Genomic DNA, 72,089 nt, shown 5'->3' with positions numbered 1-72,089 from the left:
GTATATTTATCTTCCAGGACTAAGTCCTACAAGGTTTCTGATTCCCTCTTCATCCCTTTTTTTCTGATGCTAGTGTATACTTCAACATTCCCCTCAACCAGCTTATCCGTCAGTCTTTTTCTATTCTCATGGGTTTCATTGGAGTATCTAAATTGCTAGATTTTTCTTTATCCCCTCGCCTTTTTCATCACTTCTTCGTTCCACGCCAGATAGACATAGGCGTCTTCAAGTTTCAATCTCGCCCTAAGGCTATTTTGTTTAACCGCATTCCCCCTCAAGGGGAATGACACCATAAATTTTTCGGTATGCATCTTCCTTCTCCTCCTCCTTTTCCTATCCAATGGATATACGATCTACCTCCGGTTCCTAGTACCCATAATCTCCTCAATGATCCCTCTGTTGCCTTTGCTTTATCTAAACTAAGGGGAGCAAAATTCAGCTTACCGCATTTAATTGTGGAGGGTTTGATGTTTCCTTTTGGGATAAGCAACATTGACACTCCCTTGGATGGCTCTTTCGGTACATATAGACATTTTGCCCTACATTTATTGATTGGTATATCTCCTTTATAATGGTGCTTAATTCTTGTGTTTCAGCTGATGCTCTTCTTCCGGCTTTCATGTACAAGAACCCTACTATGACTAAGTCCTTTGTGAATAATCTCGGAGAAGAGTGGCTTCGAACTCGCCGAGCTAATCCTAATTCCTCTACTACGGGCCTGCTATCTAACGAAGAACAACAAGCAGAAGCTATTGCAGCCATGGAAGAGGAAGAAGAACAACCTTTTATTGCCTTAATCAAAAAGCCAAGGCTTACTGAGGATGCTTCCTTTGGTGATCTTTTTGGTACTTATGTGCAGACTCCTCTTGTTCCTGCACCTATTTCTCTTGAGAGAGGTAAGGCGCCAATGTCCCATACCCATATTATCTCCAATCCTACTCTTAGGATGATAAGAGCTGCTTTGCTCATCCCCTCTTCTTCTGCTATTGTTTCAGCTTCTTCTGCTTCTGTTTCTGAAATGGTCGTTATCCCTTCTATGTCTTCTCAACCTCTTGCATTGGTCTTGCCTCCTTTGGCTTCTGGGCCGCGAGCAAAACGGACGCCTTGCAGGAGATCTTCTCCTAGTGTCGGGCCCTCAGCAATTTGTGTTTCAACGATTGAGTCAGCATCCCTTGCATTGCCACCTTCCAACTCATCTAGTTCTTCTTTTGCTTCTCTTGTTTATACTACTTCTTTTCCTTCTATTGCGTCTTCTTCCTCTCTACCTCCCTCTTCTTTCGTTCCCTCGCCTTTATTCAAACAAGCTATGGGTCTACCTTCTCAAATGGGACAGACCTCTGATCCGTCTAGTTATGGCTCCCTACAACTACAAGGCATATTGGCTGAATCTTGGCTACATGGCCAAGAACAACTAAGGGGCATTAGTCTTTCCAATTGGGCCGACCACCACAGTCGTCAAGCGGTCGCTGTAAGTATTCTTAGTTATATGTTGTTAACTTCTTATCACGATCTCTAACTGTATCATTATTTTGTTTTGTTCCTTGCCTCAAGTCTTCACATAGACCAGCTACTTATGGCTCAGGACCGGGAGAATAATAATCTAAAAGCTCAAATAGAGACATTGAAAGCTACTCTACCTCCTTCTCATGATGACCTGACTCAGTTGCAAGAGAAAGTGGTCTTGCAAGATCAACAACTAAGGGTATTGAGGCAGGAGTTACAGGGCTCGCAACAATTATTGAAAGACAAGGAGCTTGCAAGGAGAACTTTGGAGCTACAGGTGGACCGATTACATTATGGTCTTCAACTGGAAATTGCTTTAAAGGAAAAAGCTCTCTCAGACGCTTCTCATAAAAGCCTTGTTTTAGAGAAAGTAGAGAAGCTTCATAATGTCTGTCTTTCCGAACAAGCTCAAGATCTAGTCTCTCATGATTTCGCAATCCTACAGGAACAAGAGCAAAGAAAGGCTCAAGATGCCGAGCTATCACTGTTCCAAAAGGAACTGGAACAACTCAAATTGAAGAAAGATGCTTTAAAAAATCAAAACACTAAACTACAAGCTGATTTTCAGAGTTATAAGGAGCAGGAGAAGAACCGATGGGAAGAGTGGCGCCTAGCTTAGCTAAAGTCTCCGGCATTTGTTCAAGAATATGTTCGTCGAATGGTAGGGGCTTTGAATCATTCTGTGTCAGAAATTCTTCAACAACTGAGATAGGGTGGTTATCTACCTAAGGAGCCTCCTTCTTCATTCATAAGTCATCGCAGACTTAACAAAGAACTACCCGAAGTTTTAATGAGTCATTTTAAGTATGCATGGCTATGTATTCAAAAAGATAGGCAATGAAAAAGCTTGTAATGAAAAGATTTGTAAGGAAAAGAATTGTAACTGAAAACTCTGTAATTAAGTGATTGCAATATAGGGGAAAGTTTTGATACTTACCTGTTTCCTTTTCCAGCTTGTGTTAGCCTGAAATGGCTCCCTTTGAAATGTTTTCAGATATTAAGTATAAGTGCTATTTTATTCAAGAATTCCTTGCATGATTTTTGAGGTAAAATCTTGTCTTAATAAACTCCTTCGCCGATAATGTAACACCCATGAAATTATAAGATATGGGTATTATTTTTCGTTAGAGCATAAAGGTAAGAGGAATCAAAAGAAATAATAGAGATAAAAAGAAAGAGAGGGAAGGTTTGAACCTTGAACCTCCCACAAATAATAGAGTTAAATTGGTGTATGATAACCACTAGAATAATGAATAATAGATGGATAGAAAGGAATGAAAATTGTAGTTAAAAGTGAGAAGAAAGAACTAAGTAAAAGAGCAAGAGAAGACCAAGTTGCTTACCTTCTCTTCCTCTTGGTTAAGAGAGGGAGCAAGAAAAAGGCAAATTGCCTTCCCACCCTCTTTCCTTCTAATTTTCATGGGAATTAAAGAGGGAAGAAATAGAGGAGTCAAGGGGGAGTGAATAAGGACATGATTCATTCCATGATGAATAAATAGGATTAGAGGAGAAAAGAGAAAGAGAATTTGCTAATAATTCTTCTTCTTCCTCCTTCTTCCTCCTCCCTTTTTCCTTCTCCACCGAAACTTAGAGCTCCTCTCCCTCATTCTCAAAAAGTCAAGTTAAGGTTTTCTCTCTAAGAAAACAAATTTCCAAGAAGGAGTCTCAAGGTTTACCTCTTACAAGGAGAAGAAAACAAAAAGGGAAAACTAGGAAGAGAAGCTTCTTCTTCCTCCTCACAAGGGTATCATTTCTTAAGGACAAACAAGCAAAAATTGTTAGTTAGAGCCCTAGAGCCAATCATTTGATGATTGTATGGACTCATTGTATCATATTCTTGTATATTAATAAAGGCATTTGTTTGGTTATTATACTTATTTGTATTAGTGCCAAATAGACTTAGTATAATAGCGTCATTGAGTAGAAGGTTCATACCTATATCAATCGATTAGTTGAATCGATAGTGAGATGATATAGGGAACACTACTCTAAATCATTCCTAGTCGAGTATTAACATTCAGGGACAATGTTAATACAATAAGACTAGCATGTAGGTCTGCCCGATGACTTGATCTCACAAGTCATGGATATAGAGATATCAAGCTGACACATGGGTATGCATTAGAGAATGTATACTGAATGACCCGCCATGAGAAAGTATCATGGATCGTTATATGAGTGTCATATACTTTCTCATGTGGCTATTAGTATGACTATTAGTCCTTGGACCTGAAGTCACCATGGATCCCTACAGAAGGAGTTATGTACTTTGGTTTCGTCAAACGTCACCCGTAACTGGGTGGACTATAAAGGCGATTACTGGGTATATAACGAATTATGTAGAGGGATATGAGTGATGTAGATGAGATCTATCTCTCCCATATGACGGGAGCGACATCGGTATTCTTGATAGAGTGAGACCACTAAGTGCATGGCCATGCCCAAATGAGTCAACATTAGATGTTGAGCTCATTTGATCGAGTGAGTCTACTTGGAGTTCAAGATTTAGATTGATTAGAGGATGACACAGTCTATGCCTCACATTGATCAATCTAGATGTCTAGGATAGAAGGACAATGTTACATATTGTGAGGAGTCACAATTAGTAGTCACAAGGTGATGTCGGATCTCGACATTCTTGTAACTTGGGTAGTAATGATGTGTTGCTAGATACCGCTCATTACTTATGCTCCTAAATGGGTTTAGGGCATTGCCAACGTTACAAGAACCTATAGGGTCACACACTTAGGACAATTAGATGGAGATTAGGTTCATATGATGAACCAAGAGGATTAGATTCATTTGATGAATCAAATTGGATTAAGAGTAATCCTAATTGGGCTAACTTGAGTTCGACTCAAGTTGATTCATGTGTTCAATGAGTCTAATTTAGATTTTGACTCATTGAATCAATTTAATTAAATGAATTAGATTCATTATATTAAGTTGGCTTGAATCAAATGGTTAGATTAGATCAACCATGGAAGAGATTGGGTCAAGTTTGACTTGACTTAAGAAGGAAGACCAAAGGTTAATTTTGACTTGACCTTTTCCCACCTCATTGGTGAGTTGGCATTAGGTGGACCAATGATGATACTCCACATCATCATGGGTGCCACCTCATGGAAGTTACAAAGCCATTCTCTTTAATGACATCATATTAATTGCAATTAATGCAATTAATTTGGGAGTTTTTTGAGAGTGGCCTGCCACTTTGTGTTTGAGTGTGATTTCAATTTTCATTCAAGTGGTGTATCTTCTTCTTCCTCCTCTTGAAGCTCTTCCTCTCCCTCTCCTCCTTGCCTTGGCCGAATCTTACCAAGGTGCTAGCACACCTTTGCGTAAGGTTTTCTCCACCTACGTGTCCGTGTGGATACTTCTAGAGGACCAACGCTTGACGGTCTTGAGATCCGGCAACTCCTTGGAAGAGCGGGAACGCGAAAGGGCACGCAACAAGGGTAAAGTTCTCAACACATAGATCTAGGAGTAGATCTAAAAGGTTTTTCAAACTCGTACTCGTATTTAACGTTCGGTTTTCCTTGCACGGATCCGTTGGCCTTGGGTGATTCGGGGTTTCCGCGACGCAAAAAGCGGTTTTCGCGGCCCGAAAAACCCAACAGTGGTATCAGAGCCACGTGCAAGGCTTGTACGAGTTTGATTTTTGGTTTTATGAAAACTAAAGTTTCTGTAATTTTCTGTAAATTTAAGTTTTTATATTTTTTTATGGGTAATTTTTCCGTAGAAATGAAGCACAAGTGTCTTGGCACTTGTAGGATTCGGCTACCGGAAAGATTTTTCCAAAAAGGCTTCGTTTTGCCCCAAATCCGTTTGGGACAGCGGGCTTGGGTGCCATTAGATCGCTTAGGAGCAACTCGCGATGGTTAGATCGCGGGTAGGGGTACTGCCCCTAACCCCGCAAGGGGATTTACTCCGCGATTGCACCCGAAATCGCTAAAAACGAACCCGCCCGGAAGATTTTTGCGAAACGGCAATGTCTCGGCCCAAATCGTTTTGGGACAGCGGGTTTTGGCACTGTTGGATCGCAAAGGAACCCTCGCGATGGTTAGATCGCGGGTAGGGGCGCTGCCCCTGGCCCCGCAAGGGGATCCGTTCCGCGATTGCGCCCGAAACCGCTAAACGGGTACGCCGGAAAGTTTTACTCATAAAAATTGTAAAAATTAATTTTAAAATTACAGAAAATTATGAAAAATATATAATTTTGATTATATATTAATTTTGTGATAGTCATGGCCCCAATATGATTGGTTGTGTTGTAATTCATAATACGGCCTGCGTGCCGTTATGTGTTTGCGCGTGTTGTATGTTTTTATTTATTCGTGACCTGCGCGTCGTGCCTTCTCTTATATTCTTGTTGTAAATTAGATTTAGACTCAAATGTAACTCGAGTTTCAAATTGTAATGTACAAATTAGAGCGGTGGAGGGTCCACACGAGACGGAGTTCCGAGGCGGGCACGAGCAACACAAGGTGGTCAAAGGGAGGAGCTTGGAGAAGCTGTTGACCCTAGGTTGACCATTCGATCTTCTCATTGGCTTGAGAAGATCGTAGTAGGGCCATGACTAAATCACAAATAGATTAATTAGTTAATTGCTTATGTATATGATACATGTTTAATAAGTAATTAATTAATTAGTGCCTTACGATTAGATTTGATCTAAGTCATGCACATGATGCACCCTTGCGATTAGATTAGATCTAAGTCATGCACAAGATGCATCCTTTTCGATTAGATTAGATCTCGATCGAACCAACTCTAAATGCCTAACCGTGCCGTGATACCTATCACTACCTCGATCACATGTATTGTTGAATCTGCCAAAGCAGAGCAATACATATTATCTTGGTAGGGTACAGAGGGACAATCTTGGTCCCGCCTATCAACGCATGGGTGAATACAAACTCAATTAGATTGAGTATTCCTAGTTACTCGGTTGGATCGAGTCAACTATAGGCAGTCTTCCAATGGTTGGAAAGGTAGGACAAAATCACGTTTATATTAATTCTCGGGCGTATTAGCCAAAGCTAACTCGAGTTTTAATATAAATGCGGATTCTATTCTATAAACAAGAGTTGCATAGAGATGTAATTGGTAATCGTTACCTACCGATCATACTAAGCCTTGGGCGTATTAGCCAAAGCTAACTCAAGGGTTAGTATGATGTGGATCTTGTCCCACAAGAATTATAGTATTCAGTGGGAGCATCATTTAGTTAAAGGCCTAATTAAATGATTTTAAAAGAATATGATATTTATTTCTGCAAATTTTCTGTTGTAGATGACCATGACGTCGAACACGAATTCCTTCTCCCTGCGATCTGTCCTTGAGAATGACAAGCTCAACGGAGCGAATTTCCTAGACTGGTACAGGAACTTGAGAATAGTTCTCACCCAAGAACGTAAACTGTATGTTCTGGAGCAGCCCATTCCGGAGGCTCCTCCTGCCAATGCCCCGCGATCAGACAAAGATGCTTACAAGAAGCATCAAGATGACGCATTAGATGTGTCCTGTCTAATGCTCGCGACCATGAACTCTGAGCTTCAGAAGCAACACGAGTTGATGGGCGCTTACAATATGGTTGAGCATCTTCGCCAACTATATCAGGGACAAGCGAGGCATGAGAGATTTGAGATCTCTAAGGCACTGTTTCAGTGCAAGATGTCAGACAGGGCTCCCGTAGGTCCTTATGTGCTCAAGATGATTGGGTACATAGAGAACCTACAAAGACTGGGGTTCCCACTTGGCCAAGAGCTGGCCACTGACTTGATCTTGCAGTCCTTGCCGGATAGCTATAGTCAATTCGTTCTCAACTATAACATGAACGAGATTGAAAAGCCACTGCCCGAGCTACTTAGTATGTTACAAACTGCTTAGATTAACCTTAAGAAGGTTAAGCCCATTCTGATGGTCCAGAAGCACAAGGGCAAGGGCAAGCCCAAAGGTAAGGGAAAGTCCCAAACCAAGGGCAAAGGCAAGGCACTGAAGCCTAAAGGAGGGGTCGCCAAGGATGCTACCTGCTTCCCTTGCGGTCGGGCCAAGACCTTTGGAAGAGGAGCGCAAGGTATACTTGGAGGATCTCAAGAAGAAGCGAAGTGAGACTTCCACTTGGTATATATGTTATAGAAGTCAATCTAATTATTTCTTCATCATAGGTATTAGATATCAGATATGCTTCTCACATTTGTACTAATGTGTAGGATCTAAGAAAGAGTAAATCTTTGACAAAGGGTGAATTGGACCTACAAGTTGACAATGGAGTAAGAGTTGTTGTTATAACTATAAGATTCTATTTTTTTTTTATCTTTGCCTACTGTGTTTATTTTAGAACTTGAGAATTATTATTATGTCTATTTTAACTAAAAATATTATTTTTATTTCTTGTTTGGATAAGAAAAGTTTTTCATTTATAATAAAGAACAAATGTTATTCTATTTATTTAAATGATATGTTCTATTGTAGTGAACAATTAATGAATGAGCTTTATGTTCTATCTTGAAAACTCAGTTTGTAACATAAATGCAAAACAGTTAAAATCTAATGATTTAAACCAAACATATCTATGACACTATTCTTGGGTCATATAAATGAGAAACACGTATTTAAATTCCATAAGAATAGACTTTTGGATTCATTTGATTTTGAATCATATGAGGTATCTGATTCTTGTTTATTAGACAAGAAGACTAAAACTCCTTTTAATGGATATAACAAACAAGGTAATGAATTGTTAGGACTTATACATAGTGATGTATTTGACCCTTTCAATACAATAACTAGAGAAGGCTACTAGTATTCCATTACTTTTACTGATGATTTTACTTGATATGACTATATGTATTTAATGAAAAATAAGTCAGAATTCTTTGAAAAGTTTAAAGAATTCAAGAATAAAGTACAAAACTAACTTAGAAAAGGTATTAAGATACTTTGATCAAATCAAGGTGGTAAAAACTTAAACCAAGAATTTCATGATCATCAAGTTGAGTTTGGGATTATATTTCAACTCACTCCACTAGGAACACCACAATTTAATGGTGTATTAGAAAGGAGGAATCACATTTTATTAGATATGGTACGGTCAGTGATGAATCATGTAGATCTTTCTTCTTCTTTCTGGGGGCATGCTTTAGAAACTACTACTTTCACTATTAACTATTTTTTATCTAAGATTGTTATAAAGACACTGGTGTTAGCCTTTTTACATGTCACATGGCACGTCAAATTCATACAAATTAGGACCTCAAATAAACTAAATGATACACGTGTAGTAAGGATTCCCAAGTCGTATTTTTCCAAGGGTAACTAAGGTATGTGTGTGAATTCTAGAATTGGTTTCTAGAAGAACTAGTGGGGGTGCGTTCGATCTTGAAGAAGTTCAAGATGCGAACAATAGCATTGATGCCTCGATGGAAGTTGAACTGGAACCACAAAGTGTTGTGGATGATGTTGTTCCACAAGGAGTTGAGGAACAACAACCGGTTCAAGTAGACATACCTCTTCGCAGATCGATAGGTACGTCGTCACCGAGAGATACTCATTTCTCTTGTCGACCATGATGACATTGTGCTCATAGAGGATGAGCCTACCACCTATCAGGGTGATGAGACCAGATTCAGAAATGGCTAGAAGCCATGAGATCCGAGATGGAATCCATGTACACCAACCAAGTATGGACTTTGGTTGATCCACTGAAGGGTAAAACCCATAGGGTGTAAGTGGGTCTTTAAGAGAAAGACCGACATGGATGGACTTATCTATAAGGGTCGCTTGGTAGCTAAAGGTTTCAAGCGAATTCATGGTATTGACTATGATGAGACCTTTTCTCCAGTAGCGATGTTTAAGTCCATTCGGATCATGCTTGCTATTGCAGCCTACCATGACTATGAGATATGGCAGATGGATGTCAAAACCGCGTTTCTGAATGGAAACCTACTCGAGGATGTGTACATGACACAACCTGAGGGTTTTGTAGATCCACAGCATACTAGCAGAGTATGCAAGCTGCATAGGTCCATTTATGGACTAAAGCAAGCTTCTCGGAGCTGGAATCTTCGATTCGATGATGCAATCAAACAGTTTGGTTTCATCAAGAACAAAGATGAACCTTGTGTCTACAAGAAGGTTGTAGGGGATATAGTTGTCTTCCTCATATTGTATGTGGATGACATACTACTCATTGGGAAGGACATCCCTATGCTTCAGTCTGTCAAGACTTGGCTAGGGAGTTGCTTCTCAATGAAGGACTTAGGTGAGGCATCCCGCATTCTAGGGATACAGATCTATAGAGATAGATCTAAGAGATTGCTTGGCCTAAGTCAGAGTACATATATTGACAAGGTACTCCTTCGGTTTGCCATGCAGAACTCCAAGAAGGGATTCCGGCCGATGTCACATGGCGTGAGTCTTTCGAAGACTCAAGGTCCCTCTTCTAGAGTGGAGAGAGACCGCATGGATCAGATCCCTTATGCCTCAGCCATAGGATCTATCATGTACGCCATGCTATGTACTCGACCTGATGTCTCGTATGCTTTGAGCATGACGAGCAGATACCAGTCAGATCCAGGTGAAAGTCACTGGATAGCGGTCAAGAATATTCTTAAGTACTTAAGAAGGACTAAAGAATATTTCTTGATATATGGAGGCAATGATGAGCTAGCTGTAAAGTGATGCTAGCTTCCAGACCGACCGGGATGACTATAGATCGCAATCGGGGTTCGTATTTTGCATTAATGGTGGTGTCGGTGGAAGAGTTCGAGCGGATCGATGGCTGATTCTATGACAAAGTACATTCTGCATCGAGCGACAAGGAGGCGGTTTGGATCATGAGTTCATCATCGAACTTAGGGTGGTTCCCATTCTTGACCCATTGCGCTCTATTGTGACAACAATGGAGCTATAGACGAAGGAACCTCGCTCACACCAACAAGCATACTATGGCGCTTCCATCTCATTCGAGAGATTATCGATAGAGGAGATGTGAAGATTTGCAGAGTACCTACAGAGGCTAACATCGCAGATCCCTTGACCAAGGCTTTGGCACAGAGGAAGCATGATGGTCACACTAGGTCATTAGGCCTTAGAGCCTATACTGATTGGCACTAGTGCTAGTGGGAGATAGTTAGTTAGAGCCCTAGAGCCAATCATTTGATGATTGTATGGACTCATTGTATCATATTCTTGTATATTAATAAAGGCATTTGTTTGGTTATTATACTTATTTGTATTAGTGCCAAATAGACTAAGTATAATAGCGTCCTTGAGTAGAAGGTTCATACCAATATCAATCGATTAGTTGAATCGATAGTGAAATGATATAGGGAACACTACTCTAAATCATTCCTAGTCGAGTATTAACATTCAGGGACAATGTTAATACAATAAGACTAGCATGTAGGTCAGCTCGATGACTTGATCTCACAAGTCATGGATATAGAGATATCAAGCTGACACATGGGTATGCATTAGAGAATGTATACTGAATGACCCACCATGAGAAAGTATCATGGATCGTTATATGAGTGTCATATACTTTCTCATGTGGCTATTAGTATGAATATTAGTCCTTGGACCTGAAGTCACCATGGATCCCTACATAAGGAGTTATGTACTTTGGTTTCGTCAAACGTCACCCGTAACTGGGTGGACTATAAAGGCGATTACTGGGTATATAACGAATTATGTAGAGGGATATGAGTGATGTAGATGGGATCTATCCCTCCCATATGACGGGAGCGACATCGGTATTCTTGATAGAGTGAGACCACTAAGTGCATGACCATGCCCAAATGAGTCAACATTAGATGTTGAGTTCATTTGATCGAGTGAGTCTACTTGGAGTTCAAGTTTTAGATTGATTAGAGGATGACACGGTCTATGCCTCACATTGATCAATCTAGATGTCTAGGATAGAAGGACAATGTTACATATTGTGAGGAGTCACAATTAGTAGTCACAAGGTGATGTCGGATCTCGACATTCTTGTAACTTGGGTAGTAATGATGTGTTGCTAGATACCGCTCATTACTTATGCTCCTAAATGGGTTTAGGGCATTGCCAACGTTACAAGAACCTATAGGGTCACACACTTAGGACAATTAGATGGAGATTAGGTTCATATGATGAACCAAGAGGATTAGATTCATTTGATGAATCGAATTGGATTAAGAGTAATCCTAATTGGGCAAACTTGAGTTCGACTCAAGTTGATTCATGTGTTCAATGAGTCTAATTTAGTTTTTGACTCATTGAATCAATTTAATTAAATGAATTAGATTCATTATATTAAGTTGGCTTGAATCAAATGGTTAGATTAGATCAACCATGGAAGAGATTGGGTCAAGTTTGACTTGACTTAAGAAGGAAGACCAAAGGTTAATTTTGACTTGACCTTTTGCCACCTCATTGGTGAGTTGGCATTAGGTGGACCAATGATGATACTCCACATCATCATGGGTGCCACCTCATGGAAGTTACAAAGCCATTCTCTTTAATGGCTTCATATTAATTGCAATTAATGCATTTAATTTGGGAGTTTTTTGAGAGTGGCCGGCCACTGTGTTTGAGTGTGATTTCAATTTTCATTCAAGTGGTGTATCTTCTTCTTCCTCCTCTTGAAGCTCTTCCTCTCCCTCTCTTCCTTGCCTTGGCCGAATCTTACCAAGGTGCTAGCACACCTTTGCGTAAGGTTTTCTCCACGTACGTGTCCGTGTGGATACTTCTAGAGGACCGACGCTTGACGGTCTTGAGATCCGGCAACTCCTTGGAAGAGCGGGAACGCGAAAGAGCACGCAACAAGGGTAAAGTTCTCAACACATAGATCTAGGAGTAGATCTAAAAGGTTTTTCAAACTCGTACTCGTATTTATTATTCGGTTTTCCTTGCACAGATCCATTGGCCTTGGGTGATTCGGGGTTTCCGCGACGCGAAAAGCGGTTTTCGCGGCCCGAAAAACCCAACAAAATTATGTAAGTATTCCCTCACCTGTGGTACAAGTAGTTCATGGATGCTTTTCTTTATGAAATAGATTTCTAAAAACCTAAGAGGTGATCCATGGTAAACTCGGCCAACAAGAAGAGAGACTCTAGGAAAGATTAGATCCTAAATATGCTCAACATGTTATTTTATGATATGTATCTTTGATAAGAGAGTTGTTAACATTTCTCATATTTGTATGTTGCTTGGAATTAAGATTTCTCTCTTTCAACTTTCGACCATGATAAGATTAAGGGCCTAGGAGAACTTTAAACCTAATCTAAGCATGCCATGATTTTACTTAAGATAAGATATGAAGTTAACATGATATGCTCATGCTTGTAGATTGATTAGAACTTTATTTCATGCTCATGAACAATCGGCCATGATAGGATTAAGGGCCTAGGAGAACTTTAAACCTAATCTAAGCATGCCATGATTTTCCCTAAGACAAGATATGAAGTTAACATGATATGCTCATGCTTGAATGTTGATTAGAACTTTATTTCATGCTCATGAACATTCGACCATGATAAGATTAAGGGCCTAGGAGAACTTTAAACCTAATCTAAGCATGCCATGATTTTCCTTAAGACAAGATATGAAGTTAACATGACATGCTCATGCTTGTAGATTGATTAGAACTTTATTTCATGCTTTATAAACTTTCGGCCCCAACTAGTTTAAAGGCCTAGGAAACTTAGAACCCAACCTAACTATGCTCATGATGTTCCTTGTAATAAATACTATGAAAATGGTTTAGGGTTTTTCATGCTTTTATGCCACATGAAACCTAGTTCCATGATTAACAAGTTTCGGCCATGACAAGTTTATAAACTTAGGAAACCTAGAACCTAAACTAAACATGCTCATGATGTTCCTTATGATATAAGATATGATATTGGTTTAGGGTTCACATGCTTGTATGTTGATTTTTAACCAAATGTGATGCTTGATGGTATTCGGCCATGACAAGTTTATAAGCTTAGGAAACCTAGAACCTAAACTAAACATGCTCATGATGTTCCTTATGATATAAGATATGATATTGGTTTAGGGTTCACATGCTTGTATGTCGATTTTTACCAAATGTGATGCTTGATGGTATTCGGCCATGTCAAGTTTATAAGCTTAGGAAACCTAGAACCTAAACTAAACATGCTTATGATGTTCCTTGTGATATATGATATGATATTGGTTTAGAGTTCACTTGCTTGTATGTTGATTGTAACCAAATGTGATGCTTGATAAGATTCGGCCATGACAAGTTTATAAGCTTAGGAAACCTAGAATCTAAACTAAACATGCTCATGATGTTCCTTATGATATAAGATACGATATTGGTTTAGGGTTCACATGCTTGTATGTTGATTGTAACCAAATGTGATGTTTGATAAGTTTCGGTCATGTCATGTTTAGAGACTTAGGAAGCTTGGAACCCAAACTAAACATGTTCAAGATGTTCCTTATAATATATGATATAATAATGGTTGAGGGTTCACATGCTTTTATTTTGCTTGTTAACCTAGTCTACAACTATATGTTTCGGCCACTATATGATATTAGGGTTAGATACATGATTATGATTCTCATGTGTCTCCCATGCAATGCTTCATGATATGATAAGAACATGTTATGCTTCTATGTTTATTTATGTATGCTCATGACCTATGCATGTTGATAACCCTTATGATGAGCTGTGTACCTAAATTATGCATGTTTTATGATGTGTTGTGTGCCCAAATTATGCATGCTATTATGATGAGCTGTGTGCCCAAATTATGCATGTTTTTATGATGTGCTGTGTGCCCAATGATACATGCTTCATAATATGTTAAGAAATATGCAAATTATGATATGTATGTAATGCTACTTTACTTTGTATGGCTTGTACCAAGGGTGGGCTCCATAAGCGCCCCGGGGTCGATGGACTAAGAAACGGGCCTCGTTAGGGATGGGCTCCTAAGTGTCCCTAGTTCGATGGACTAAGAAACGAGCCTAGTATGTATGCCTTGTAGGGTTCAAGACTTGCTACCTTGGACCTACATAGGACGCGCGCATTTATGTATGTGGTACAAGCCGGGGCCCCCCCTTATGTTGAGATTATGTTTAAGTATGTATATAATAAGTTTTCAAAAGACATGTTGCATATATTTTCATGATACATGTTTTGAAAGTCATCTCGCATATTGATCCTGTCCGAACCAAGAGTCAGCGGACGCTGGGCACGTGGCGCTCTCTGCTGGATCCTCGAGTGCTCCGGCGAACCTGCAACAAAACCGAGCCGGGAGGGGTGCCCCGGCGACGGTCCTCCGACGCTCAAGTCAGGTAAGTGGTGGAGAAAGTGGCTGCCAAATTTGTATTATGCGTACCTTTGGCGAAGTAATAGCCTCTTTATATAGGACGGAGAAGGAACTGATGCACGCCCACCGAGGTGCGTACATGTCAGCAACCCATACCACGGTATGCACTTGTCAGAGAGCTTACCTGACACCATGCTGCCACAGTCCGAGCATGTTCTTTGATGGGACGGCAGGACCACCCGTTGTCAGACTAGAAGTATGGCACAGCCATACGACTTGACGGCTGTCAGAAGATGTCCCCGTCTTTTACCCACCGTCTGACTGGGGTGCCCGGCCCGCCGAGCGGGCGATGAACGTCGTCCGGACGGCCTTGATTCTTTGCGCCGTCCGGGCGGCACCTCCTTCCGCTCGGTCATTACGCACTGCTTTATTTGAGCGTCGGACCCCTGGTCCCTACCAGGGTGCCTTTTACTATCAGATTTCCCTTTCTTCTGAGTCCGGTCGGCTCGCCCTTTTCCGGCGAGCCACTGGACCCTTTGACCTCCCCTCAGCGTTGACTCCTTATGGGGTTCCGCTCGAGTCTAGTCGAAGGAGGCAAAGTCCGACGGACTGGACTGCCGATCTGTCGAACAATGATCATTGCCTTAGGCCGCTCGGCCAGGCATAAAGATGCTCATCCGTGCGGCGATATCTGTCTGTCCGGCGATACTTTGTCCATGCCTTGTATTTTCTGGGAATCGATGTCCGTTGTTCTCCCACACTACCCCTCACGTGCTCTGCGCACGGTAAGGGGAGCTCATTAAATGCGGCTAGTAACCGGCTGACACGTGGCGACCGTGCATTTGTCAGAGTATGGCGGTTGCGTCACTTCCGATGGGACAGCCGCCGTTTGAAACGGACGATCCGATGACAACCTCGATATCGACGACCTGGATCGGACGGTGGAGATCGTTTCCGGGCGGCGATATAAGACCCTTGACTTCGTTTCCGCCGCATTTCGTCTTCTTCGTTTCCAAACTCCTGTCATTCCCCCTCTCGCCGGCGACTTTGTTCTCAGACTTTCCGACGATCACACGGCTTCTTCCGGTCATCTTCCTCGCCTGTAAGAGCCTTTTTCTCGCTTCAGACGCATTCTTCTTTCTGTTAATCATCCTTTTCAGCCGGTTTTCTTCCATTGCTTGAACCATCCTCTTCTATCCCGCATTCTGGCCTTTCGATCATGACCAGTACCTCGTAGTCAACCGGCGGTGCTCCGGGTCTTTGGTACTCGAACATGGAAAGTCGGTTCGACGAGGAAGACGCTATGCGCCTCACTCGAGCATATGACCTACCGACCGACCACGAAATAGTGTTAGCCACGCCTTCCGATCCTCCGCCCGGCACTGTTGTCTTCTTCCGGGATCAATTCCTGGTCGGACTACGTTTTCCTCCTCACAAGTTTTTCTTAGAAGTTTGCAACTATTTCCGCATTCCGCTCGGCCAAGTAGTTCCTAATTCTATTAGGTTGCTGAGCGGAGTGGTAGTTTTGTTCAAACTGAACGGCATTCCCTTAACCCCAAAAATCTTCCACTACTTCTACTATCCCAAGCAAGCCGAGTGGGGCACCTTTGTTTTCCAATCTAGGATAGGCTTCGTCCTTTTCGATAATATGCCGAGCTCCAACAAACACTGGAAGGAGCATTTTTTCTATATACGCTTTCCCGAGCGGCCCACTTTCCGCACCAAGTGGCAGACGGCTATGCCTGCGCAACCGGAGCTCGGCAAGTTTAGAGGTGACGCAGACTATCTCCATGCAGCCGAACAGCTAGTCGGTCAGCGCTACCACATTGACAAGATGCTTCTCCCAGGAGTAATGCATATATTCGGCTTGTCTTCTACACCAGCCGATCTGCCTTGTAGCATGAGTAAGCTTCCCTATCTTCCCCTTTATTTTGTTCTAACTGATTTATTCTCTACTTCTGCAGCTGAGGTCATGTGGCGGGCCAGAGCCTCCGAGAAGGTCAAACAGAAGGCCGCTCGGATTGAAGCGGTGACGAGCAAGGAGGCCGCCGAACGGGGCCTTGCTCCGGCTGATCCGGCCGGCGAAGAAGGTGAGGGGCCGCCAACGGTCCCAGAAGCCCCGGACGCCCCTGCCCCTCCTGATGAGGCCACGGGCAATATAGAACCTGCGAGTGAAGCTGAAGTGGAGGGCCGTTCGGCCGATGATGTGCCGCTGCGCGCTCGGAAACTCCGGCGGCCAGAACCCGCACCGGGCCTCTGCCTCTCGACCCAGACACGAATCCGCCTCGATGCCGCAATCCAAGCAATGTCACGAGACACCGACCTTGGCCGGATGCTCACCCATCATTGTGCACTGCGTCCGTCCGGCCCGAGGAATGCCGCGCGTTCCCACGTTTGGCGGGCCATCTCGGAGCGGGCCGAGCGGCTAGAATTTACTTAAAACCGTTCTGCGCCTCCCTTCAGAGGCGTACATGGCTGCCGCCGATCGGCCGGTGTTTCCTGAGCAGATGATCACCCTGACGGGCCCTCTCGCACAAGCTTGGATAGATGCTCGGAGTCGGATAGCTAAGTTGACTCCCGGGCAGCTCGGCGACAGCAACCTTCAATCAGCCACCGGGGTATAGCCCTTCCCCCTCTTCTCTCTCTTATTTGAAGTTTTTACCCTATTCGTGTTTGCTAGCAGAACTGGGTGGAGCAGATCGCCATTAGCGATCGGTTGGCCGAGCTGGAGGAGGAACTGAAGAAACAAAAAACAGCGGGGGACGCCAGGCAGTCGACGGCCGCTCTGGAGAAGGCCAAGAAATCGCTAGAAGCCGAACGGAAACGAGCCTCTGATCTGGCGAGCAAGGTCGTTCGGCTTGAAACAATGATTAAGCAGCGAGACAAGGAGATCCAGACGGCGACCACTCGGAAGCAACAGGCCATCAACGATATGGACCACATGAAGGTGGAGATCCGGGGGCTGGAGCAACGCATCAAGGACCTGGATGCTCTGCTGGCCACCGAAAAAGAGAGCCGCTCGGCTGATCTCCAAAGATTCGATGGAGACTTGAAGGATCTCCAAGCTGCTAGCGACGCTGCCCATGCCGCGCTCAAGGAGTATCAAGAGGGGGAGTCGGCCCGCTCGGACGAAGTGAGGAAGGCGTTCCTCCGCTCGGAAGGCTTCGGAGAGAAGTTTACCGACAAGATATCCCTCACGTTCGAGGAGGCCATCAAGGCGGCGGTGGGCTATCTGAAGACCAAAGGTCACCTGTCTGCCGAGCTGACTATCCCCCCCGAGGATCTGGCGAGCGTGATGGACGCCATCCCCGACGCTCTTTTTGATTTCGATGTGTGAGGAGCGTTTCTGTAAACTTTTTTGAATTCCCGCCGTTCGGCCCCGCTTATCTATGTAATGACTTTTTTGGCTTGCATATTAGATAATCTTCTGCTCCTTTCTATTTTAGCAAGAAATTTTTCCCTCGTCCCAACTTTAAGTGTCTCTCGATATTTATCGTCGGAGCTCGACGGCGCGGATATTTATAGCCGATCGGTAGCGACTCTCGATTTTACAGGGGTTATCGGTTCATCTTCGGATTATTTATAGGCGCTTGTCTCTCGATATTTATCGTCGAAGCTCGGCGCGGATATTTATAACCGATCGGTGCGGCTCTCGATTTTTAACGGTGCTCGTCGGTTTCCTTTTTTATAGCGGTCGGTAGCGGCTCTGATTTAACGTCTGGGCTGAGCACGGATATTTATAGCTGATCGTAGCGGCTCTCGATTTTTAACGGTACTCGTCGGTTTTCCTTCGTTTTATAGTCGGTCGGTGGCTCTACGGTTTTGTCTGGGCTAGGTAGCGGATATTTATAGCCGATCGGCGCGGCTCGATTTTGCAGCGGTGCTCGTCGGTTTTCCTTCGGTTTTATAGCGGTCGGTAGCTCTGATTTAACGTCTGGGCTAGGCAGCACGGATATTTATAGCCGATCGGTAGCGACTCGATTTTTAAGCGGTGCTCGTCGGTTTCCTTTCGGTTTTATAGCGGTCGGTAGCGGCTCTCGGTTTAACGTCTGGGCTGGGCAGCGGATATTTATAGTCGATCGGTGCGGCTCTCGATTTTTACGGCGGTGCTCGTCGGTTTTCCGCTTGGTTTTTATAGCCGGTCCTTACCAGGTCGAGCGACCTTGGCCTTCCTTTCAAGTCAAGCTTGGATAATTACCCCCTGGCCAAACGGCTCAGGGTCCACTTCGTCGAGTATCTTGGCTCGGATAATATACCCCCTTCCGAATGGTACGGGGCTTCCGTTTTTAGAGCACTTGGCGCCAATTTGATCTGTATACCTCCGGCCGAGTGGCTCGGGGCCTTCGTTGTCGAGCACTTGGCTCGGAAAACCATATACCCGGCCGACCGGCTCAGGCCTTCGCTTCAGGCAATAATCTACCTGGCCGAGCGGCTTTGGCCTTCGCTCCAGCAATAACGAACGCTGCCTATATTCTATACGCAGCCCGGCCGAACGGCCTGGGGTCTTCGGGTTCGAGCTCCCGGCTCGGATATAAACCTCCTGGCCGATCGGCTCGGGGGCCTTCGGGTCACGATGATAATGCCTTATATTTGCTCTTTTGACTTTTCATCTCTGCATTTCAAGTATTTAGTCGAAAAATGAAATACACAGGGTGATTTACAGTGATACACCTTTCACCCCGCCCGGTAAGGCTGGAGGTGGTTCGCGCTCCACGGCCTATCTAGCTGCCGTCCGTCCTCGTCCTCCAGATAATATGCGCCCGAGCGGAGCTTTTCGATGATTTTGAAAGGGCCTGCCCATGGAGGACGTCGCCGACCGGCTTGACTTTCTTCGAGACAAGATCGCCGACTTGGAACGATCTGGGACGCAGGTTGTAGTTTTGCTTCATCCGTGACGGTATGCCATCAGCCGAACAGACGCCTTTGCCCTCTCCTCTTCTACCAAGTCCACTCCATGTTTCTTCGTTCGGCGTTGTCATCATCATAGCTCGGATCGGGTGACTCAGCGCGACTTGACCGGTATGACGACCTCACGCCATATACCAAATGGAGCGGTGTGACTCCGTCCCTTCTTTTGGCGTCGTTCGGATGGCCCACAAGGCGCTCGGCACTTCATCCGCCAACTCCCTCCCAAATGGTCGAGCCGAGTGCACAGCCGATTGGCGATTTCGGCTTGACCGTTGCTCGAGGATAGGCCACGGACGTGAAATGTTGCTCAATGTCAGCTTTTGCACCAATCCTCTAACATCTTCCCTGCCGCCCGTTGTTGGACACTAGTCGGCGAGGGATGCCGAAATGATGTGTTGCGGATGAATTTTTTAACCATTTGTTCAGTGATCTTTGCCAGCGGCTCGGCCTCCACCCACTTGGAGAAATAGTCTACCGCCACTAGTAAAAATTTCCTCTGCCCGGTCGCCATCGGAAATGGACCCACAATATCCATTCCCCATTGATCGAACGGACATGAGATGGTTGATGCCTTCATCTCCTCTGCCGGTCGGTGGGAGAAGTTGTGATACTTCTGGCATGAAAGGCATGTAGATACTGTCCAAGCGGCATCTGTTTGTAAAGTTGGCCAAAAGTATCCGGCCAAGAGGATCTTCTTGGCCAATGAGCGTCCGCCCGGATGACCCCCGCATGATCCTTGATGTACTTCCTGGAGGATGTAAGTTGAGTCCTCCAACAGGACGCGAGAAAGCTTTCTTGTAAAGCTGATCTCCGATGAGTGTAAACCGACCGGCTCTTCTTCTGAGGAGCCGGGCTGCATATTCATCGGATGGTGTGGTGCCCGAACGGAGGAATTCTATAATAGGTGTCCTCCAGTCACTTGGAAACGCGAGGCCTTGCATCCGGTCGACATGCGCCACCAGCAGCGTTTTTTCAATTGGTTGCTGAATGGCGACCGACGTTATTGAGCTCGCGAGTTTGGCTAACTCATCGGCCGCCTGGTTCTCCGTTCGTGGGATCTTCTGAATAAGCACCTCTCGGAAAGTAGCTTTGAGTTTTTCAAAGGCCTCAGCGTAGAGTTTGAGCCGAACACAGTTGATTTCACTGGAACTTAGTGGCCTTGCGCAGGATCCTGAAGAATGGCAGGCTCCGGTCGGCGGTTCTGGAGATGAATCTGGATAAAGCAATTATCCGACCGGTCAACCTTTGCACTTCTCTTGTATTTCTTGGGGGCGGCATGTCTTGCAGTGCTTTAACCTTGCTGGGATTTGCTTCGATTCTCCGCTCGGTCACTATGTATCCCAAGAAACGCCCTCCTTTGGCTCCGAACAGGCACTTTTGGGGATTTAGCTTGACTCCATATTTGCGCAGCGTTCGGAAGGTTTCTTCCATATCCTTGAAAAGATCGGCCGCTCGGACGGATTTGATAAGAATGTCTTCCACATAAACTTCCAGATTCCGCCCGATCTGCTCCTTGAACACCTTGTTCATCAAGCGTTGATAGGTGGCCCCGGCATTCTTCAATCCGAACGGCATCACATTGTAACAATGTGCCATCGACTGTATAAAGCTTACTTTTCTTGATCTTCCCAGGCGGCGGCACTTGATGATATCCTTGGTAGGCGTCAAGCATGCAAATTAATTGCAGTACCGTAGAGTCCACCATCTAATCTATCCGGGAGGATAAAAATCTTGGGGCATGCCTTGTTTAAATCTCGAAAGTCGATGCAGGCCTTCCACTTGCCGCCCGCTTGGAGACCAAGACGATGTTAGCAAGCCAGCTCGGAAACGCACCTCCCGTATGTGGCCGGCCTTGAGTTTTTCCACCTCCGCTTGGATAATCATTCTGCTTCACGCTGAAGTCCCTTTTCTCTTGCTTCACTGGTCGGACATGCAATTCATGCTGCGCTAGGCTCGGTGAAATTCCGGGTAACTCATGTGTCGACCAGACGAAGACATCATGATTTCGTTGGAGGCATTGAATCAGCTTCTCCTTCTGTTCTTCCCCCAGATCAGAGGCGATAAAAGTCGTGGCCTCCGATCGGGTCGGATGGATCTGAACTTCCTCCTTTTCATCATAAATTAAAGCAGGAGGTTTCTCGGTTATGGCGTGTACCTCAATTCGGGGCGCCTTCCGAGCGGAACAAGCTTCTGCTCGGATCATCTCTATATAGCACCGCCGAGCTGCTAGCTGATCTCCCCGCACTTCTCCTACTTTGTCCTCCACGGGGAACTTTATCTTCTGGTGGAAGGTTGAGCGCTGGTCGTCCCAAAATGACGTTGTAGGATGAGGGAGAGTCGACCACCACAAAGTTTATTGTCCTGGTCCTCCTGAGCGGCTCTTCTCCCAGCGAGGTGGCCAGCCGGATTTGTCCGACCGGCTGAACTTCGTTGCCCGTAAACCCGTAGAGCGGGGTCGTCATGGGCAGCAGCTCGGCTCGATCAATTTGCAGCTGATCGAACGCCTTCTTGAATATGATGTTGACCGAGCTCCCTGTGTCAACAAATATGCGGTGAATGGTGTAATTTGCTATTACTGCTTTAATGAGCAGCGCGTCGTCGTGGGGCACTTCTACTCCTTCTAAGTCCCCGGGTCCGAAAGTGATTTCCGGTCCACTTGCCCGCTCTTGGCTGCAGCCGACCGCGTGGATCTGCAGCTGCCGGACGCCCGCCTTTCTGGCTCGGTTGGAGTCTCCTCCGGTCGGCCCACCAGCAATAACGTTGATCTCGCCCCGGGAAGTATTGCTCCTATTTTCCTCCTCCCGAGCGGACGGTCGTGACCGTTCTCTGGACGCCCGGCGATTCTCCTGCCTCGGAGATCGGTGCCGATCGGGTGTCTGCTGATGTCGCCCCTCGGTGCGGGTCCGGTCAGCTTCATGAGTCCTACGTCTCCTGTCGATGGGAGGCGACCGTCGTTCGGCTTTCCTGGGAATAGGATTGGACACAAAGGGAAGGCTTCGGCAATCCCTCGTGTTGTGCGTATCCGTCTGGTGGAAGGTGCAGAACATAGGGGTCCACCTCTTCTTTGATCCGAGCGGCATCACATTGTAACGATATGTGCCGTCAGGCGTTACGAAGCTTGCTTTTCCTTGGTCTTCTCGGGCGAGCGGTACTTGATGAGTTTCGCGGCTTGCGCTTCTTCCACATTTATATATTCGTTGGACCGATGTAGCATGTGATCATAATCTCGGGGCGGCTTTCGGATGAGCGACCGGAAGAAGTCCCCATCCACAAGGCCTTGCGTGAAGGCATTCATCATCGTCTCCGATGTGGCCGTGGGGATATCCATCGCCACTTGGTTGAATCGCTGAATATAACCTCGAAGCGATTCTCTCGGCTCTTGCTTGATGGCGAATAAGCTGACACTTGTCTTTTGATAACGCCGACTACTGGCGAAGTGGTGGAGAAAGGCCGCTGAATATAACCTCGAAGTTCCAATGGTGGAGGAATTCCTTGAAGCTCGTGATGGATCCGTCCGGCAACCTCCGAAACCACCGTTGAGCCGATCCCGAGAGGGTGGTAAGGAAGACTCTACACTTTACTCCATCTGTGTACTGATGGAGCGTGGCTGTATTATCGAACTTACCCAGATGATCATCCGGGTCTGTTGTTCCATTGTATTCGCCGATCGTCGGAGGCACGTAGTGCTTGGGCAGAGGATCTCGTAGGATAGCCTCCGAAAATTGGCGATTGATCCGCTCGGGGGAGGAGTCCGCTCGGGGAGCTTTCCCCTTCCTGTCATCCCGCCTTGGCATTTCATCTGAGGAAGATCCTCTATCTCTTCGGGCGGTATGGGGTGCGAAATAAGGCCCGATGGAATGCGACGGTGGTGGAGGTGCTTCCGCTCGCCGACGCAGATGTTGCTTGTTGCTCCAGCTTCGGCGGATGCTTTTGTTTTGCTCCATGAGTTTGGCCCTCATCTCGACAGGCGTCGAGTTCTTCCTGAAAGCGCCACCGTGTGTTGTCGTCCAGCCTCGTCCATTGTTCTTGTTCGAATGCGGGGCGTTCCACAGGCACGCGTAATTTGATCTGTCCGAACCAAGAGTCGGTGAGATGCACGTGGCGCTCTGCTGGATCCTCGAGTGCTCGTGAACTGCAACAAAACCGAGCCGGGAGGGTGCCCGGCGGTCCTCCGACGCTCAAGTCGAGTAAGTGGTGGAGAAAGTGGCTGCCAAATTTGTATTATGCGTACCTTTGGCGAAGTAATAGCCTCTTTATATAGGACGGAGAAGGAACTGATGCACGCCCACCGAGGTGCGTACATGTCAGCAACCCATACCACGGTATGCACTTGTCAGAGAGCTTACCTGACACCATGCTGCCATAGTCCGAGCATGTTCTTTGATGGGACGGCAGGACCACCCGTTGTCAGACTAGAAGTATGGCACAGCCATACGACTTGACGGCTACCCACCGTCTGACTGGGGTGCCCGGCCCGCGGGGCGGGCGATGAACGTCGTCCGGACGGCCTTGATTCTTTGCGCCGTCCGGGCGGCACCTCCTTTCGCTCGGTCATTACGCACTGCTTTATTTGAGCGTCGGACCCCTGGTCCCTACCAGGGTGCCTTTTACTATCAGATTTCCCTTTCTTCTGAGTCCGGTCGGCTCGCTCTTTTCCGGCGAGCCACTGGACCCTTTGACCTCCCCTCAGCGTTGACTCCTTATGGGGTTCCGGATTTTTACCGCCGGATCACATATACTTTATGATTATGCCATGATATGCCATGATACTTATGATTATGTTATGATATGCCAGGATGCACTTTTTGATTATGATACGATATGCCATGATGTACTTTATGACATGATATAATTTGATGCTCTTTATGAATATGACATGATATGACATGATGTTCTGTATTTTATGAAAGTTACGATATGATGAGTTTGTTTCCATGCTTTATGCCTTGATGATTATGCTATGCTATATGATTTTTGTGAGTAGGAAAGGATCTTACTAAGCCATGTACTTATAGCTTACTTTCCTTGTACCACAGATAAAGGATAAGGCTGGATAAACTAAGGGAGCGGCAGGAGAGGCAAGAAGGATGTGTGTGGTAGTGGCTTGGCTAAAAGAGAAAGACCTGCTTTTGTTTAATAAGAATTATGCCTAGCTTTATTGTTTCATGACTCCATGACATTTAATTATGCTTATTGGTATTATGACTTAAAATCATGTTAAGTATGCTATGTGACCCTACATGCCTAGGTAGTTAGTCATGGTGATTAAAAAGAAAAGAAAAGTTTTAAATGAAAATTTTATAAACAAGACTACCGCTGTTTTAAGTAGAAATGAATATTAATATGAAAGTAAGTAAGTAAGTAACCCCCGTCCCTTGAGCAGGAAGGGCGGGGCGTTACAGTTTGGTATCAGAGCCAGGTTTCAGCCTTTTCACTATACACATGTCAAGCCTCCATCCTGCCGCTCCAAGTAAGAATCTATATGCTTAATTTAATTCTTTTATGATGCTTTAGTATTACGCATGTTTACTTATTCTTTTTGATTATGATAAGTCACAGTTCTAGTTTAAATACGCATGATGGTAGGATAGGAATGATAATAATAATCTTATGACAGCCTGAATCTGAATAACGATAATTTATTGTCATTCATGAAGATAAGCATGGCTAGGAGACGCACTACCCGAGTAGACGATGTTGGTGCAACCTTAGGTCAAGGTTGACCTGGTTGACCCGACTCGAGGTGACTTGACTCGAGTTGTATTTTGATGTTTGACTTGGGAAGATTGTTGATGCAACCTTAGGTCAAGGTTGACCTAGTTGAGTTGCATGTTGATGTTTGACACTCGTGAGAGAGTTCTATTTTTGATATGGGACAAGAATAGATGTTTGGGAGGTTGTTGGTGCAACCGTAGGTCAAGGTTAACCTGGTTGACCTGATTTGAAGCAGGGATCTTGGCATGGGAAAAGTCCAAGTATGGAGACTTGGCACTGGAAAAGTCCGGTATGGAGACTTGCTGGAAAAGTCCAAGCAGGAGCTTGCTGAAAATCCAAGTATGGAGACTTGGCAGGAAAAGTCCAAGTATGGAGACTTGGCGGAAAAGTCCAAGTATGGAGACTTGGAGCGGAGAAGTCCCGTGAGTGAAGCAGCGGTGAGAAAGTCCTAAGCGGGATGTTAGGCGGTGTGGAAATCCTGGTGAGTGAAGCCGGTGAAAGTCCCGTGAGTGAAGCCGGGCAGGAAAAAATCCAGATGGATGGATGATCGGACTTGGTGTTGGAAAGTCCAAGTAGGTCAAGGGGTGATCGGATACTTGGCACGGTGGAAAATCCAGATGGATCGGGGATGATCGGACATCCGGTGTGGAAAAGTCTAAGTGGGTCAAAAGGATTGACCGGACACTTAGCGGGAGTGCTAGCAGGTCAAGGGAGTGACCGGATGCTAGGCATAATGTAGATTGACCGGATGTTGGTTTGGACTTGGTTTGGGCGAAAACCATAAGTGGATCGATCGGTGATCGATCGGTGATGAATATTCGATCGATCGGTGACCGATCGTGCTATCGATAGCATCTTGTGTGATAACTGATCGATCGGTGACCGTCGAGTCAATCGAGCGAGCGGCGGGCGCAGAGAGGCTGATCGGTCGGGGACCGATCAGCTGCTTCGATCGGTCCCCAAACCGATCGGAGTTCCTGATCGTGTCGTGGACCGATCAGGAGATCTGATCGGTCCATGGACCGATCGGGGACGGAACAGAAGCGAGGCTTCTTTCTGCAGACCGATCAGGGTTCTAGCCGTTGTGACGCAACGGCTAGTTTCTTCGCTGTTTCTCCTTCACAGGTATAAAGGATCGAGGGCATCTTCTGTGCTTTGACTTCCTACTTTTCCTCTCTTCTGCTGAAGATTTGTGGGCTGCGATAAGAGCTCTGTTGAGTTCCTTCCGAAAGCTTCGCGTGAGCTTCCCCGACTGGAACAGCTGCTGCTGTTAGGGTTTTTGAAGCTGCTGCTTCATCTGGACTCCAGTCGACGAGAAAGCAAGATTGGTAGAGTGCTTGTGTATTCTTATTGTATTTCTTGCTTATTCTTTGTACTTGTACTCCTGTTTGCTGTTGTAAATAAGTGTGGCGAGGTTTCTCTACCCAGAAGGAGTTTTTATTAGCCGGTTTTCCGGGGACTCATCCACCGACGGATTGATTTGGGTTCGTCCACCTTACGGACACGCCGAGGAGTAGGAGCATCATCTCCGAACCTCGTACATAGCTGTGTTAAGGTTTGATATTCTTCCTTTCGTTTCTAGTTTATTTTTCCGCTGCGCTAACGAATTGTAGGAAGAAACGAGCAATTTGGGGCGGCTATTCACACCCCCCTCTCTAGCCGTACGAAGGATCCTAACAAGTGGTATCAGAGCCAGGTTGCTCTTCGTCGGATTCACACCCGTGGGAGCAAAGCTAGAGAATGGATCTCTATGGAGAAGACGTCACCATTCCACCCTTCTACGAATGCGGCGACTTCGCGTGTTGGAAGGTAAGGATGAAGTACTTTCTTATGACTAACATAATGAATTGGTTTTGTGTACAAGAAGGTTTTACTCCTCCGGTGGATAAGGAAGGAAAACCTCTTGAGAAGAAGGAGTGGACCAGAGAACAAATTCACAAATCCGAAATCAACGAAGAGGTAACGAGAATAATTGAATTTTCATTGCCTACTAACATCTTGTGTAAGATAGGTTACAACAATGCCAAGGAATTATGGGATAACTTGGCCAAGTACCATGAGGAGAGCTCCACTTCAAATCATGAAGAGGAGACAAGTGAGTCATCAAGTAGCTCACATCATGGAGGAGAGGAATTAGAAGTTGAGGGTTACTCAACATCTAAGGAAGAAGAGGAGAGTTCTTCTTCAAGTTCGGAGCAAGAAGAAGAAGCTTCTACCTCCGAAAGGGATGAAGAAGAGAGCTCGCATCCACCCTCAACCCTAGGTAACTCAAGCAATTTAAGTTCAATTAAATTACACATTATGTGCTTTGAGTGTAGGGAACATGGACATTACAAGAGTAAGTGTCCAAAGAGGGTAAGAAAGACTCCACCGGCGCCAAAGGTCAAGGAAGCCGGAGTCCCGAAACGCAAGGGCAAGGAGCACATCGTGTGCTTCCAATGCAAGCAAAGGGGACACTATAGGAGCCATTGTCCGAGGGGGAGGCAACCTCACAAGGGCAAGAGACCGGGCACATCGATAGGGGGAGCTAAGGCAAACCCTAAGGTAACCTCTAAGGTTCATTTTTGCAATTCTAATAAAATGCATGCTAGGAATTTTATTGCACTTGTCGATAATAACAAGCATGATAACCTTAGGAATCAATACATGTGCTTAGGAGCTAAACATGTGAGTCTAGATAAGGATAATTCTAGAAAGGCTAACCCTAGGATCAACCCATCTAAGGCTAAGGATAACCTAGGTAGGAATCCTAAATCAACTAGACACATGCCTAGGAACACCTCAAGAAAGAATGACAAATCAAAACTTGAGGTATTAGAGAAAGAAAATCAAATCTTGAGGTCAAGACTTGACTCTCTAGAAAAGGCTCTTAAGGATTTGACTCTAGGGTTTAAGGGTCAAAAACCAATGTCCAAGGACAAGAAAGGTTTGGGTCACAAATCTAAGTCCCAAGTGGTCAAGCCCACTTATCACAATGTTCCATTCGATTATGGAACAAAACCTAGGGCTAGGAAGACCACCACCAAGGTCACAAGGGGAGTCACCCCTAGAGTTGATCTTGATGAGTCCCAAATGACCAAGGCTTCAAAGCCTAAGAGGGTCATTAGGAGGGTTGCTAGGGAAGTTATCCCTAGTGAATATTTAGTGAATCCAATGAGCTCAAATAGGTATTGGGTTCCTAGGAGCATCTTCTCTACCCCATAAATGGGTTAGAGAGTGTCAACTCCAATAAGAAGGGTAGTTAACCCAACTTTGAGGAAATTGACACTCAAGGAGCATTTTCAAGGTTTTGTGAACCTTTGAAAATGAAAAAGAATTATTATTTACTCCTTGAAGAGTAAATTGTGCCATATTTGAAAAATATCGATTTTAATCTTATTTGGCACAATTTAAGAAAACCTAGAGAAATACCATAATTGGGATTTTGGTTTTTTCTTAGGGATATATGGGCAATCTAGGGTTAGATTTTAGGTTAGCAAAGTGGTTAAGGATACTTAGATAGGTAATCTAGGTATATTTATTTATGCTAAATCTTGCCATGATTGTTTGCCCTCACATGTCATGACATCATGTTTAGTTTTATTATCATTTGAAATGTCATGATAATGCTTAGGCCAGTTTTTATGTCATGTTTATTTAAGTTTCAAACTTTATGCCATGACATCATGACATTGGCACATGTTTTTATTTATGATATTATTTCATGCCATGTCATCATCTCTTGCATTAATGATCAATTTAAATTGATTTAAGGATAGAAACACAATTTGATAATGAGATCAAGTTGGTGTTTAGAAAATGCATGAGAACTTAGCCTAAGATGACCTAAACCCATATCTCACATCAAAATTAACTTGGATGTGTTTGATACACTTTAGATGTGTGTGAGATATTAGGATCATGAGTTAGGATCAAGGTGCATAGTTCTTGTACCTAGATTAGCCAAATTCAAGAAATGGGGGATCATAGGGAAAGCTTATGTACAAGTCATGTACATATAGCCCTAAGATTGTGGTCCTAAATTAAAAGGTTTAAAATCATTTTAAAATTTGATTTGAAAAACCTTGATGAAGCTTTCCTAGTGATAGCATTCATCATTTGAACATTGTGATACAAAGTTGAGTTAAACTTGAACTATTTCAAAGTTTTTGAACTTTGTATCAAGATTGAAAAATGGAAGTTATTTTCATAGAAAACTATTTTTCCATGATAGTGTATGATATGAGGAATGTATCCTCAAAGTTTCGTAATTTTTTGAATTTTCTTGAATTTATTAGGAGTTTCTGATTTTCCGGAAGGAAATCGAAGTTGTTCGATGGTGGATCGGTCCGGGGACGATCCGAGAAGATCTGATCGATGCGGACCGATCCAGAATGGATCGGGTGCAGATCCGATGATTCGATGCGAGTGCGATCGGTGAAGGATGATCGGTGCGGTGACCGATCGGGCGTCTTTCTGATTTTCAGCTGTTGAAATTTCAGTTATGGAAGTGGTGTTTTTGGATTTCTAAAGGTTTGGAACTCACAAAGACATTGTTGGTGCAATGGTCAAGGGGGAGTTGACCTTTAGGGGGAGTTTTACCTAATTGTCAAGGGGGAGTTGACTTCTAGGGGGAGTTTTTTACTACTTAAGACTTTTGAGGATTAGTGATATGGGATTATCACTAAGTTGATTATTGAGTTTAGTATCAAGGGGGAAATTAAGAGTTTCAATGAAAGGTATGGGACTCTTATTAGGAAGAAACTCTTGACCTTGATACCCTCCTTTTTCTTTTTGATGTGTGTCAAAAAGGGGAGAGTGTTCATTGGAGAACCCAAGTTAGGTTATCGGGTTAACCTAAGCTAGAGGAAGAACATTGGAATTCTTTTTGATGTATGTCAAAAAGGGGGAGAATTATTGGAGAACCCAAGTTAGGTTATCGGGTTAACCTAAGGGGAGAATGTCCAGAGAATGAAAAACATTGGACATTGGAAGATGGTTGGAAAACCTAAGTTAGGTTATCGGGTTAACCTAACTTGATTATGGGTTTTGTCAAACATCAAAAAGGGGGAGATTGTTGGTGCAACCTTAGGTCAAGGTTGACCTGGTTGACCCGACTCGAGGTGACTTGACTCGAGTTGTATTTTGATGTTTGACTTGGGAAGATTGTCGATGCAACCTTAGGTCAAGGTTGACCTAGTTGAGTTGCATGTTGATGTTTGACACTCGTGAGAGAGTTCTATTCTTGATATGGGACAAGAATAGATGTTTGGGAGGTTGTTGGTGCAACCGTAGGTCAAGGTTGACTGGTTGACTGATTGAGAAGAGTCGATCTTGGCACTGGAAAAGTCCAAGTATGGAGACTTGGCCGGGAAAAGTCCAAGTATGGAGACTTGGCACGGAAAGTCAGGGAGCTTGGCACGCGAAAAGTCCAAGTATGGAGACTTGGCAGGAAAGTCCAAGTATGGAGACTTGGCACGGGAAAAGTCAAGTATGGAGACTTGGCGGAGAAGTCTGGTGAGTGAAGCCGGTGAGAAAGTCCTAAGCGGGATGTTAGGCGGTGTGGAAATCTGGTGAGTGAAGCCGGTGAAAGTCCCAGTGAGTGAAGCCAGGCAAGGAAAATCCAGATGGATCGGGGATGATCGGACTTCGTGTTGGAAAGTCCAAGTAGGTCAAGGGTGATCGGATACTTGGCACGGGAAATCCAGATGGATCGGGGATGATCGGACATCTGGTGTGGAAAAATCTAAGTGGGTCAAAAGTTGACCGGACACTTAGCGGGGAGTGCTAGCGGTCAAGGGTGACCAGATGCTAGGCATAATGTAGATTGACGGATGTTGGTTTGGACTTGGTTTGGGCGAAAACCATGATGGATCGATCGGTGATCGATCGGTGATCTGCGAATATTCGATCGGTCTAGTGACCGATCATAACTTATCGATAGCATCTTGTGTGATAACGATCGATCGGTGACCGATCGGTCGTCGAAGCCGAGCAGGCGGGCGCAGAGGCTGATCGGTCGGGGACCGATCGGCAGCTGATCGGTCCCCGGCCGATCGAGTTCCTGATCGATGCGTGGACGATCAGGAGGATCTGATCGGTCCATGGACCGATCAAAACGAGCGAGCTTCTTCCATCGGTCCACGATCGAGTTCTAACGCAGCGGCTAGTTTCTTCGCTGTTTCTCCTTCACAGGTATAAAGGATCGAGGGCATCTTCTGTGCTTCAGCTTCCTACTTTTCCTCTCTTCTGCTGAAGATTTGTGGGCTGCGATAAGAGCTCTGTTGAGTTCCTTCCGAAAGCTTCGCGTGAGCTTCCCCGACTGGAACAGCTGCTGCTGTTAGGGTTTTTGAAGCTGCTGCTTCATCTGGACTCCAGTCGACGAGAAAGCAAGATTGGTAGAGTGCTTGTGTATTCTTATTGTATTTCTTGCTTATTCTTTGTACTTGTACTCCTGTTTGCTGTTGTAAATAAGTGTGGCGAGGTTTCTCTACCCAGAAGGAGTTTTTATTAGCCGGTTTTCCGGGGACTCATCCACCGACGGATTGATTTGGGTTCGTCCACCTTACGGACACGCCGAGGCTCGTACATAGCTGTGTTAAGGTTTGATATTCTTCCTTTTGTTTCTAGTTTATTTTTCCGCTGCGCTAACGAATTGTAGGAAGAAACGAGCGATTTGGGGCGGCTATTCACACCCCCCTCTCTAGCCGTACGAAGGATCCTAACAGACGAGACAGCGACCCCACCGGATCTGACCCAGGTAGTCACCGACCTCCAGCGTCAGATCACCGAGCGACAACAGCTGATCACGACTTTAATGGGTCAGCAAGGAAATCCTGCCACCCCACCAGTAAATCAAAATGCAGTGCCCGTCATACCAATAGTTGCACCAGTACCACCGGTAGCCCCTGCCCCAGTGGTCCGACAGGAGACCTACTTGATACAGTGGCTAAGACTGAAGCTGGAGAACTTCTCGGGTATTTGCGAGCCATGGGACGCCCAGGCCTGGTTCAAGACAGTGGAAAGCATAGTGGAATTACTGGACTGGCCCGTATCAGGAAAGATCAAATGCGCGTCTTTCTGCTTTTCCGGCGACGCAAGAATGTGGTGGGAAAGAGTTAAGGCTAAGAGACAAATTAATCTGATGAACTGGACGGACTTTGAGACAGAGTTCTTCGAAGAGTTCTTCCATATGCAAGTGACGAACCGGCATTACGACGAGTTCACCAAGTTTTGACAAGGTGACTTATCAATGAACGAAGCATTAAAGCGCTTCAACCGTCTGGCACGCCTTTGTTCAGAGTTGGTCCACATGGAAAGAGAAAGGGTCAAACTGATGCTGAAGATGCTTCGACCCGAGATAGCACTGAACGTGGCCGGCGGAATTAATAGACCACAGACTACAGAGGAACTGGTCAGCAGTGCCCTAATCACAGAACATTATCAGAAAGCGATGAACGAGAATAAGAATCAGGCACGAACAGAAGGACTGAAACCTTCAGGGAGCTCTACCGGAAAAAGGAAACAATGGGACAATACTAAAGGTGGTCCAGTGAATAAGCAACCGAAATACCCTCAGTGTACTATTTGTGGGAAGCTGCATTCCAGAGTATGCCACAAGGGTACAAGAAAGTGCTACAATTGCGGAGGGGAAGGACATCTGGCCAGAGACTGCACTACCCGATTTCAGACACGAAGAGTGCCCCCTCACAGCTACACCAGATGCAAGCTGCTATTGAAGGAACACCGATTAGCCAAGGGAGATTGGAAGCCCCGCCAGCGACAATGAACGCCAGGGTTTTCTCGCTTACCAAAGAAGATGTGGCGAGTGCCTCTACTGTCGTCACAGGTCAGTTACCCACTTTTAGTCAATATGCTAAAATTTTATCTGATACTGAAGGTGAACCAGTGTTCGAATTTATCGGGAAGCCGAGAGACATTCTGCGCCATTGGATCGAAAATATGTCCGGGCAACTCTCTACCTTGACCATATCACCCACATTATTCGGCAATATATTGGAGAAACAAAACAGTGACCAAAGCCTCCAAAGGATTAAACCTTAGAAGGAAGGAATGACGGATTCCGGATCACGGACAGTGGAATATTATACCTCAGGGATCGATTATGTATTCCCGGGGATCCAGAGTTGCAAAGGAAGATACTAGAAGAAGCTCATTCAATGCCCTATACAATGCATCCGGGATCCACCAAAATGTACCAGGATTTGAAAAAGAAATTCTGATGGTTCGGTATGAAAAGAGATGTGGCTCAGTCTGTCAGTACATGCCTGACCTGTCAGAGGGTTAAAGCAGAACACCAGAGGCCTGGAGGATTATTGCAGCCTGTCCAAATTCCAGAATGGAAATGGGAGGATATCTCTATGGACTTTATTTCAGGATTACCCAAGACAACAAACGGCTATGACGCTATATGGGTAATCGTGGATAGATTAACCAAATCCGCCCATTTTCTAGCAATCAAGATGACTTATTCAATTGAGCAACTGGCTCAATTATATGTCAAGGAAATTATTAGACTACATGGGATTCCTAAGACCATCATTTCAGACAGAGATGGTCGTTTTGTTTCACATTTTTGGGAATGTGTCCAGAAGGCTCTTGGTACAAAGCTATTATTCAGTACTGCCTTCCACCCTCAGACCGACGGACAAACGGAAAGGGTTAACCAAGTATTAGAAGACATGACGAGCTTGTGCATTAGACTTCAAAGGGAGCTGGTGCCGATATTTATGCTTAGCGGAATTTGCCTACAACAATGGTTACCATGCTACTATTGGGATGGCGCCCTACGATGCTCTGTACGGGAGGAAATGTAGATCCCCTATATGTTGGTACGAAGGCGGTGAAAAGAAAGAGATGGGATTTCAGACCGAGTTCATCGATAACACCACCCGTGCTATACAGAACATCCGCCAATGAATAGAAACTGCTCAGAGTCGACAGAAGAATTATGCGGATAAGCGACGAAGGCCATTGGAATTCAGTGTCGGAGACTCAGTATTCCTCAAAGTAGCTCCTATGAAAGGAGTAATGAGGTTTGGTAAGAAGGGAAAGCTAAGCCCGCGCTTTGTGGGACCATATCAAGTTCGAAAAAGAATCGGCAAAGTAGCTTACGAAATAGAACTGCCTCAAGAGATGTCAGCCATTCACAACGTGTTCCACGTTTCGATGCTAAAGAAATGTATTCCGAGCACGGACCAAGTGATCTAACCACGGGCAGTACAAGTGCAAGAGGACCTAACCTACGAGAGCCGACCAATTCAGATATTGGATTGAGACGTCAAAAGACTAAGGAACAAAGAAGTACCCTTAGTAAAGGTCCTGTGGCAAAATCAACGGTACGAAGAAGCCACGTGGGAACGGGAAGATGATATGAAACGGAAGTATCCGTCACTATTCTAAGTTCGAGGATGAACTTTCTATGAGGTATGGGGTACTGTAACACCCACGAAATTATAAGATATGGGTATTATTTTTCGTTAGAGCATAAAGGTAAGAGGAATCAAAAGAAATAATAGAGATAAAAAGAAAGAGAGGGAAGGTTTGAACCTTGAACCTCCCACAAATAATAGAGTTAAATTAGTGTATGATAACCACTAGAATAATGAATAATAGATGGATAGAAAGGAATGAAAATTGTAGTTAAAAGTGAGAAGAAAGAACTAAGTAAAAGAGCAAGAGAAGACCAAGTTGCTTACCTTCTCTTCCTCTTGGTTAAGAGAGGGAGCAAGAAAAAGGCAAATTGCCTTCCCACCCTCTTTCCTTCTAATTTTCGTGGGAATTAAAGAGGGAAGAAATAGAGGAGTCAAGGGGGAATGAATAAGGACATGATTCATTCCATGATGAATAAATAGGATTAGAGGAGAAAAGAGAAAGAGAATTTGCTAATAATTCTTCTTCTTCCTCCTTCTTCCTTCTTCCTCCTCCCTTTTTCCTTCTCCACCGAAACTTAGAGCTCCTCTCCCTCATTCTCAAAAAGTCAAGTTAAGGTTTTCTCTCTAAGAAAAAAAATTTCCAAGAAGGAGTCCCAAGGTTTACCTCTTACAAGGAGAAGAAAACAAAGAGGGAAAACTAGGAAGAGAAGCTTCTTCTTCCTCCTCACAAGGGTATCATTTTCTTAAGGACAAACAAGCGAAAATATGTAACTATTCCCTCACCTGTGGTACAAGTAGTTCATGGATGCTTTTCTTTATGAAATAGATTTCTAAAAACCTAAGAGGTGATCCATGGTAAACTCGGCCAACAAGAAGAGAGACTCTAGGAAAGATTAGATCCTAAATATGCTCAACATGTTATTTTATGATATGTATCTTTGATAAGAGAGTTGTTAACATTTCTCATACTTGTATGTTGCTTGGAATTAAGATTTCTCTGTTTCAACTTTCGGTCATGATAAGATTAAGGGCCTAGGAGAACTTTAAACCTAATCTAAGCATGCCATGATTTTACTTAAGATAAGATATGAAGTTAACATGATATGCTCATGCTTGTAGATTGATTAGAACTTTATTTCATGCTCATGAACATTCGGCCATGATAGGATTAAGGCCCTCGGAGAACTTTAAACCTAATCTAAGCATGCCATGATTTTCCCTAAGACAAGATATGAAGTTAACATGATATGCTCATGCTTGAATGTTGATTAGAACTTTATTTCATGCTCATGAACATTTGGCCATGATAAATTAAGGGCCTAGGAGAACTTTAAACCTAATCTAAGCATGCCATGATTTTCCTTAAGACAAGATATGAAGTTAACATGACATGCTCATGCTTGTAGATTGATTAGAACCTTATTTCATGCTTTATGAACTTTCGGCCCCAACTAGTTTAAAGGCCTAGGAAACTTAGAACCCAACCTAACTATGCTCATGATGTTCCTTGTAATAAATACTATGAAGATGGTTTAGGGTTTTTCATGCTTTTATGCCACATGAAACCTAGTTCCATGATTAACAAGTTTCGGCCATGACAAGTTTATAAGCTTAGGAAACCTAGAACCTAAACTAAACATGCTCATGATGTTCCTTATGATATAAGATATGATATTGGTTTAGGGTTCACATGCTTGTATGTTGATTTTTAACCAAATGTGATGCTTGATGGTATTCGGCCATGACAAGTTTATAAGCTTAGGAAACCTAGAACCTAAACTAAACATGCTCATGATGTTCCTTATGATATAAGATATGATATTGGTTTAGGGTTCACATGCTTGTATGTCGATTTTTAACCAAATGTGATGCTTGATAGTATTCGGCCATGTCAAGTTTATAAGCTTAGGAAACCTAGAACCTAAACTAAACATGCTTATGATGTTCCTTGTGATATATGATATGATATTGGTTTAGAGTTCACATGCTTGTATGTTGATTGTAACCAAATGTGATGCTTGATAAGATTCGTCCATGACAAGTTTATAAGCTTAGGAAACCTAGAATCTAAACTAAGCATGCACATGATGTTCCTTATGATATAAGATATGATATTGGTTTAGGGTTCACATGCTTGTATGTTGATTGTAACCAAATGTGATGTTTGATAAGTTTCGATCATGTCATGTTTAGAGACTTAGGAAGCTTGGAACCCAAATTAAACATGCTCAAGATGTTCCTTATGATATATGATATAATAATGGTTGAGGGTTCACATGCTTTTATTTTTCTTGTTAACCTAGTCTACAACTATATGTTTCGGCCACTATATGATATTAGGGTTAGAGACCTGATTATGATTCCCATGTGTCTCCCATGCAATGCTTCATGATATGATAAGAACATGCTATGCTTCTATGTTTATTTATGTATGCTCATGACCTATACATGTTGATAACCCTTATGATGAGCTGTGTGCCCAAATTATGCATGTTTTATGATGTGCTGTGTGCCCAAATTATGCATGCTATTATGATGAGTTGTGTGCCCAAATTATGCATGTTTTTATGATGTGTTGTGTGCCTAATGATACATGCTTCATAATATGTTAAGAAATATGATATGCATGATATGATAAGAACCATGATATGTATGACATGCTACTTTACTTTGTATGGCTTGTACCAAGGGTGGGCTCCATAAGCGCCCCGGGGTCGATGGACTAAGAAACGGGCCTCGTTAGGGATGGGCTCCTAAGTGCCCCTAGGTCGATGGACTAAGAAACGGGCCTAGTATGTATGCCTTGTAGGGTTCAAGACTTGCTACCTTGGACCTACATAGGACGCGCGCATTTATGTATGTGGTACAAGTCGGGCCCCCCCTTATGTTGAGATTATGTTTAAGTATGTATATAATAAGTTTTCAAAAGACATGTTGCATATATTTTCATGATACATGTTTTGAAAGTCATCTTGCATATACTTTATGATTATGCCATGATATGCCATGATACTTATGATTATGTTATGATATGCCAGGATGCACTTTTTGATTATGATACGATATGCCATGATGTACTTTATGACATGATATAATTTGATGCTCTTTATGAATATGACATGATGTTCTGTATTTTATGAAAGTTACGATATGATGCTTCTATACATGATATGATGAGTTTGTTTCCATACTTTATGCCTTGATGATTATGCTATGCTATACGGTTTTTGTGAGTAGGAAAGGATCTTACTAAGTCATGTGCTTATAGCTTAATTTCCTTGTACCACAGATAAAGGAAAAGGCTGGATAAACTAAGGGAGCAGCAGGAGAGGCAAGAAGGATGTGTGTGGTAGTGGCTTGGCTAAAAGAGAAAGACCTGCTTTTGTTTAATAAGAATTATGCCTAGCTTTATTGTTTCATGACTCCATGAAATTTAATTATGCTTATTGGTATTATGACTTAAAATCATGTTAAGTATGCTATGTGACCCTACATGCCTAGGTAGTTAGTCATGGTGATTAAAAAGAAAAGAAAAGTTTTAAAAGAAAATTTTATAAACAAGTCTTCCGCTGTTTTAAGTAGAAATGAATATTAATATGCAAGTAAGTAATAAGTAAGTAAGTAAGTAACCCCCGTCCCTTGTGCAGGAAGGGCGGGGCATTACAGATAACATCTCCCCCGACCATATAACCTTGATCAGTAACAATTTCCATGATCCCCTTAAGTTTCACCCAGATAGGCATGTGCCAAGTATGCTTCATACTTCAAAAGGATGAGTAATCCCTAACGATTTCATATAAGGAATTTCATAAGACTCCTGAGCTCCGAGCTGGGTATAATACCCCAGGTGATTTTAAATAAAGAGCTCCATGTAAACGGGCCTCCAGATAGGAAATGTAGCGTATGTATGTATGTATAGAATCCCCCTCGAACCTTGGCTTTTGATTCAAAGTAAAACGTCCAATGATTTTTGTGAAGGAATCTGTATAACTCAACAATATGATCTCGGTCAATTATGTTTTTGTGATAGTTTAAAGTCTCCGGTTTTTCCCATGAAGACCCGTCTGAGTTACGTCATGAGATTTCCCAATCGACTACGTTCTGATGATAGTTTAAAGTCTCTGGTGCCTCACATGAAGATCCGTCTGAGTTACTTCATGAGATTTCCCGATCGACTATGTTTTGTGATAGTTTAAAGTCTCCGGTTCCTCCCATGAAGACCCGTCCGAGTTACTTCATGAGATTTCCCGATCGACTATGCTCTGTGATAGTTTATAGTCTCCGGTTCCTCCCATGAAGACCCGTCCGAGTTACTTTATGAGATTTCCCGATCGACTATGTTCTGTGATAGTTTAAAGTCTTCGGTTCCTCCCATGAAGACCCGTCCGAGTTACTTCATGAGATTTCCCGATCGACTATGTTCTGTGATAGTTTAAAGTCTCCGGTTCCTCCCATGAAGACCCGTCCGAGTTACCTCATGAGATTTCCCGATCGTCTATGTTCTGTGATAGTTTATAGTCTCCGGTTCCTCCCATGAAGACCCGTCCAAGTTACTTCATGAGATTTCCCGATCGACTATGTTCTGTGATAGTTTAAAGTCTTCGGTTCCTTCCATGAAGACCCGTCCGAGTTACTTCATGAGATTTCCCGATCAACTATGCTTTTATGCAGAATTATATTGCTTGCACTGACCTTGTAATGGTTTTAAGGCTTCTGAGTTTTTCTTAAGGAAGTTGGGTAAATCCTTAGGGTTCCCAACTGTTGATCATTAGATTATAAAAGTTCGGTCAATAATTGTCAATCTGCGTGAACCGCATTTATTTCTTGGGCGATGTTTGTCTTGCATTGTATCTATTGGAAGAAATAGAGTACATAACTGTAAGCATACTTGTCCTCAGCTCATTGGGAACTTACTTTCAAATAATTATGATCTGTTCCTCCAGATGTATTCTTGAAGGGCATGATCATGTTAGGTTCAGTAAGGTTGTAAATGATTTGCACTCCAGGGACGTTCGAGAATTCTTCCTTCAGTATCCTGGAGATAATATGAACTTGATGCGAGCTTTTCCACCACTTTGTAATGTCCTCCCCATTGTGGTGCTAACTTACTGACATCCCCGACAGGCTTAATACGCTTCCATACTAGATCTCCCACTTGGAAAAATCTGGGGATAACTCTTCTGTTATAATTTTGCCTCATTCGTTGTCGATATGAGGCGAGACGAGTTACAGCTTTATCTCTAATTTCCTCTATCGGGTCCAACTCCATGAGTCGCCGACCGTCATTGTCGGCATCATATAATTGTTTTCTATCAGATTCTACTCCTACCTCAATGGGAATTATTGCTTCTCCTCTATAGACTAATTGAAAGGGAGTGATTCCTGTAGCTTCTCGAGGTGTAGTACGGTATGCCCAAAGAATGCTGGGTAGTTCATCTACCCAGCTACCTCCGACATGATCCAATTTGGTTTTTAAACTCCTTATAATTTCTCTATTGGTTACTTCCGCTTGACCATTACTTTGCGGATAAGCTACAGAGGTGAAGGCCTGAATAATACCATAACTTTTACACCAATCTAAAATTCTATCCCCTTGAAATTGCCTTCCATTATCAAAGACTAATTTATGGGGAATGCCGAATCTGCATATGATATTTTTCCACAGAAATTTAATAACTGCATCTTCAGTAATCCAGGCAAGTGGTTCTGCTTCTACCCATTTAGAAAAAATAATCCACTGCTACTAATAAGAACCTTCTTTGGGCACCTGGCATAGGAAACGGGCCTACTATGTCCATGCCCCATTAATCGAAGGGACATGAGACTATAGAGGTCCTCAATAACTGTGTAGGATGATGCAAAATATTTTGATGTTTCTGACAAGAAATACAAGTTCTTACCAACTTGTTGGCATCCTCGTGTAGAGTAGGCTAGAAATATCCTGCTAGTAAAATTTTGCGAGCCAAGGATCTTCCCCCTATATGACTACCACACGAGCCTTGATGAACCTCCCATAAAATAAATTGTATATCTTCTGTGCCAATACACTTGAGAAGAGGTCTAGAAAAAGCTCTTTTATATAACTGTTCTCCTATCATAGTATACTGAGCAGTTTTTTCTTGAATATCCTTGCTTGTTCTGCATTACTCGGAAGAATACCCTACTGTAAATATAATATGATTTGGGCCCTCCAGCCGCCTTGTATTTCTGCATCAGCTTGTCTTTCGATACAAGATATTAACAGAGTTTGTTCCATTGGCCGATCCAAATTCCATGGTGTTATAGCAGAGGCCAACTTAGCCAATTCATCTACTACCTGATTTTCAGATCGAGGAACCTTTTGTATATTTACTTCTTAAAACTGGGACTTTAACTTATCAAATGCCTCAGCATACAACTTAAGCCTGTCACTATTAATTTCAAAATTACCTGATAGTTATTGGGCTGCTAATTGAGAATCAGAATAGATGAGGACTCAAGCTGCTCCTATATGCCGAGCGGCTTGTAATCCAGCTATCAAGGCTTCATATTCTTCCTCATTGTTAGTAGCTCTGTAATTCAATCTGATAGAGAGTTGGAGTCTGTCTTCCCTTGGAGATATAAGAAGAACACCAATTCCGCTACCTTGTCTGGTTGAGGAGCCATCCACATAAATTTTCCAAATATTTTCTTCCTCGGGGCCTTGAACTTCTATAATGAAATCTGCTAGAGATTGTGCCTTGATGGTCGAGCGAGGTTGATACTATATGTCATATTCACCAAGTTCAGTTATCCATTTGATCAGCCGGCCTGATGCCTCTGGGTTGAGTAGCACCCGCCCGAGGGTACTGTTGGTCAATAAAATAATTTCATGTGCTAAGAAATATGGGCGCAACCTCCGAGTAGTCAACACTAATGCATAAGCCAACTTTTCTAGTGTAGTATATCTGCACTCAGCTCCTTTCAATAAATGGCTAGAGAAATATACAGGTTGTTGTTCCTTCCCCTCTTGCCTAACTAATACAGAGCCTACATCGTTTTCATTGGCTGACAAATATACCCAGAGGGTCTCTCCTACTATAGGCTTAGCTAATACAGGAAGAGTAAACAAGTAATCTTTTAACTCTTGGAAGGCCTTATCACATTCCTCGTTCCACTGAAATTTGTTTGCCTTCTGGCGTATCTTAAAGAAATGAAAGCTACGATCGGCCGACCTGGAAATGAACCTAGACAAGGCTGTAATCCGACCAGTAAGTCTTTGAGCTTCCCTCATGTTGTGCGGAGGCTCCATGTTCTGAAGTGCCTTGACTTTGCTTGGGTTGGCCTCTATTCCTCGCTCGGACACCATATATCCCAGGAATTTTCCCCCTTTTGCTTCAAATAGACATTTGCTCGGGTTCAGCTTGAGCCCATATTGTCTCAATGTCTCGCAGGTCTCCTCTACATCCCTGCACAGATCAACAACTTGAAGAGACTTAATTAAGATATCATCAACATATACTTCCATATTTCTCCCAATCTTCTTCTGGAAAACCTTATTCATAAGTCGCTGATAAGTTGCTACTGCATTTTTTAGTCCGAAGGGCATAACATTATAACAATAAGTACCTTCAGATGTTATAAAACTGACCTTTTCTTGATCCTCTTTAGCTAGGGAGACCTGATGATAGCCCTGATAAGCGTCTAGCATAGAGATGTATTCACACCCAGCAGTGGAGTCTACCAATTGATCGATCCGGGGCAACGGATAATAATCTTTTGGACAAGCTTTGTTGAGATCCAGGAAATCAATGCATACTCGCCATTTGTTTCCAGGCTTAGAGACTAAAACCACATTAGCTAGCCAGCTAGGAAATTGTACCTCCCTGATGTAACCAACCTCCATGAGTTTAGTTATTTCTTCCTTCTTGATTTGGTTCTGCTCCGCGCTAAAATTTCTTTTTCTTTGCATGGTCGAGCGGGCATCTGGGAAGACATGTAAGGAATGCTCCATGACTGCAGGAGAAACACCTGAGACCTCTTTGGGTGTCCAGGCAAACACATCATTATTCTTCTTCAGGCATTGCACCAGTTCGACTTTCAGAGTGGGATCAAGATCAGCCGCAACATAAGTAGTAGCTTCAGGTCGCCCGGTCTAAATCTGGACTTCTTCCTTTTCTTCATAAACCAGCACAGGCGTCTTTTCCTGAATGGCATTGACTTCCATTTTTTGAATTTTTCGGGCAGCATTAGCTTCAGCCCGAATGATCTCTACATAACATTTTCTAGCTATCTTCTGATCACCTCATACTTCTCCAACCTGATCATCAACAGGAAATTTAATTTTTTGACAGAAAGTAGAAACGACCGCCCTAAACTCATTTAAGGGCGGTCGACCCAGTATCACATTATAAGAAGACGGGGCATCCACCACCATGAAATAAGATCTTCTTGTTCTCATTAGGGGTTCCTCCCCTAGAGATATGGCCAGCTTTATTTGGCCAAGCGGTTGTACTCCATTACCCGTGAATCCATATAGAGGAGTTACCATCTGTTGAAGTTTGCTCGGGTCGATCTATAATTGATCAAAGGCCTTCTTAAAGATAATATTGACAGAACTACCAGTGTTAATAAAGGTACGAGAAATAGCGTAGTTGGCTATCACGGCCTTGATTATCAAGGCATCATCATAGGGTATTTCCACCCCTTCAAGATCTCTAGGCCCGAAACTTATTTCAGGACCGGCTGCTCATTCCATGCTACACCCCACAGCATGAATCTCAAGTCTTCGTGCATGTGCTTTTCTAGCCCTATTAGAATCTCCATCAGTGGGTTCGCCTGCGATCATATTGCGGGCGGCATTACTCCTATTTTCTTCTTGTCTGGCTATCATGGTTTCAGAAGGAGCCTTCTCCGACACCTGGCTTGTACCGGCCGGGGTAGGCAACGCATCCTGCCAAGGCTAGACCGGGTGATATTCTAGTTTGAGCAGACTTTGCTGCCTAGGATACTGTTGCAGATAATAATTTTATCTTTGGTACCGTTCCCTATTTGCTCTTTTATTTCTTAAAACAAAACAGTCTTCGGTATGATGACTGCTAGTTTTATGATAAGTACACCATCTTCTCGGTGCCTCTGGCTGTATCTCTACATGCTGTACTGCTTGCGGGTGATATTCTGGATGGCGATGAGGTGGATGAACTGTCTGAGGTCCTCTAGGTGGAGGAACAGGAGTAGGAGCTTTCTCCTTAATCGGAGTAGGAGAAGAAGTAGTGCCCTCTTTTCTGTGGGCGGCTTAAGCTTCCTCAACAGTAATAAATTCAGTGTCTCGTTCAATTAAGGAGTCAAAATTGGTAGGAGGATTTCTGACCAGATCTTTAAAGAAATCATTATCATTTAAACCTTGAGAGAAAGTGCTCACTAAGATTTCAGTGGTAGCATTGGGTACATCGATAGCTACCTGATTGAACCTTTTGATGTAGGCTCGGATGGGCTCTTTGGATGCTTGCTTAATTGAAAATAGACTCCAAGGAGTCTTATGATACCTTTTGTTACTAGAAAAGTGATGTAGAAAAACTTTCTTGATGTCCTTAAATTTTCGGATAGATTTTTCTAGCAGTCTCTTGAACCAGCATTGTGCGGCTCCTCCGAGTGTAGTAAGAAACATCCGACATTTCACCCCATCAGAGAATTGTTGTAATAATGCTACATTCTCGAATTTCAATAGATGATCCTCTAGATCTGTGGTTCCGGTGTACTCGCCGATCTGAAGATTTTGATACCGCTTAAGAAGTGGATCATCTAATACACTCTAAGAGAATGGAGAGATGACCTTTTCTGGTGAACTATCACTAGTTATCATTTTAATCTTACACTTTTCTTTATCTGGTGCTTCGCCATAAGATTCTTGGAACACGGGCCTTCGACCCCCCTGCTCCATGGGAGTGCGAAGAAAGGCTCGTGGACGCCTTGTCGGAGAAACCGTAACTAGAGGAAAATATGCATGTTCTTCCTCTTCTAGCTCTTTTCCTTTCTGGTGGTCAGTAGTTGAAATCGCTGGATTATGAGCTGTTGGTATAGTAGCTCCAGTATGAGCTTGAAGTTGTTGTTGTTGTTGTTGCAAGGCTTTTTGTACATGAGAATTAAAGAGGAAATCGAGATCTTCACGGTGAATGGTGAGTAGGTTTGATTTTCCAACCACTTCCATCTTGTAGTCTCAGATTCAAGTGAATTTCCCATAGACGGTGCCAAATTTGATCCTGATTGAGAAGCTTGACAAAACGGAGAGCTAGAAGGAAAAAAACCTACTGCATCGATGAAGAATAATACCTGACTGAATGTCAATCCGAGAAGCCCAAAGCGGATTGGGGAGAATAAAATCATAGAATACCTTCCTGGTGCAAAGCCCCAACTGCGAGAAGGAAATCTAACAGAAGAAAACCCAGATCCGGAGCTTCCAAGGCTTCCTGCGCACAATTGACCGACCAACACTATCGTCAGTGACCTAAGACCGGGATGGGCATCCTTGGCTAGGCCCTCCGACGCTCAAGTCAGTGATCTCTCTCGGTGTGGAAGAAGGAAGAAGAAGAAGAAGAAGAAGAAGATGAACAGTAGTTGAAGATTAGAGTTATGAATATGCACAATGATGTGTACCTGCCTAGCCAACGGAGAGGATTCGCCTTTTTATACCACTTCATATAACCTCGGTAGTCATGAATTGGACCCCGGTTTGTTAGAGTTTGTTATGAGATGATGTAAGCTGCATACTTGTGGTAAATGACTTTTAAGGAATCTTTTTTGTACCCCAGATGTACCTTCTTTGTCATCTAGTACCTGCAAAATAGTCTAAAAATATATTTCCCGACAAATATATAACACCTGTTACACAATCATATACTACAAATATCTTCATTAATTATTTAAAATATTTACTTCTATCTTGTTTCACAAGTCCTTTTAAAGTGTTTCTATCGTTCCTACTCGCCCCTCCTGTTTTTTCTATATTATAGATAGCTTAATATAACAATGTTCCTTGTATCGGTCGAAGCTGGGCTTAACTAGGTTTGATCAATTATTATTACCTCTCATGAGGCTCCTGGGGCAATGTCCGTCCGTGCTCCTCTATGTTTATTATCCTAGCTAACACTGGGCTATATTTTATCAATTATGTAATTTTTATCAAGTATCTTTTCAAGGTATTATTCAGCCCGACCGATATTGGCTGTCATTCCTAAAGGCATGCATCGATCGATACTGGTCTATGTAACGCCCACAAAATGCTAAGCTATACCTAGGAGTATTTTTCCTTAAAATAGAAGAATAAAAGAAAGAAAGAGAAAAAGGGAAAATTGGAAACCAAAATAAAAAGAGGTGTGGTCAAGGATTGAACCTTGAACCTCCCACAAATGATAGAGTTAAATTGGAGTATGATAACCACTAGAGACATGAATGATATGTAAATAGAAAAGAATAGAAATATTAGTTAAAGGTGAGAGGATGGTTAAATAAAGGAACAAGAGAAAACCAAGTAGCTTACATTCTCTTCCTCTTGGTTAAGAGAAGAAGCAAGCAAAATACAAGTTGCTTGCTTCCCACCTTCTCTCTATTTTCATGGAATTAAAAGAGAGAAGTAAATAGGATGGCTAAGGGGGATGAATGAAGGTATGTTCATTACAAAGGAAATAAATAGAATGGAAAGAAGGAAAGACAAGTGATTAATCTTTTTTTTTTCTCTTCTTCCTCCTTCCTTCTCCTTCTTCATTTTTCACCGAAACCAAAAGCTCTCCCCTTCCTCATTTCCAAAAGATAAGCTAAGATTCCTCTCCAAGAAAACTAATTTACAAGAAGGAGCCTTCAAGGTCTACCCCTTTCCAAGCAAGAGAAATCAAAGGGAGTGCTAGAAGAAGAAGCTCTCTTTTTTCCTCTTCGCCTAGAGTATCTTTCTTTAAGAAAAACCACAAGCGAAAGGATGTAAGTATCCCCACACCTGTGGTACAAGTTACTTTTGTTATACATAGGAGTAGAATGCTTAAAATCTAGGGAAACAAGTTGGAACTTTCGGCCAAGTATAAAATAAAAGGAAAATTTTGGGTAGATCAAGATCTAAATAAAGCATGTTCATTATGTTCTTATGATAAGTACCCTAGTATAAGAAGCTAGTAAATGTTCTCATGTGGTATGTTGACTTAAAACCTAGATTGTTAAACATGAACTTTCGGCCATGTAAAGATGAAGGATCTAGGGAAGCTTAAGACCTAAACTAACCATGTTTACTACATCCTTATGATATGTATGCTATGTTAAGGGATTGAGTTGGTTTTTTCTTATGCTTTATGTTGTTTTAAAGTTAGTTTCCCTTCATGTATGTTTCGGCCAAGAACAAAACTAGGGCTTAGAGAAGCTAGAAAGTTAACCTAACATGCTCATGTATCTCTTGATAATGTGATATGAATGTAGTTAGGTGTTCATGCTTTTATGTTGTTTTAAAGCTAGCTTTCCCTTCATGTATGTTTCGGCCAAGAACAAAACTAGGGCTTAGAGAAGCTAGAAAGTTAACCTAACATGCTCATGTATCTCTTGATAATGTGATATGAATGTAGTTAGGTGCTTATGCTTTTATGTTGTTTTAAAGTTAGCTTTCCCTTCATGTGTGTTTCGGCCAAGACCAAAAATTAGGGTTTTAAAGAAGCTAAATGTTAACCTAGCATGCTCATGTATCTCTCAATAATATGATATGAATTTAGCTAGGTGATTATGCTTATATGTTGATTTAAAACCTAGTTTCCCTTCATGTGTGTTTCGGCCAAGACCAAAAATTAGGGTTTTAAAGAAGCTAAAAGTTAACCTAGCATGCTCATGAATCTCTCAATAATATGATATGAATTTAGCTAGGTGATTATGCTTATATGTTGATTTGAAACCTAGTTTCCCTTCATGTGGGTTTCGGCCAAGACCAAAATTAGGGTTTTAAAGAAGCTAAAAAAAAAGTGAACATAGCATGCTTATGTACCTCTTGATAATATGATATGAATTTAGCTAGGTGTTCACACTTGCATGTTGCATATAGCTTGGGTTTTTCTCCTTATGAGTGGTTCGGCCATTATGAGTTTAAAAGCTTGGATATGCCTCACATGATGTGTTATGTACTAGGAAATGTTATTTACTGATGCTATGCATGATTGTGCCTTTTATGATGTGCTTTGTGCCCAATTATGCATGTTTTATGATATGATAAATGACATGTTCATTATGTATGCTTATGATCCATGCATGTGCTGTGTGCCCAAATATGCATGTTTTATGATATGATAAATGACATGTTCATTATGTATGCTTATGATCCATGCATGTGCTGTGTGCCCAAATATGCATGTTTTATGATGTGATAAATGACATGTTCATTATGAATGTTTATGATCCATGCATGTGCTGTGTGCCCAAATATGCATGCCTTACTCCTCATGATATGATAAGATAAGATGTGTTATGTTATGATATGAACCATGATATGATATTTTACTTTGTATGGCTTGTACCAAGGGTGGGTTTCATAAGCGCCCCTAGGCCGACGGACTATGAACGGGTGTAGTAAAGGGATGGGCTCCTTAGTACGCCCCTAGGTCGATGGACTATGAACGGACCTAGATCCCTAGTAGGTTCGGGGCTAGCTATCCTGTCCTAGGGATTGCGCGCATTTATGTATGTATGTGGTACAAGCCGGGCCCTCATGATGATATTATGTTCAAGTACTATATGTTATGTTTTTTTAAAAAAACATCTTGCATATAACATGACATATGTTTTTAAAAGACATCTTGCATGATACGATTATGATTTATAGGACATGATGATTTCTGATATGATACAGCATGATGTTATTTATGAACTGATATGATATGATTTATGATATGACATGTTATACTCTTATGATATTTGGATTTATGATATGATTTAGCATGATTTCCTTATGATTTATGATATAACATGCTATGCCCTTATGAAGTTAGATGATCATATTTTTATGGTTGTATGTTTATGTGTTTATGCATTGATATATGGATTTTGTGAGTAGGAAAGGATCTTACTAAGTTTGTGTGCTTACAGCTTACTTTCCTTGTACCACAGATAAGGGCAAAGAATGGATGACCTAAGGGAGCTGCAGGAGGGGCAAAGAGATGTGTGTGGTGGTGGCTCGGCTAAGGCAAATGAAGACCTGCTTAAGTTATTTAGTTATGTTAACATAGACTAGTGTGTTATGTTATTGACCGTATGACTTCAAGATATTCTTATGTGTCTTTTTATTTATTTTCAAAAGAAATTTTAATATGCATATATGCTTCCGCAATTAGAAATAGAAATGGTTAAGTAAGTAACCCCGCACCCTAATAGCAGGAGGGGCGGGCGTTACAATCTACTCACTTGGAAGTATATCCCGGCCGATATTGGCCTTCCTCTTTTGAGGTATAACTTGGCTGTTCTTAGCCAACCTCCCTGGAGGTATATCTTGATAGATATGGGTCTGCCTCCTTGGAGGCATATTCCGGCCGATATTGGCCTATCTCCTTTGAAGTATATCCCGGTCGATATTGGCCTTTCTCTTTTGAGGTATAACTTGGCTGATCTTAGCCAACCTCCCTGGAGGTATATCTTGATAGATGTGGGTCTGCCTCCTTGGAGACATATCCCGACCGATATTGGCCTTCCTTCCTGAAGGTGTGTCTCGATCGATATTGGCCTGCCTCCTTGGAGGTATATGCCGGCCGATATTAGTCTACCTCCTTTGAGATATATCCCGGCCGATATTGGCCTACCTCCTTTGAGGTATATCCTAGCTGATCTTATTCAAACTCCCCGGAGGTATATCTTGATAGATGTGGGTCTGCCTCTTTGGAGGCATATCCCGGCCGATATTGGCCTTTCTTCCTAAAGGTACGTCTCGATCGATATTGGCCTGCCTCCTTGGAGGCATATACCGGTCGATATTAGCCAATCCCCTTTGTGGTATATCCCGGCCAATATCGATCTATCTTCTCCACTTGGTTATCTCCTTTCCCTTCCTTATCGGGGATCCATGAAACCTAACCCATATCAATGGGTTTTAAACTTTATTAAATGGATGTGAAATCGGCATTCCTAAATGGGTTTATTAAGGAGGAAGTGTATGTGGAACAACCGCCCGGATTTGAATTCATAGATTACCCAAATCATATTTATAAACTAAAGAAAGCCTTATATGAGTTAAAACAAGCTCCCCAGGCTTGGTATGGAAGACTCTCATCCTTCTTAATCTTCAAAGACTTTAGAAGAGGAACAATTGTCCCAACCCTATTTTTAAAGTCTAAGGATGGAGATATTTTTGTTGCACAAGTTTATGTTGATGACATCATTTTTGGTTCAACAAATAGTGCACTTCTTCAAGACTTCATTAAACATATGGAAAGTGAGTTTGAGATGAGTCTAGTTAGAGAGCTAAGTTTCTTCTTAGGGTTGCAAGTCAAACAAACCAATGAAGGAACTCATGTCTATAAAACAACGTTTTCTAAGGAACTTATCAAGAAATTTGGTTTGGAGAATGCTAAAGTAGCATCTACTCCTATGGGAACTAATACCAAAATGGATAGTGATCAAGAAGGAAAAGTTGTAGACCCAAAGCAATATAGAAGTATGATTGGTAGTTTGTTATACCTAACCGCTAGTAGACCGGATATACTCTTTGCGGTAGGTAAGTGTGCAAGATATCAATCATGTGCCAAGGAATCTCATTTAGTGGCGGTAAAGAGAATTTTGAGATATATCAAGAGTACCCTTAATGTAGGTCTTTGGTACCCTAGGACTCGAAATTTTGAGTTGATTGGGTACACCGATTCTGATTATGCGGGTTGCAAATTAGATAGAAAGAGTACTAGTGGTGGATGTTAATTTCTTGGACCTTCTCTTGTAAGTTGGAGTAGTAGAAAGCAACCTTGTGTGGCCTTGTCCACAACCGAAGCCGAGTATGTGGCCATGGGTAGTTGTGTAGCTCAATTACTTTGGATAATGCATACTTTAGAAGATTATGAGCTTCACTATTCCAAAGTTAAGGTGTTGTGTGATATTGTTAGCACCATCAACTTAACCAAAAATCTGGTGCACCACTCTAGGACAAAGCACGTTGAAGTGAAACATCATTTGATTAGAAATCATGTGGCGAGAGGAGACATTGTACTAAATTATGTTGATTCTAAGTCGAATCTTGCTGACATATTTACCAAACCACTACCCGAAGTGGAATTTACCTCACTTAGGAGAGACCTTGATATGTGTTTTGTAGAACAGTGAGTATAGCATTACATGATCCCATATCACATTAAGAATCTACCTCATTGCATCTCACAATAGACCTAAGAAGGCTTGCTTGTGTATTTCTTCAATTAGACATTATGTGAGATGATTAGGATAATGCTTTTGGTTCAACATGTTCGTCATGATACATTACTTTGAGCCAATATGACATCTAGTAACATTAATCCTACATTACTTTGGTCCAATCATAGGGAAAGCAAGTGTACAAATCATGTGCACTTAGCTCTACGACTGTGATTGGAAATTTTAATTTGAAATACATATAAAACTTACTTTTGAAACCTTTGTTGAAGTTTGTCTTTAGATGGGAGTTATCCTTGCATAATATCTACGAACATATCAAAATATTGACATTTTTGACAATTTTCGATTTTGTGTAAATCCTCGCTAATAAGAGTTCATTTTTGTCAAACTTTATTTTTCCTTGATAATATGAGACATATATAGTATCTACACAAAATTTCATGATTTTTAGAATAGTGTACAATTATTTGTGCATTTCCAAAACTTGGATCTAAAAGTTCTTCAGAAATGCAATCATATCACAATTCCCAATCGATCGGTCAATCGATTGGGGAGCTCGTATTTCACCACAGAGGGCGTATGAATTGATCAATGGATCGATTCGGAGTATTTCGATCGATCAACGGATCGATTGAAGTGCCTTTCCGAAATGCACAGAGGACATCTGAATCGATCAATGGATCGATTCGGCATGTCTCAATCGAACGATGGATCAATTGAGATGTATTTCTGAATTTGCACAGAGGCTTCTTCAATCGATCTCCCGATCGATTCACTTTCTCTCAATCGATCGGTCGATCGATTGGGGGACTTGAGATCCAACTTAAGGCATTGTTGACCTAAGTCTAATCTCACTTCCACCGCTCTCTCTCTTTCAACTCGTCTGTACCCTAACTTGGGGTGATTTCTCCCGACAACTCCTCCGCCTGCGTCTGCCGTCCTCTCCGACGATTCTCTCCGGCGACGAGCTTCTGCTTTCCTTCCCTCAACTCCGCTTGTCCACTCTAAGCAAGTGAGCTCGTTGTGACAACCCCTCTTCTCCTCTCTCGACGAATGGGCCGCTTCTTATTCCTCATCTCTGCGTTGTCCGCAAGAAATGAGGACTCTGAACCCTAAGTAATCTCTTCACTCTTATCTCATTTTATCTTTGCCTCTTGCTTCTAAACCTAGATTGCTAATCTACCTGTTATGTGTTTTTGTGTGGTGCATTGCATTTCACTCATGCATTGCGTTGTTTGCACTTTATGCACTGTTCTTGCATCATTTGCATGGCCCTACATCCTTTGTCACATTGCATTTCTTCATTTCGTATCAAATAGGAAGAAACAAAAAGTTCGTGAATCGGGCGAGGGGTCATCCATACCACCATCACGCCCATTGCCTCCCACCGATCAGCGATTTCCTAATGCCACTATACAGCAGGCTTTTAGCAAATATACCTTCAAACTTATAACCCCTAGGTCTGTTGATCTTCAATTCTACAAGGACTCTTGCTTTGATATCTATTCCCTCTTCAAGCACTATCGACTTGAGTCAATTTTCTCTTGTGAGAGGAGTATAAATGTAAGTTTTGTATCTGAATTCTATAACAAATTGCACACTTCTGATGGTGTCAACTATCGTACTCGCTTTGCGAAGCGAAGTTTGGACTTTTCCTATCCGATCTTTCAGTCTATTCCAGGGTGTCTAGCATCTGAAAATGATTTTGTTTTCTATCTCACACTGTCTGATGAGTTGCCTCCACCATTTGAGCATATCAGCATTGCATCTATGCATCAAACCCTTTTTGGTCATCCTCGTCCGTATGGGATAAATGCACAGATCACTACTTTCTCTTCTCTTGTGTTATCGGCTGAGAACGCCGCCCTGTTTAAAGTGGTCATTAACTGTCTCTTTCCCATTGTCTCACATGCCTTAGCCGCTCTTCGACCATCTCACATGTTTGCCTTATATTCCATACGACATTCCCTTGACATCAACATTGCTCTAAACATATTTTACTGCATCATTCATTTTACTCAGCCGGTGCAACAGACGATTCACATGCCTTTCAGTTATCTCATCACTGACTGGTTGGAGTTCATGAAGATAGATGTCTCTCGTGGGTGGCTGGAGCCCATGACCGTTGCCTACTCTCGGATTTCTTCACGCTCTTTCACGAAGACGGGATTAGATGTTGGTCCAGTGGGAGTCCAATGGCGCAATAGTCGTGCTCTTGGTGAGGGACCCAGGGCTCGCCAAAGGGGGGCACACAGGCACTAGTTCCTATGGCAGTTGATGCCAAAGAGGATATTGCGGAGCCTGATTCTCAGACATTCGAGGAGTCTGTGGATACCCATCTTGAGGAGCTGTATATGGAGATGGTTGCCCTGACCACCAAGGTTGACACGATGCAGGCGACTCTGGATACTCTAGTGGGTTTGGTGAGCTCTTGGGTGACGCGTCACTCGTCTCCGTCTGTTCCTCCTACTGCGGATGTTCCTGAGGATGTTGTTGCGTCTGCTGATGCTCTTGCTCCTGCTACTACATCTGCCCCTCCTTCTGATCCTATCGACGTTTCTGATCCTGTTCCTACTCCTTTGGGAGATGATACTTTTCAATTCTTTGTATCTCTATGACATGTGATCTTGTCCGTTATGTGGATGTTTGTTGTGAAGTCCCTCCTATGAACTTCACTTTATTTTGGGTGTATGAGATACTGCTTTTCTAAATTATAATTCGGTTCTAGAATCCAGTTAGTTATATTATGTTGATGTCTGTGTGATTTAGGGTGAGTACTCCTCGAGTTTATCATGTTTGCTTCGTGCACAAATTGAGGGGGAGTTTTATTTTTTTTTTATATTTGACAAAGGGGGAGATGTAAGTTGAAGTTTATGCTTAATTAAGAAGGAAATTCATGCTTAGTCATATATTATCTGCTATTATTGCGTGTGATTAAGTAAGATGAATTTTATACAATATTACTATTTATTGTTAGCTCATGTTTACTGCTACTTACTACTTATTATCTTATTATGGTATGTTGAAAATTAGCCTAAACTCAAATAGATTGTCAAACATCAAAAAAGGGGGAGATTGTTGGTGCAATCATGCCCTGGATGCTTTCAATGTATTGATAACTATTTAAGTTTAGGTTAATACGCTTAGATCTAACACGTGCTGCAAGTTTTGCAAGGAAAAGTCTAAGGAGTCGAGGACCGGAGTCTTGGCAAGAAAGTCCAGGGATGCGTTCATCTAGCACGAGGTATTAGTTGGGAAACCAGCAAGCAATCGATTGGTAAATGATTGAGGCGCATAACTATGGAACAGAATACTGTTGAATTGATCAGCCGATCGATTGGAGGAAACCAATCGATCTGCCGATCGATTGATAGCCTCTGCGCGAGAGCACAGAGGGAACTTGGATCGATCAGCCGATCGATTGGAGGAATCCAATCGATCAGTCGATCGATTCACATGCTTCCTGCGCAAGAACACAATGCGAACCTGGATCGATCAGTCGATCGATTGAAGATAAGCAATCGATCGGTCGATCGACTCACAAGGTTTCTGCACGAAGGAGCAGTGTGATTTTGAATCAATCAACCAATCGATTGGAGGTAACCAATTGATCGGCCGATCGATTGAATCCACTTCTGTACCTATGAAATTTGCGTCTGAATCAATCTTGTGTTGGCCCAATCGATCGTGACAGCGCTCAACGGCTATATTTGAATCGATTGGAGATGTGCTCAATCGATCGACGACGATGATCACGTGAGAAACGACTACTTTTGAAGACGAATAAAAAGGGGGAGATCCACTGTAGCAAAAATAACGATTTTTGAATACTCATTGTGCTAAGCAAAAAGAGAGCTCTCCAAGTGATTTCAAAGCAAAAGATTTTGAGTCTCTTCCTCCTAATCCTAGATCTCATCTTGTAAGAGGAAGAGGCAACCTTGTAAAGGTTTCTCCACTTTCGTTTGTGATGACAAGATGGAGAAGTTCATATTGGAGTTTGATAGTGTGGGTGTGTGCCTTGGATTAGTCACCTCAAGAAGGTGGAGACCAAGTAAATCAAGGAGTTAGCGTTGTTTTCTTATTTGTCTTGTCCTTCATTTCTCTCTATTTGCTTTCACTAACAAGTTATAGGTGAAAAATCGAAGAAAGGCTATTCACCCCCCTCTAGCCGAACACAAAGGTCCTATCAGCCTCTTCAGATAAATATTTCGCTTTAATTTCCTTGAATTGCTCGAAATTGATACAACACCATTCGAGTTTTATTCTATTATTTTTTCTTGTCCCGCACTAGTAATCCAAGACCAAATCTTGGTATTTCTTTCTAACTTTTTTCTATTTCAGTAATCACATAGCCCAAAACGAAGGTTTCAGCACCGCAAGCCCACCACTCTTCACCGGAGATGACTTCCTGCATTAGAAGAGGAGAATGGAAGTATATCATAAGACGGACATCGACCATTGGTTCTCGATCTGATGTGGGTACCAGGCACTGGTGATGAAGCAACCAAAATACCTATGGATCTGGAGAATTAGAACCTGGACATGAAGAGGAAAGCCCAAATCAACTCCAAAGCACTAAACGCCCTCTAGTGCGGATTGACCAAGGAGAAACTCAATCGGGTTGGTCCATTTGAAAATGAAAAGGAGCTCTGAGACAAGCTAATCGAACTACACGAGGGCATAAGTGACGCGAATGTAACAAAAAGAGACTTATTACATTCATTATTTAATATCAAAATGCAGGATGGAGAAACTACAATGCAACTCCACACGAGTATCAATGACATCCTCAATGGTCTGCACCTTATCGACCATGAACTTTAAAACTAAGACTATAAGGTATGCTTTAAATTCATTTTCCTGAAATGCACTATAGGCATCCATAGTGGATGCCTATAAAGTTTCTAAGAAATTAAATCAACTTAAATTAGATGAACTATTTTGTGAACTAGAGCTACACAAACAAACTAATTCCCAAAAGACTAAGAAAGGTATAGAGTTTCTCACAGGTTCTATGAAGCAGACAAAGAACATGGCCAAGCAAAAGACAGAATCTGAATCTGACTCAGATTTAGATTCAGAAGAGCAATTGGTGAACATGGTAAGGAGAATGTTCACCAAAAAGAAGAACTTCAATAGAAAGGACCTTCAAAAGACGATCAAGCCTAACATCAACAAGTTAAGCATCACCTACTTCGAATGCAATAAAAAAGGTCACTACAAGCACGAGTGTCTAAACATTAAGGAAGATAAACCCAAGAAAGAAAAATAAGGCACTCAAGGTGACTTAGGACGAGTCATCTTCAAAGGAATTGGAGAACAGCGGACCGAAGCACAACAATTATCTAGCACTATTATTAACTGGACTAGATTCAGAAAATGAATCGAAACAAGTTGAAGAGTCAGAATACGAGTCAAGCCATGAGTCCACACTAGTTTCTGAAGGTTCCACTGAGGTAAACTTTGTTCTAAGCTCTATATTTAAAAAAAAAAAATATTTCATGTCTATATAAGAAATTATCTATTGTTGAAAGTCAAATAGATAGACTTAGTAAAGAAAATTATGAGTTAAAAGAACAACTTAAATCAAACCCTGAACCAAGTCAGCTTGAAAATTTATTTCAAAATACCAAACTCGAAGAAGAAAATTCCACACTAAAATTTGAAATAATAAACCTTAAAAGCTTACTTGAAAAGTTTACAACAGGATCCAAGTACTTAGATATGATACTTAGATCATAACGAGTTGTGTACAACAAATCTAGACTCGGATGCAAGTCCAGCTCTACTAATAAAACATTTATATCACTAGTAACCCAGAATAAGAAATAAAACAAAGTTTAAGTTCCAAAAGCTTATCTAACCAAGCAAGTAGGAATTAATCAATATTACACACCTAAAAATAAAATCCACTATTTAACACCAAATCAAAATAAATCAAGTAATTCAAACTCAAACATGAAAACAAAAGTCAAAACTACTAATTCAAATCCAAATCTAACATGTAAAACTAAATCAAATTCAAAACCAAAGCTAAAATATAAAATAAAATCAAAAACTAAATCAAATAACTACAAATTTAATTTAAACTCAAACTATAATCAAGTCTATTATAACTATAAAATAAATTGACATAAACTTAAAACTTAAACCTAAGTTCAATAATTCAGGGGGAGACACCAAACTAGTTGACACCTCTAAAATAATAGTTTACCTAGCTGGGTAATTAGGACTAGATAAATTAGGGACTAATTTAACTTGACAAACAGTGTTGGAACCCCAAGGTTGTTTTGGTGTGATCAACAAGTTAAGTTAGGTCCTGTGTATTTCTAACCTTGTGTCTAAGTGTGCCTTAGGAGCACAGGTACTCGGTGGAAGACGCGGCTAGCGAGAAGGATGACATGCAGTGTGTCCGAGGGACGAGGCACTGCGGAAGAGTACACCGGCGGACGAGAAGGAAGCGTGTGGTGGTTCCGAGGGACTAGAAGCCGGAGCGGAAGATTGCTCGGGGAGCAAGAGACGCAGCTAGCGAGAAGGTCAGCACGGGGTGCGACCGAGGGACGAAAACTGTGGATGAGTACGCTGGTGGACGAGATGGAAGCACACGGCGATTCCGAGGGACGAGAAGTCGGAGGGAAGCCTGCTCGAGAAGATCGGAAGTTGGGTTCGGGTGAGCCCTATTCCGAATGGCAGAGATCACCCAAGCGAGCGGATCCGGAGCAGAAGACCCAGACCGAGGCGGAACTGAACCAGAGAAGAGGTCCCGGACAAAAAGTCAATTGCTGTTGACTTTTTGCTCCGGGGCGCCCGAAACCATTCCGGGCGCCCGGAGTAGTCCAGGGCGCCCGGAATGCTTCCGGGTGCCTGGACCCGACTTTTGACCAAGATTGAGATTTGACTCGATCTGATCGTTGGGGGATAAAGTTTATCCCCCCAGGGCGCCCGAAACCCTTCGGGGCACCCCGACCAAGGCTATAAATATAGCCTTGGTTCAGAAGCTTTTAAAACAAACTCCAAGTAATTAATTTCAACGCTTGTGTACTCTAGAGTTGTAGTTGAGCTTTTGTTTCTGCGCGTCAACGTTGTAAGAGACTTTTCCGCCTGAAGGAGTATTCTAGTACTTTCAACTTCCTTGGATTAACAACCACATCAGTTGTAACCAAGTAAATATCTTGTGCCTCGTTCTTTATGTTTTTAATTTACTGCTTTGCTTTATTTATGCAAGTGTTAGCTTAAAGAGTTCGAGGAAGGGTTGTTTGTTTTTGTGTTTACAGGACTATCCAGCAACCCCCTCCTAGCCGGCCACAACGGTCCTACAAGTGGTATTAGAGTCGAGACGCTTCAAGAAGGACTAACCGCCGTCTGAAGCAACAAAACGATGGCCGGAGATAGCGTCTACTCACCTACATTCGAGGGGGAGTTTGCGGTTTGGAAACAAAAAATAGAGGTATATTTAAATTTAGATTTTGGTATTTCTTTAATATTGAAATCTGGTTTCGAAGCACCAAAGACAACAAATGGAGAAGAACTCGATAAACGCCTCTGGAACGAGAAGCAACGTAATGAGTATATGGCAAACGGTCGGGTAGAATTTCATCTTCTAACTGTAATACCAGATGAAGATCTCGACATAATCGGAGAATACAAAAGCGCAAAAGAATTTTGGGAAAAGATCTTGAAGATTAATGAAGAATCAGAAGAAGTCGAAACTGAGACCAAGGAAATTGCCGACACAACAATCATAGCGGAAGACCCACCTAAAGATGAAGAAAGCTCATCCGAGATGAGCATCGAGAAAGGGGGAGAGTCGCCAGAAGAAAGCAATTCAACAGGGAGAGAACCAACGACCGACGAGGTAAGTAAGGTATGGCCTCTACCTTCTGAACAATTGATTAAAACAATTGAAAAGTTGCCTAAAGATTTTTGCGAATTAGAAATTGAATCGTCAAAAAAGTTTTTCAGATTAAGAAATCTACTATCAAAAGAATCATCAAAAGATTTTTACAAATCAGAATTTTTGATGTCAAAAAAAAATTCTTGTGAATTATAAAATATTTTGTCGAATGAATTCTGCAAATTAGAAAATATTTTTCTGAAAGAATTTTGCAAAGTAAAGACATTGCCAAAAGAATTTTTACAAATTATATTGTTGAAAAATTTTATTAAGTTAGAATTTATACTATCAAAATATTTTTGTGAATTAGAAATTCAAAATATAACAAAAAATATTAAGTTAAAAGAAATAGCTTGTCGATTAAAGAATCTCGACAAACTAATAATAGAAATTAACATGATACAATTTTTTACATATTTAATATTAGTTGCTTTAAATCTGAAAAAGTGTGATTTGAGAAATTATAATAAATTAAAATAAAAAATTAAAACTTTCTGATAAAAGCATTAGAATTAAAAAATATATATAATAATAAATACTTAGAAAGTTTTTTTATTCTTTTCTACATGTTTTAAAAAATTTTTATGCATAAAGTTTTCTGCTGAGAAAATTCTTAGTTTTGATGACGAAAACTTAGAAATTTCCAAAAGTTATTTTTAACTTAAAAATTTTTCTTGACTTATAAATGTTTTCAAGAAAATCATTTCTCACAATTTTTTTTCTAAGTATCAACCCTTAGATTATTTTTGTACCCTATTTTGTTTTGTAATCAAAGGGGGAGAAGAAAGTATAAGTCTAGGGGGAGGTAGAAGGTAGAAAATTAAAAAATTTTGAAATTTAATTTTTCTATCTTGATGCACGTTATTGCAATATAAAGTGTTTAATTTTCATGTCTATTTTGACCCTAGCTTAACTTGGGTTGATCACATCAAAAAGGGAGAGATTGTTGGAACTCCAAGGTTATTTTGGTGTGATCAACAAGTTAAGTTAGGTCCTGTGTGTTTCTAACCTTGTGTCTAAGTGTGCAGGAGCATAGGTACTCGAGCGAAAGACGCATCTAGCGAGAAGGACGACACGTGGTGTGTCCGAGGGATGAAGCGCTGCGGAAGAGTACACCGGCGGACGAGAAGGAAGCGTGCGGTGGTTCCGAGGGACGAGAAGCCGGAGCGGAAGATTGCTCGGGAAGAAAGAGACGCAGCTAGCGAGAAGGTCGGCACGGGGTGCGACCAAGGGATGAAGACTATGGATGAGTACGTTGGTGGACGAGAAGGAAGCACGCGGCGATTCCGAGGGACGAGAAGCCGGAGGGAAGCCTTCTCGAGAAGATCGGAAGTTGGGTTCGGGTGAGCCCTATTCAGAATAGAAGAGATCACCCAAGTGAGCGGATCTGGAGCAGAAGACCCGGACCGAGGCAGGACTGAACCAGAGAAGAGGTCCCGGACAAAAAGTCAACTACTGTTGACATTTTGCTCTGGGGCGCCCGGAACCATTCTGGGCGCCCGGAATGTTTCCGGGCGCTCGGACCCGACTTTTGACCAGGATCAAGATTTGACTTGATCTGATCGTTGGGGGATAAAGTTTATCCCCCCCTAGGGCGCCCGGAACCCTTTGGGGCGCCCCGACCAAGGCTATAAATATAGCCTTGGTCCAGAAGCTTTTAAAATGAACTCCAAGTAATTAATTTCAACGCTTGTATACTCTAGAGTTATAGTTGAACTTCTGTTTCTGCATGTCAACGTTGTAAGAGGCTTCTCCACCTGAAAGAGTATTCTAGTACTTTCAACTTCCTTGGATTAACAACCACATCGGTTGTAACCAAGTAAATATCTTGTGCCTCGTTCTTTATGTTTTTAATTTACTGCTTTGCTTTATTTATGCAAGTGTTAGCTTAAAAAGTTCAAGGAAGGGTTGTTTGTTTTTGTGTTTACAGGACTATCCAACAACCCCCTCCTAGTCGGTCGCAACGGTCCTACAAACAGTATTAGAGAAGTTTGGGATGATAGTAGGTTAGGGAATCTCTGTCTATGCATATCAAGGAAGAATTATATATGTTCGACCTGGTGCATTTGGTTTAGTGGAACTAATTAAAGTTACCCCTTACCAATCTAAACTAGTTAGACCAAAGTTTTGTATTAACTTCTTTAGACAGGATTATTTGAAAAATCTCAAAGTATGTGGTTACTCTAATGATGTCTGTGTGACTCATCATAGCCTAGAAATTTATTCAAACAATGCATGTTTGATTAACTCAAAGCTAAACTTGAACTAACACAAGTTAAACCGACCCCTAAAAATCGAACTTAACTCATCTCGCAAAATGATAGGATGCTTTTGTTTGAAAACATAGATTGGGTGAGATGATTAGATCAATTAAAACTTAAACTAAAATTAAAACTTAAATTAAACTTAAAATTAAAACTTAAATTAATTAAAAACTTATACTAAAATTTAAACTTAAAATAAACTTAAAATTAAAACTTAAACTAAAATTTAAACTTAAAACTTAAATTAAAAACTTAAACTAAAATTTAAACTTAAAATTTAAACTTAAATTAAAACTAAAAATTAAAACTTAAAATTAAAACTTAAATTTAAAACTTAAACTAAAATTAAAACTTAAATTAATATAAAAATTAAAATTAAATTCAAAGTAAAATTTAAGGGTTTTATTTTAACTTAGATCTCTTTTCAGTGGTTAAACTATCCTAAACAAAAAACCCAAAGCATACTTAATGCATTCACAATTAAATAATCACTCATACTCTTTGTAGGAATCTAAATGGATATTAGACAGTGGCTACTCATGACCAAGAATCAAACAATGTTCATAAAATTGACATACAAAAGATTAGGAACAGTTGCCTTTAGAATCAATGAAAAAACTTAAGATAATTAGAATATTAACATAGAACTTGAATAATATTTTATTGTTCACAAAGTTTTACTTATTGAAAACTTTAAATTCAATTTAATTAGTATAAGCCAATTGTGTGATACTAGCTATAAGGTTAGATTTTCATCAACTGAATGTTTAATCAAACACATAGACAATCCAAAAATAAGACTTAAAGGCCTTAAACACAACAACATATACACAATCAACCTAGTTATCTCCTCACCCATGTGCCACTTAACACAAAACCAAGAAACCTGGCTTTGACATAGAAGGTTATCCCACACTCACTTTAAAAATCTCACTAAACTAGATGACCTAGTTAAAGGATTACGAAAGCTACCTAACTTGGATTCAATAATTTGTAATGCTTGCCAACACCTCACAAACTAACTAATCAAACCCAAACTAAATCAATACTTGAACTACTACATCTAGATCTATTCAACTCACATGGACTCAAATCAATTAATTGAAACCTATATTGTCTAGTAATTATAGATGACTATTCTAGATTCGCCTAAGTAAAATTCCTAAAAATAAAGATGAAATATTTGAAACCTTTAGTGACTTCTGTAAATAAACAGAAAATGAAAGAATTTGAAAATCAAATGAATTAGAAGTGATAATGGTGGAGAATTTAAAAACCATAGTGTAAGTCCCCCGTGGAAGTTTTGATGTGATCAAACAAAATCAAGTTAGGTCCTGTTATATTTTGATATCTTGTGTCTAAGTGTGCAGGAACTTAGTAGCATAGGAGGTCGAGCGAAAGACGCAGCTAGCGAGAAGGATGACACATGAGAGAGCCAATGGGTTTAGTGCGTTCAAGGGACGAGGTGCTACGAAAGAGTACGCTGGTGGACGAGAAGAAGGCTTGCGGCGTTTTCGAAGGACGAGAAGTTGAAGCGGAAGATTGCTCGAAAAGGCCGAAAGATGGATTCGGGTGAGCCCTATTCCGGATGGCCTAAATCACCTATTCTAAGGGATGAGAAACCAGAGTGGGAGACCAAGAGGAAAATTCAACCTATGGTTGACTATGCTCCGGGCACCCAGATCACCTGGCGCCCTCAGGGCGCCTCACCCGGGGGGAGCTAGAAACGCTCAGTCCGGGCCCCCGGAACCCTTCCAAGTGCACAGAATTGAAAAATTACCTAATTATCATATGACGTGAGTCGTCACGATAGGGATAAAATTTTATCCCCTCCAGACACTTGAAACCCTTCCAGGTGCCCCGATCAGGGCTATAAATATAACTCTGATCCAAGAAGCTAAACACAACACTTATAATCGATTCTAATTTAGTTTGGTTTTGTAGTTGTGAGATTTGACTGTTGTAAGAGGCTTCTTGTCACACCCCCAAAGGAGTCCCTGTCAGACAAAAATCCGACAGCATCTCCCCTGTACCGATGACAATATGAAGCATCACTACAAACAAAATACATCAGCCACATGCGGCTGGAACATTTATATACACAACCATGCAGTTATAATAACAGCCCACTCGGCTGGAATGAAACAATCACAACCACGCACTTATATATAAAACAGCCCACACAGCTGTACTAAAACACAGCAGAAAAACGAAGGAAAGTCCACACAAACCAAATAAATACAATGCATGCCGACACGGCTTAAACACAAATACAACACCAAAACCACAAGATAGCCACATGGCTACACATAAATACAATGCCAAAAATAATAAAAAGATATACAAAAGAAAATAAGCACGGTCTTCGGATGTGACGTAGGACCCGGCAGACAGGATACTCCGAGCGACACCAACCATCTACAAGCTACCTGAAAACATAAATGTATACATGCGGTGGTGAGTATAGGTAACTCAGCGGGTAATAGAAAAGATAGTGCATGGTCCATAAACAAACATGGAGATCACAAGTATACAGTCTCAGTAGGGAATAAAGAACATGATCATACTATCATAATCAATTCACCTAAACATATCTGACATAATAACTTGACATATAAACTGTACAAACCACAACTAACATAATGACAGATACATACACAATCTGGAATCGACACATGGTACAATGATCAGTAAACTCACCGGATCTGCAACAGATATACCCGTGACACCTGTGCAATATAAATACGACTGCATATACATGTAAAATAAATGACATGTATGCAGCATGGCAACCAAATGCAACAACCATATCTCAATCAAGTGCAACAACGACAACCACATGCAACTAGTATCTACTAGGCATGTATGCAAATAAATCCCCCCCAGATGCACCGCACATCATATGCAAAAGTGCATGCATGCTCCATGGTCACCCCCGCCACCTCTCCAGATACCATGACCCCTGTATGGTCAAGAGGCTTAGGTCTGTGACGACTGTACTACCCTCCAGCCCACTATATAGTGGTCAAGGCGGACAGCCCGCTAGTAGCTATCTAGCTACATAGCATCAGGGTCCCTGATTGCTCACAACACCAGATCTCACAAAACCTCGTGACCGGGTGGCATGACAGGACTAGCGGCAACTGCTCCAGCTACCACTACCCATGAGTGGCCGAGTGTGTGGCGCTATTCCCAAACCAACTGATGACTCTCTCACCACAAGGGAGACTATGGTCATCAGATGCAATGAATGATGAACATGATATATATATATATATATATAATCATCATCCATGCAACAACCCCAAACCTCATAAATACCTCCAACATGAGTATAATCGTCATGATACCTCCACGTATCCCACCAAACATATGTACCCACTACACATGTATAATTAACCAAAAATCTCCAATAATCCCACCAGACACATGTACACAAAAATATAAGTACAATCAACATGTATCCTCCAATAAAAACACAACGGGCATGTGTATATATTCCAAACATACAATCAACACAACTCCTCCAAAAGTACATGACAAATACGTGTGTACATACAACATGCAAATGCACGGTCAACAAGATGACTCCTATAACACATCCCCACCTATGTACAGTCAACATCATATACCCAATCAGCATGGTAATACCAACAACCCGACAATCCCTACAAGACATACTCTACACGTGAAATCACAACAGAGTAGATATCAAGAGTTGAGACTATATATGAATTAAATAGAACATCTCTAAGCTCAAGCAAAGGTATCAAGCAGGAAAAACAGCAAACGAACACGATATAAGGTAAAGTAACCTAATCCGTCAAATAACAACCACGCACTAAGCTCAAAGAAAATCTACATAGAGGCAAAGGAAGAAATACCCGCCTTGATACGTAGATCGTGTCCAGAATAAATCCCCCATCATGATGATCATCCCATATAAAAGGCCTGCATCAATCAATATATATATTTTATTTAGCTAAATTCATAAGAATTAAAATAGCTAAATAAAATCTCTATCCCAATTGGATAACTCCACTCAAATTTGATCTCTGATTGATCCTCCAAATAATCCTTAATCCAACTCCTTCTAGATCCAAACAAAATATGCAATCTATTAATTAATCCAAAACTCACTAATCAACACTTCTTAAATCCAACAATCAATCCAAGATTCAACCAAATCAATATATCACAGCCGATTTCCAATTCCTTAACCATGAATCAATCCCACACAATTCATCCATTTCAACTAATCAATCCATAATCAATTCAACCTGCAACACCCTAATCACATCCAAATAAATCTAACTAGATTTAACTCCATCCACAAATGAATCCCAAATCCATAACCGATCATAAACTCCAAAATCCCATTATTATCTACAACTAACCAAACCACCACATAATAACACATACTAAAACTAGTATCAATATATTCATTGACTGGATCAATGTTAACCATAAAAACTAACCTTAATAGCCTTCCTCATTCAATCCTCAGCTGAAGAAGGATCGCCACAGCAAATCCAACCCCCCTTAAATCTGCCACCGAAATTCCAGGACATGAAATCAGCCCAACAAGATAACCAAGACAAGAATTCCTCCTGCTATCAATCAAAATCTACATACTTACCCTAAATCCATATCTGAAATCACACAAAGAAAGATCCCTCCAACTACCGTGATGTTGATCCAGGACAGGGAAGGGCAGCGATAGTGCTAGGGCATGACTTAGTGATCGGAGGAAGGAACTAGGGCAATGGACCTCGTTGATCCAAAGAGAATCCTATGATAAGGAGGCAGTTAGGGCTCGGGTGTTGGCGTGGATCAGTGCTGGCGATTGACAGCATCAACACCGTGGATTGCAGTGCTCCGCAGCCGAGAGAGGAGAGGAGATGCCACCCCTACTGGTAGCGGCACTGATCGAGGTCTCCAAGCGAGAGGGAGAGTTAGCCCTAACCTCCCCTTTACGTCGATCCTTCCTCCGACGACAGCGGCACGGCGTCGGGCGGTGTCCGTCGAAATTGGGCAGAAACGACGCAAGAACAGCTAGGGCTCCCGACACCGACAATCAAGCAGCGACAACCAACGGTTCACGGTGGAATTAGAGAAAATCCGCAGAGGGCGATGGAGAGGCGAAGCTCTATGGCGATCGGCGATGGATCGAGACCGCAAGAGGGCGACAGTGGAGATCGGAGAGGGCTAGAAGCTATTGAACAGTGTTGACGATCGACAACCAAGGGCTCATCGGCGTCAGAGGTCTTGGGTAGAGAGGTCACTGAGAGAGAGGAGAAGGCGAGGGATCGGGAGAAGAAGATGGATCGAGGAAGAGGGGATCGGGCGAATTCGTTGAGAAGAAGTCGGGAGAAAAGAAGAGGAAAAAGAAATAAAACTTAGGTTTTAAATAAACTAAACCTAAGTTAAATCCTCAATCAATTCCTATTTAAGAGGCATCTCAAACAGGCTTCCTCTATATCCCGAAATTCATCCCCTTAAAATGAGTCATACGGATTCCGTTTAAATCTCGAAAAATTTCTAAAAATTCCTGAAAAATCCAATAAGATTTTTTGTCCAATAACATTTATTATTTATTTTGTGATATCTTACACTTCTCCACCCAGAGGAGATTTTAGGGAGCTTTGATTTCTTTGGATTAGCAATCCGCTGATTGCAAACCAAGTAACTCTTTTTGTGCCTCTTCTTTCTTTAATTAGTTTGTACTACTTTTTATGTTAGTGTTAGTTTAATAAAGTTTTAAAGTTCAAGAATGATTTGCTTATTATTGTGCAGGCTATTCACCCTCCTCTAGCCAGCCGCCAAGGGTCCTGATAGATCGAATAGTGCGATAGAGGGGGGGGTGAATATCGCGTCTTTTTAAAACTTTTCTTTATCTTTTAAATCAAAGTCGTGCACAGCGGAAAGTAAAAGGGATACAGATTGTTTACTTCGTTCGGAGTCTAGCTCGACTCCTACTTGAAGGCCCGCGGTCCTTGACCACACCGATGGGCAAAACACTAAAACCCTTCTTTCCGAGAACCTCGGAAAGAAGTGGATCATATAGGTACAAAGATGTAAGATAGTAACACTCCTACTATCTTACAGGAAATTAAGTACAGTACAAAAGAAAAGATATACCGACAATAGTAGTAGTAAGTCGTAGCTCGGTCGGCACTATTGGATGAAGTCTCTTGCAGAGTTGATGAAGACTTGTAGCGTGAGCAGCTTGCAGAAGAGCACTTGAATTGATCAGAAAGTTGTTCTTTGGCCACAGACTTCGAGCCTTCTTTTATAGGTGTACTCCACGTTTGGTTGACCGAACCTCCTTTTCGGTCGACTGAACACGCTCCCCCTTTACCTGGCTGGAGTCTGACGTCGGCTGGAATTTCTGCATTAATTGACCTTTAATGGTTCGGTCGACCGAACCCATTTTTCGGTCGACCGATCGGCTTCCTTCCCTGTTTGACTTGATTTACCGAGATCAACATTTATTGCAGCTTTAATGTTGATTGGATCGGTCGACCGATCCTTTGGTTCAGTCGACTGATCAGCCTTTTTCCTTTTCCTGCTGATCGATGTTGATGATCTATTTTGTGCTGAGTCACCATGGTTCGATCGACCGATCAAGCTTTGATCGGGCTCGGACTCTGTTTTGGTTCGATCTGAACACTAAACTGAACTTGCCTGGTTTGGTCGACCGATCTGGCAGAACCTGCAAAACAGTGTTAAGCAAAACACCCTGCAAAACCGAGATTAGAACAGTAATATAAAATGCATGAGTAATATGAAAGATAGTAAAACTGTCTTGATCTCAACTTGGAAACCTCCCAGGTTTCTTCAGTTGGATCAACGATCTAAGGTTGTTCCCTTCGGGAACCCGACCTCACTGTCGCTCCTCCAGTTTGTTTACCTCAACCTACTTGCCAAACTTTGATCCTCCAGATCTAGTTTGAACTTTTCACTCATCCTTAATCGGCTCCCCAGGACTTTTCTCTTGACCTTCGGTCCTCCAGACCTCTCGATCATACCGCCAAGCATCAGGTCGCCTCGACCCACTTGGACTTGCACCTAGGTTCCATGATCTACTAAGATTTCTCCTGCCTAGCCTCCAACTAGCTCTTTCCCGGTTGAGTAAACATCCTGCACACTCAATCAACTTGTTAGATCACAACAAGACTTAACTTGAACCCTCAACCCACTTGGACTTGCACCTGGGTTCCACGATCTGCTAAGATTTCTCCTGCCTAGCCTCCAACTAGGTCTTTCCCGGTTGAGTAAACATCCTGCACACTGAGTCAACTTGTTAGATCACAACAAGACTTAACTTGAACCTTTGACAACATCAATACTCAAGTTTGATTCTGGTGCAACTTGCACCAACAATCTCCCCCTTTTTGATGTTTGGCAACCAAGGTTCAAAGTTAAGTTAAAAATATACAACAATTAAATAAACAAGTAATTTAATTTTTAAATTCTCCACCTGAGTTAAACAACTTCCCCTGAATTCACTATCTCTCCCCCCTTGACACACATCAAAAAATAGGGGAAGATTCAATAACCAAGTATAAGTAAAATTTTAACCTTAAAGTTTTGCTAAGTAAAAAATATAATTTGAATAAAATTTTGAAAAATTTTACTAAGTAAAGTAATATTTGAATAAAATTTTTGAAAAATTTAACTAAGTAAAATCATTTTTGAATAAAATTTTTTAAAAATTTTACTAAGTAAAATAATTTTGAAAAAATTTGAATAAAATTTTACTATGTAAAAAATTTGAAAAGTTATACTATAAAAATTTGAATAAAATTTTGAAAAAAAATTACTAAGTAAAAAATTTGAATAAAATAATTTACTAAGTTAAAAATTTTAAAAGCATTTTTGAATATGAGTAAAACCCTTTGGTCAAAAGTTTGAAAATGATTTTATAAGGAAAACTTTTTAGTGAAAATGATTTTGTCATGAAGCAAAAAAAATGTCACAGAAATTAAATTTTGTAATTTAAACATATAAATTTGGTTCAAAAACTCCCCCTAAAATTGATAATTTCCTAAAAGTCCAAGCATGGATTAGGAAAACTAAGGAAAATTTGTCCTTATGATGAAATGTCCAACCTTTGTTCAAGGCTAATTATCACAAGATAGTAGCAATTGACTTAGGTTGGTCAATTTGAGTATTTAATACTAACTAGGTTTTTCCTAGTTAGTTAACCCAAATTGATTTATGTGTGTTGTTTAAAGCCCAGATTTATAACGATGCGCTAACATAAGCATCTGAAATCTAGGGCTAGGTCCTAAGCATCTCACCCATTCTAAGTTATCAAACAGGGGATCCTGCTGTACTTGTGAGATGTTGGCTCTTAGAACTATAGGAACATGCAGTTCTACGGTAGAACCTAAGCTACTCTAGAAAAAAATATTTTGAAAGAGTTTTTGAAAACCAAAATTTTGAAAGAGGTATTTTTACAAAAATACTCTTTGAAAAATAAACTAAGTAATAGTTTTCAAAATAAAAGAACCTATTCTATAAAATATACCAAAAGACAATAATTGAAAAGTACTGAAGATCAAACTTAGTCATAATCCAAGTCAATAGATACAATAAGTCATAAGTAATAAATCCTAAAATCACTCCTCTTCATTCTCATCATCTCGAAAATAGTCAAACATCCGCCTCTGCTCCTTTTCTAAAGCATCAGTACGATCCATCATCTCTTGACGAAAATCAGCAATTTGACCCTGAAGAGAACTGTACTGATCATCCATCTGTGTCTCTAAAGAGTTAAATCGACTAAAAATATCATCAAGCAAACGGGTAAAAAAGTCACTAGGCTGAGGAGGTGGAGCATATGAACGACTAAGAGGAAAATCAAAGTAAGGCGTCATGACAAATCCTGGACCAATAAACACCGGAGGAGGCACAGCTGTTGGTGTAACGACCCGCCTTCTACTGACTAGGCTGTAAGGCCGATCGTCACATTATGCTTTGCAAACTATTCCAAGACCATCATAAAATCTAGGTGCGGAAACTGTACTAATTAAAATTTTGCTAAACTGTCAACATTTCTTTGTTCTACATGTACTAAGGGGTGTAAACTAAAGTGTATTTAACATATACTACATCCCCTATGGTCAAGGAACTGAAATAAACGTTTTCCGGCTGTTATCAGACTTCCCAATCGATCCACAGATCGATTGGAATGGTTGAATCGATCCAGTGATCGATTCAGCCGGCTACTGTATGTGGGACTTGGGTTGGATCGATCCAGCACGCTACTGTGCTCGGGACAATATTCTGGATCGATCGGCTGATCGATCCAGACTGGTCAATCGATCTGGTGATCGATCCCAGAGCTCTCTGTTCGCGACATAAACTGCTGGATCGATCGACTGATCGATCCAGAAGCCTACTGTTCGTGGAACAAATTGCCCAATCGATCAGCTGATCGATTGGGAACCCCCAATCGATCCACCGATCGATTGGAGTTTCTGATTTTGCAGCTAAGCTCTGATTTCAGCACTGTTTCGTGCCTCAATCACATTACAAGTTCTAAAATGACCAGGAAACGTTCTAATAACGAACAGCTAGCATTCTACACAGGTTTACTAACAATCTAAGCAGAGTTTCTATTACTCCATGCATGCAAACACTTAAATAAGCAAAAGTAGCGTAATAAGAAATGCTAAAGGTTCTAATACTTAAAACAACTTGCTGAAATTCCCTAAGATCTTTATTCCAAGTTCCTGCCCACACACATCTTCGTAGCATTGCCCTCCAACCTCCGCTAGTCCATCTTTCCTTTACCTTTATCTGTAGTATAAGGAAAAGAAAGTATCTGTAAGCTTTCGCTTAGTAAGAAATCATCTACCTCACTAAAACATACATTCGATGAGTTCATGCTTTTGAAAGATGCTGATTGGAAACTTGATAGAGAATGCTAGGCATGGCATACTATCTTACAAAAACATAGAAATCAAAACTAGTCATGGCAATAACTGAAGTATCAATAAGAAAGGACTAAACTGAAACATAGCTGAGTTAAACTAAAGCTGAACTAGAACTGATTTAGAATATAATCACATGACTGATTGTGAGTTTGGAAAACTATTATCATAATAGATTAAAATACATAATCATGCTGCTAATGGGCCCGGCAACTGTACATGCTATGCGCGCATCCTTGACTAGACCCGGGGTTGCAAATCTCGAATTTAGTAAGGTTCACTAGGTTATCTAAACCTAGGGACCGACTATGGGAGCCCAGCCCAAGGACATCTAGTCCCGTACAGTGCCCCTACTGAAAGTAAAATACTGGATCATAGCTAACTAATTTATCTTGCTTTTACTAGGTTATCTGAACCTAGAGGCGACTGTGGGTGCCTACCCATTGGACCGCAGTCCCATATATGTTGTAGCAAGGCTAACTAAGCTATTTTAAATGCTCCTAGTGCATTTACTGAGCTATTAAAAATGCCTACTGTAGCATTTTACTTAGCTAAGCATTTTATCGAACACTTAGTGTGCTCCAACTCTCCCCTCTATTGGGAAGACCACCTCTAGGCACCCGACAACGTCTAGAATCTCCAACTATAAGGATAAAACGTGTCTGGCCCATCTAGAGGTGCTCAACTAGATCCCAAAATCTGCGAGGAAGGTTAAATACACCCTATGCGTCGAAAAATCTACATATAGCTAATTTAAAAGCATTCTATCTTACGAAAAGCTACTTATACTGCAGGTGAGGGGTTTCTTACCTCCTATGCGAAGTTCCTTACAATTCTAAACGCTAGGTTTCCGGTGGAGAAGATCCTTTCGT

The sequence above is a fragment of the Zingiber officinale genome, chromosome 3A, assembly GCF_018446385.1.
Source record: "Zingiber officinale cultivar Zhangliang chromosome 3A, Zo_v1.1, whole genome shotgun sequence".
NCBI classification, from domain to species: Eukaryota; Viridiplantae; Streptophyta; class Magnoliopsida; order Zingiberales; family Zingiberaceae; genus Zingiber; species Zingiber officinale.
Note: the sequence above shows the minus strand (reverse complement) of the source record.